At 29.4% G+C, this 56,838-nt stretch overlaps 5 protein-coding genes and 1 long non-coding RNA gene across 10 annotated transcripts; 1 reads left to right on the top strand and 5 right to left on the bottom strand.

Annotated features, from left to right (window-relative positions):
- Positions 1-2,011: 2,011 nt before the first annotated feature.
- Positions 2,012-3,793, bottom strand: LOC107931384 (probable WRKY transcription factor 48). 2 transcript variants are annotated; one of them, XM_016863263.2, is made up of 3 exons: positions 3,167-3,793; positions 2,656-2,799; positions 2,012-2,576 (listed from the first exon to the last, which is right to left on the bottom strand). In XM_016863263.2, exons 1-3 carry the CDS (start codon positions 3,535-3,537, stop codon positions 2,213-2,215), a joined length of 879 nt encoding a protein of 292 aa, XP_016718752.1. In that variant the 5' UTR covers positions 3,538-3,793; the 3' UTR covers positions 2,012-2,212.
- Positions 3,794-16,206: 12,413 nt separating this feature from the next.
- Positions 16,207-19,085, bottom strand: LOC107931382 (ATP synthase subunit d, mitochondrial). 3 transcript variants are annotated; one of them, XM_041101451.1, is made up of 8 exons: positions 18,923-19,075; positions 18,712-18,772; positions 18,513-18,632; positions 18,143-18,422; positions 17,787-17,868; positions 16,785-16,849; positions 16,612-16,698; positions 16,207-16,528 (listed from the first exon to the last, which is right to left on the bottom strand). In XM_041101451.1, the coding sequence occupies exons 4-8, from the start codon at positions 18,311-18,313 to the stop codon at positions 16,427-16,429; spliced, it is 507 nt and encodes a 168-aa protein (XP_040957385.1). In that variant the 5' UTR covers positions 18,314-18,422; positions 18,513-18,632; positions 18,712-18,772; positions 18,923-19,075; the 3' UTR covers positions 16,207-16,426. The 3 variants fall into 3 exon arrangements, with proteins under 3 accessions (XP_040957385.1, XP_040957383.1, XP_040957384.1); XM_041101449.1 differs by lacking the exon at positions 18,513-18,632 and having other exon boundaries at positions 18,923-19,085; XM_041101450.1 differs by having other exon boundaries at positions 18,143-18,530.
- An 8,129-nt stretch (positions 19,086-27,214) lies between these two features.
- LOC107931500 (transcription factor bHLH148) lies at positions 27,215-28,472 on the bottom strand. Its single transcript, XM_016863405.2, has one exon. The coding sequence runs from the start codon at positions 28,010-28,012 to the stop codon at positions 27,341-27,343; it is 672 nt and encodes a 223-aa protein (XP_016718894.1). The 5' UTR covers positions 28,013-28,472; the 3' UTR covers positions 27,215-27,340.
- A 5,151-nt stretch (positions 28,473-33,623) lies between these two features.
- LOC107931428 (uncharacterized) lies at positions 33,624-37,907 on the bottom strand. The gene is made up of 4 exons (XR_001693224.2): positions 37,783-37,907; positions 37,263-37,346; positions 34,741-34,792; positions 33,624-33,827 (listed from the first exon to the last, which is right to left on the bottom strand). It is a non-coding gene; the product is annotated as an uncharacterized lncRNA (long non-coding RNA).
- Positions 37,908-41,009: 3,102 nt separating this feature from the next.
- LOC107931464 (ISWI chromatin-remodeling complex ATPase CHR11) lies at positions 41,010-47,438 on the top strand. 2 transcript variants are annotated; one of them, XM_016863348.2, is made up of 25 exons: positions 41,010-41,351; positions 41,733-41,864; positions 41,946-42,052; positions 42,202-42,308; positions 42,407-42,504; positions 42,595-42,774; positions 42,853-43,074; positions 43,343-43,477; positions 43,560-43,842; positions 43,916-43,989; positions 44,134-44,354; positions 44,431-44,518; positions 44,601-44,694; positions 44,789-44,977; positions 45,065-45,096; positions 45,207-45,283; positions 45,375-45,464; positions 45,548-45,617; positions 45,722-45,776; positions 45,863-45,918; positions 45,988-46,153; positions 46,322-46,500; positions 46,596-46,811; positions 46,894-46,992; positions 47,086-47,438. In XM_016863348.2, exons 1-25 carry the CDS (start codon positions 41,145-41,147, stop codon positions 47,101-47,103), a joined length of 3,195 nt encoding a protein of 1,064 aa, XP_016718837.2. In that variant the 5' UTR covers positions 41,010-41,144; the 3' UTR covers positions 47,104-47,438. The 2 variants fall into 2 exon arrangements, with proteins under 2 accessions (XP_016718837.2, XP_016718836.2); XM_016863347.2 differs by having other exon boundaries at positions 45,860-45,918.
- Positions 47,439-47,853: 415 nt separating this feature from the next.
- Positions 47,854-51,233, bottom strand: LOC107931465 (serine/threonine-protein kinase PBL27). Its single transcript, XM_016863350.2, has 5 exons — positions 50,685-51,233; positions 50,119-50,321; positions 49,848-50,037; positions 48,967-49,358; positions 47,854-48,871 (listed from the first exon to the last, which is right to left on the bottom strand). Exons 1-5 carry the CDS (start codon positions 50,827-50,829, stop codon positions 48,296-48,298), a joined length of 1,506 nt encoding a protein of 501 aa, XP_016718839.2. The 5' UTR covers positions 50,830-51,233; the 3' UTR covers positions 47,854-48,295.
- Positions 51,234-56,838: the final 5,605 nt, after the last annotated feature.

Below are 56,838 nucleotides of genomic sequence, written 5' to 3'. Positions count from 1 at the left end.
AATGGTGTATTATAAAAAAATTAGAGAAATCAAATTATGTCATACTAAAATATAAATACTAATTTTAAAATGCAAATATAGTAGGTTGGCTATAATTATAATTTAACATTAGACAATCTATACATAATACGATGGTTTTATCATTTGATTTAATAAAAAAATATAATTAGAAATTTTATTTTAAATTAAATTTTTAAATAGTGAATAAATCATTTAAATCATTATAATTGTTTTAAAAAAATCTTAAAATTTTAGTAAACATTTAATATATAATTATAATATAATTAAATTATATAAAAAAATTTTAAAACCCAACATTCTAGTGTATATATAGAATGGTTAAAAGTAATTTGTTCTTATAAAACTTATTGGAGTAGGCTTGATTAATACTAGTTTATTTTCAAATGGGCAGTCCAATAATAATCCAAGATTGAAGTGGGCTTTATTAGTACCCAAAACTCAATTTTGATGATTTATGCATGTATCGTATAGGTAAATTATTCGAATAAAAAATTTCACAAACCAATTTAAAATATATTTATACATCTCTAGCACTCAAACAACATATTATACTTACTTAGAGTTTTTTTTTTATTCACAATGTATTAAATATTTATCATCTTTATAATATATCGCATGTATTACGTATTTTACCATGGTCATATATGTATTTTGTGTTTTTGTTTCGTTATTGCCTGGTGTAACTTTAAGAATAGATGTGATGGAGGTTGGGTATCGAAAATATTTATATTTAAAGTAAATTATACTCAAATTCATTAAATTATTAGTAAATTTACATTTTAATTATTTAACCTTAAAATGTTATAAAACGGTCACTGAATTATTTGAAAGTTTTTATTTAAGTCACCAGACTATCAAATTTTTTTTAAAAAAAGAAAGTCTAATTAATAAAATTTAAATAACAATTCGATGATCGGTATAATGGATGACGTAATATATACAAATTCATAACTTATTCACGAAGTATATGTAAAATATTCACATATATAAGACTATTAAGTATGAAGCCAGCTGTTGTAGCGTATGGAAAAATCTATTCTTCCCAATAGTATGGCTCCCACTAAAATGAAAGATATACTGATAAGACCATTTGGAAAAAATAAAAGTTTATGCAGTCTTTCACTATATGATTTTAAAATTATTAAACATTATATGGCCATATAGATATAAGCATAGCTGGTCAGCAGGGTAAATTTCCCCAAGTATATATGATTCTTCAATAAATTATTAGTGAAATAAAAATAATAATGAATAGATTATAAACAAATATTAATAATTTTATTTACACATAACCTCAAAATTCAAGAGAAATCTGAATTTTTAAACCTTAAACTTACGATGTACTCTAAAATTTTAAATCTCAAATCATAAATTCTAAATTAAAATTCAAGAAATAATAATAATTATAATTCATATTCGGATTAATATTTGATGTACTATTGGTATATAGGTCTTATGCACCATCAGTTAATTATAAGATGATACATCACAATTTATGTAAAATAAAATGATCAAAGGACTTGAAAATAAATACTATTAACTTAATAAACATAATTAAATATTAATTATAATTATTTTGTTTTTTCGAATTTTAGTTTTTGAATTTCGGATTTAAGATTTTAGATTTTGAGTTTCGGATTTATTTATTTATGTTTAACTATTATAATTAATATTTTTGTAAATAAAATTATTAAGTTATCAAATATTTTTTATCTTACCCAATAATAAAATGATATACTGTGCACGCATCGAATATTATTCTTATTCTAAAATGCACCTTCTTTTGAGTTTTTCCATAAAGTTCAAGAATTTTCTCTTTTATACGTATTGTAATTTCCAGTCTTCCCTAACGACTTTTCTCGTCAACCAAACAAAACCTAACCCTAAATATTTCTTCATCATTGCATGGCTGCAAATTAATGATAAAAATAAATAAACAAATGACTACACTAAAGCAGAAAATGGAATAAATAATTAAAAAAAAACACCATTAGTGAAAATTCTCTAAATACAAGGGGTAACTGCAAGAAAAAAACCAAATACAAAAGGGTAGCCGGAAGCATATAAATATTATACATGTAGTAATGGCAAAAAGTGGGTTCTCTTAATTTGTTCAAAAAATAAATCTCCCCAAAGTTAAAAAAAGTTACATACCATTAATTATTAACTAAAACCCCAACTTTTTTTTACCCTACACTTGTTCATTAGCCTCGTTCCTCGTCTTAATTGGAAGCACAATATCTTGAAGAAGCCCATGGTCTCTAATTAATGAAGCTGAAGAAGAGCCATTAGGGCTAAAACATGGATTCAATGGAGACAATGAAGCATACATATAGGGTTGTTCTACTTCTTCTTGTTGCTGATCCTGGTACTGATGATGGACCATAAATGATGGGGTCAAACCGATATTACCGAAACCGCTTCCTCGAGGCTGTACCGGACACGGATGCGTGTGTTTGCCTTCGTAAGTGGTGATAATGATCGTCGTATCATCGAACGATCTCTCGACTCGTTTCTTCACACCACATCCGCTACTAGTGCAACGATAATAGCTTCTGCTTTGTATGATATTATATACAATAAGTATTTTTTAACCACAACAATAATGTTAAATTAATTAATATATTTACGTACCTTGGATAAGGGCTGTTTTTGACCGCTTTTTGGCCATATTTTCTCCATCTATAACCATCATCTAAGTGATCAATTTCAGTCTTTGTGATGAATGCAAATCTAGGTTCCTTTTGCTTTTTTTGGTTCTTCTTTTTATGTTTTAACCTAATTTTTCCCATAAAATTATTAAAAAAACATGTAATAAAAAAGAATTAGAAAAAAGTTTCTTAAAACAAAAATCATAAGTGAGATAGATTTATTTTATATATATAGATAAATTAATTTATGCACATTAAATTAAAAAATATATTTTTTTTAAACTTCATTCATTTTTACTATAAAAATTATTGTGACCGATAAAATAACTGAAAAGTTATTGTCACGTGTTAAATTATAAATATTAATTTTTTATAGTAAAAATAATCAACAGAATAATTAATTTAAGAGAATAATTCACTCCAGATAAATAAAATGCAATCTAACAAATGCTATTAAGTTATCTATGATACTTTGACGGACTCTTTTAACTTACTGTTTCTTTGTCTTGTCTTGTTCTTCATCATCGCCGGCGTTAGTACTCTGTTCATTAATATTCGCAGCTTCATTCGACAACGACGAGATGGAAGACGAGTTCGGCGTTGCCGGCGGGTTGTTTAAACACTCTGAAATTTCCGACACGGTGGAATACGGCTGCAATTGGAGACCAGCTTGAGGCTTCTGTTCAGTGTCTAGTTGTAGTAATGGTGGTGAAAGGATCAAAGCAGGCTGCTGTATAAAGGATTCGAAGAAATCTTGATGAATACCGAGCAACTCCATGAAGCCTAACGAATCCCACTTATCTCCTCCACCATCACCACCACCACTTTCGGCTGCTGCAGTCGAATTCTCATCGGAAAATCTCATATTTGCAAAAGAAATATATTTTTTTTTCAAAAAATCAAATCAAACCCAGAACTTTATTTTATCTTTGCATTGCATTACACCAGTAAGAAATTATCAGATAAGATTAGAAAAAGAAATACCCAGAGAGAGAAAATGGGAAGTGTTTTTGGGTGTTGAAATGTGAAAAGGAACTTTGCGTGTTGGGAATTTGGAGAACAGCTTGGAATTTTATACCACAAGAAGGTGAGCGGCAATTGTCGGTTAATTATGACTGCTGTAGCTGACGGTGGAGGGACGGTGTTGGAGCCATTTATTGCTTTTTCTTTTTTCAAATATTATTAGTAGGTTTATATTTTGGTTATTAATTTCAAAAATTATTAAATAATTATTAAATCATTTAAAAAAATTTATTTAAATCATTGAATTATTTAAAAATTTTTATTTAAGTTATCAAGTTATATTAAGTTTTTTTTCTAAAAAAATTTTGGCAACAAGGGTGAAGCCTGAATTTTTTTTGAAGGAGTCAAATTTGAATTATAAATTTGAGTGAGCTAAAAATATAATTTCTTTATTGTATTAATGTAAAATTTTACAATTTTAAGTGTTTAAACTTAAACTTTTTGTTTTTGGAGAGGGCATAATTTAATTTTAAATTTTAGGAAAGGTCAAAATATAATTTTACCATTAAATTGGGTTAAAACTTTATAAATCCTCAAGGGAGTAAAGGGGTAATTTGTTTTTTTGGAGGGTTAGGACCCCTACACACCGCTCTAGCTTTACCCATGTCCAATTAGTAGACTCCAAATGATGATTCGAAGATTGATACTGTAGATCAATTCTCATCGGCGAGTAGAAGAACATACCTTAGATCAAAATTAATCTAATGGTTAGTGTCAAAGATCGGTTTGAATTTTAGTTTGTAGATTTGTGACATTCAAAATTATTTCATAAAAAAAATTATAGAAGAAAAAGGGAAGAAGAGCTTCTAGTTGGTGCAGGTAGTACGAACAAAAAAAGTCATACAAAAATGATTTTAACAACTTCGGGACTTAAATGAATACTTTCAAATAGTTTAATGCCTATTTTATAATTTTTAGAAGTTAAGTAATCAAAACATAAAATTACTAATAGTTTACTAACCTTAAGTGTAATTTATCCTTTTCTTTTGGGTCAAGTCTCGAATACGCGGCTTGTTGACCGGTATAACCGGTTGTGTGTGTGGAGGGGGACCCTTCATTTTGCGCGCTTTGCTTTCATAAAATCGGTTTTTTTTCTAAATTAAATTAGTTAACATTGTATGAGTTAATTTGCATGACACGTCCTCAAATTATGATATATTTTAAATTGATCTCTAAATTTAAAAATATTTTAATCAAGTCTTTAAAGTGTTAGTATCCTATCAAACAAATTTTTTTATTAGTCATTAGCTTAGATATTAGACTGTGTTTGTTTCACTAAAAATAACTTTTAAGAAATGATTTCTGAAAAATAGATTTATTTTTCGGTGTAAAATATTTTTTATTGTTTAGCAAATACATTTATATTTATTGCACAAAGATTTAAATATGACATGTTATAAAAAAAACCCTTCATATATTTTAGTGATGTTGTTTCCTTTTAATATATTAGATTCAAATTATTCATATAGTATTTACAATCTGATTTGACTAATGATTTAACCAATGAAAAGAGCTAATTGATACCATTTTGATACATCAAGAGTAAACTAGAAAGTTTTGGAGTTTAGAACGAATTTAAAATTGAAGCTGTAAACTAAGGATGTTTATAGCAATTAACCCAGTTGTTGCGGATGCTGATACAATGAACGCGTCAGCAGAGGCCCCACTCCAGCATTTGCACCATTCTTCCTCGACAAGCCATACATATATATCTTCGTATTAGGTTTAATTCAGGATTTGACCCTTGAATTATAACTGTTTTTTTTTTAATTATTATTTTCATCCCACATTATCCAAATAAAAAGGATTGCCAATAGGAACATAATACATGGCACATTAGCAATTATCTCAAGGAAAATATATGAGATAAGACTGTTTCCAAAGTTCTTGCAATGATGAAACTTTGCTTTTTATTTCTTGTGGTTTATATTTGTCCATTTTGTCATATACCCACCCAATAACCTCTATTATCATCATCTAGGCAAAATAAAAAAGATAAGTTAATTCTTTTATTTCTATCTAACTATAATTTTCATTCTCCTTCTTTATATTATAAATTTCATCCTCCAGCAGTTAATGTTTTACTTTAATTTATTAAAATTTGATCTTTCTACTTTATACAAATTCAGAAATTAGACCTATTTATAGTAAATATAGGAAACTAAACCCTTGATTTCTTTTAATTTATTGCATATAAATTGTTAATCGTTGATTTTTACTATTTCTTTGCATATAAATGACTAAACTTTTGATTCCCATGTTAGAAATTTAACAGTAAATAGCTTAACATTGTTACTTAATTGGACTAACTTTTTAGTTTTTTTTTTATAAAGTATGAGGATCAATGTTTAATTAATTAAAATAAAGGACTAACTTTTCAATTATTATGAAAGTAGAAGGATGAATTTTAGAATTAAAACTTTTTTATCACCACCAAGGCCTCTCTTTTACTCTTCTCTTCCTTGATGTTATAACTAATTGAGCATTATTTAGTAAAATTAAAAAGAAATTAGAAGAAAAACTCTCTGTAGCAAGAAAATCCTACGTGTCAAATCCAACGGTGGATGCTTCTCGATCCCACTGCCAAAGCACATGCACCTTCACGCGGTTTTAGCATATTCCCTTCACCTGTGATGGGATTTGCTTCCAAGATATCATATTTACACATGCCCCCTTCATTTCTTATTTGGGTTAATTTTTAAAGACATCCTTAAATTACGACTCCAATTCCAAATTGATCCTTGAACATTAAAACATTCTCATTAAGTTCTAAAAGTATATTCTTTCACCTTAACTATTAGATTGACCGTTAAATGCCAGCTCAAATACGAAGTAGAACAATTTTAAAACATGTAAATTAAGTTGTAAATACATATGTACCTATTATATATACAACTTTAGAAAAAGCTTTTATACATTTTACTGATATTGTCTGGTTTCTCAATATCTCATATTCAAACTATCCATGCAATAAATATACTCAGTCATATGTGAATTAACATTTGACGTCTAAATTGATGATTAAAATATCAGTGAAAAAGGACATGAAGGGCATTTCCTGAATTTAACTTCTTTTTTTGTTTAAAAGAAAAACGAATTTAAGTATCTTTATTTCTCGAATACAACTCCTTATTCTTGGCCATCAAGTTTTTTCCATGTCTCTATCAATTTATTTCCTTACTACACAATTTATTTATTTTAATTATTTTTGGAATAAATTATAAGTACATATATAATCAAGATTTAAATTAATATATCATAATAATTATAATAAAAACAAATCAGATGATAATAAAGCTTAAATTTGAGATCTAAATTAAATTATTTACTTTTTTAATCTGTTTAATTAATAATCCTAATAAAATATTGAAAGTACGAAATTAAGATAAAAAGCATTTTATCATATTTTCTCTATTAAGAGTTTTAAAACGACAGTTGACTCTGGATTACTTTGTGATTAAGGCTTCCAAACTATAGAAATACAAATCGTTCCTTTCTACAATTTCACGTGCATGTGAACGACGACGAAGCTTCAATGAGGTTTGGAGCGTGATGTAGGCGAAATTTATGTGGCGCTTGTTCTTCGAATTTTACCCCCACCGCCAGTTTCTAGATTAAACTCGTCTGTCACTAACTAAACTATTAATAAATTTAGTAAATTATTTTAAAAGGTTGGTTTTAAGTTACTAGATTATCAAAATTGTCATTGTATAACTTTTTCTATTCTCACGTGTTAATTTAAAAAGTGAACTTCCTCTCCTCTTCCATAGTTTAGTTTCTTTTTATAACACAACTTTAAATGTTACAAATTTATGAACCAGAATTCGAATAACTTTTCTCTCTGATCTTTAACACCAACATTTAGATCAGCTTAGATCTTAAATATGTTCTTCTATTCATTGATGGGTATTGTTCTACTCTATCAATTGTCGAATCATTGCTCGAAGCTCATCAGCTGAACTTTTTAAGAAAAAGACTTAATAGTTTAGTGACTTAAACAAAACATTCAAATAATTTAGCAACTATTCTGTAACCTTTTGAAGTTGAGTGAACAAAATATAAACTTATTAATAGTTTAGTGACCTACGGTTTTGTTTACCTTTGTTTTTTTCTTTTTATAACCACAAGTTCAAGCAAATGGTGATGTTCATTTAAAATCTTCAAAATAATGTTGACTTTAAAATTCGAATTTGGATTAAATACTTTTGAAAGAAATTCACTTTCACTAATTTTTTCTACTCAATTGTTGGTAGTTGTACAGCTAGAATTAAAATTACAACGAATTAAAAATTGAAATATGTTCACATACGCCTGCTAGAGGTGCTCATGGGTCGGGCGGCCCGGCCCGACGGCCCGCCCGAAATATGAGCTTGGGCAAAAAAATGAGGCCCATTTAGAAAACGGGCCAGGCCACGGGCACCACTTTTTTGGCTCGGGCTCGGCCTGATATAATAAATATATTTATTTTTAAATTTTTTTTAATTTTAAAATATTTTTAAAATACTTTTTTATTATTTTTTAATTTTAAAATATTTTTAAAATACTTTTTAAAATATTTTTAAAATACTTTTTAAAATATATTTTTTTAATTTTTAAAATAAATTTTTGGTATTTATTAAAAAACGGGCCGGGCCGGGCCCGGGCTTAAGATTTTTTCTCGGGCCGGGCCTAGGCAAAATTTCATGCCCATATTTCGGGCCGGGCCGAAAATTTTTTATGGGCCCAGCCCATGAGCACCTCTAACGCCTGCACAACATAATGATACTTAAAATAATCTAAAAAGAACCTAGATATGATATTTGCACATAATGAAACTAAAACACGAGCACCTAAGGTCTCAATTTTTACCAATACTACCAAGGTCTTGTTAGCTATAATTTATATTTGTACATAGATGTATCAATTTTGTTCTGAATTTGAATATTTAATCTGATAAATTCAAATCCAATTCCATCCTAATCCTAAACAACCCAAATCAAAATAATTTAAACAAATAATCTAAAAAAATTCATATTTTAAATAATCATGTCTAAATCCGTATGACTTGATCGAAAAAACTCAACCCTCAAACTTAAACTACGTGAATACAAAAAAACCCAAAACATAAAATAACATGCCCACACTCAAATTAACCCCAAAAAATAACTTAAAAATTTTAAAGTGGGAAATCATTTGATTCAAACCTACACCATATAAAACCAACTTGATCCACCGGATAACTCTTGTATATTTTTATGTATCATATATAAAATTTGCATCGTTGAGTTGAGTGTGTGTGTGTATATGTATATACATCGACCTATTTCGTTTGTTTCGGAATCAAATTTGAGATTCCAAAAAATAAAATTAAAAAAGAATTAGCGATGTTTGAAATTTCTCTTGAGAATATAATGCATGTATAGATTGATTGTTTATTACCGATGTATAGCCGACCATGTATTTGACATATTTTTATAATTTTTTTACGATTAATATTTTAATATTTTTTATGTTAAGATATAATTTCATCAAATTCAGCACGAGAGTCTCATGAATATATTAAAAACCTAGATATGTTATTAAAAAAGAACTAACCATATGAATACAATGTCGTTGAATATTAAACATAAGGGTTGATTCTACCAAGCATCCTTAAACTATCATCTAGATTTTAAATTAATTAATCATAAATTTTAAAACATTTCTAATTGAGTGCTCAAATGTATCGATATCGAATCAATTAAGTTTTTCCGTCAACCTAACCACATTTACAACCTGGGTCTACCGTATTAAAAGATAACAGTATTGTTGAAATTTGTTGGTTAATTATTTCTTATTTTTAACATGTCAAATCTAACATATCATTGCGAATATATATACACTTGTTTACAATTTGATCGATATGTTTTAAATATGTTTAACATCAAATTTGAGTTGTCACTTAATGCTTAAGCTTATGGCTGGTCTTACAGAAGGACATGATCGATATGATGATGCTAATATTCTGATGACTAAATTAGAACGCTTTGAAATTTAGGGATCAATTTTAAATTTTAAGTCATGATTTGAGGACTTTTAATGCAATTAACCCTAAATAAATATCGAACCTTCGTCTTCATTATTTTCTGTCGTTTTTAATGAATTTTCTTAATTGATAAACATCACTTGACTAAATAAATAAATATTGGGGTTACAATATTAGTGTTGACAAATTATACATTAATGACGGTTCTAAGGAAACTTCTAATTAATTGCTTAGGAAGATTAAATTATATTATAGTTAGACAACTACCACTTATTCCTTCATTTTTTTAATTTATTTTCCTAAACTGAATTTTCTCTTTAATTTGCACGATTAAGTATCAAAATTATATATAAACCATTATTTTAACATGGGTTAAATTAGGTGGGAATTTGGCAAATTTTCTCAGCTTGATTTTTTTTTTCAAGTTAGATTTTAAACTTGATAATTGTTGTTACATTGGAGTATGGACTAGACAATTGTTCTCACACCAAGGTTTAAACCTTTTTGTCCAAGTTAGTCCCAAAACTTGACAATTGTTCCAACACTAGGGCCTGAACTTGACAATTGTTCTCACATTGGAGTTTGAACTTTAGTGTTTTCAATGGCTAACTTTGACAAAAAAAAAAGAGTTTAAGTCCCAATGTGATAACAATTGTCAAATTCAGGGCCTTACTTAGATAAAAAAAAAGTTTAAGCTCAAATGTGGGAACAATTGCAAGTTTAAAGCCTAATTTGGACCAAAAAAATTCTGACCCTAATTCGAAATATAGTATGAAGATTTCTATAATACTTTTACTAATAATTTAAAAATGTTAAAAGATAAAATGACTCAACGTATGTATTTCTTAAAATAACCAGAGAAAACAACTTCCAATAAAACAAGAGCCATAAGCTATACAATGTGTTGGGTGGCACAATAGTGATGATTGAGAATGAGAGTGATGGAGGAAGTCACTAAGGATAATGGTTTTGGAGGTGGTATTCAAGAAGAGTGAAGGTTATATGGTTGATCTCTTCTGCGTTCGTCAATTTGCCTTGGTGCTAAGATGAAGTATTTATAAAGAGAGGTTGGCTTGGTATGAGCTATAACCATCAAATGATCTACTCTATAAGTACGGGTGATAGAGTGGTGGATTGTCAACTAAGAGTATTGTTGGAGTCGATATGAGGTGACTAGCTGGAGCATCGTAAGGTCCAATGAGGTGATAGATTGATAGATGCTAGTACGAACTATTCCCCATACATCTCTAGGAATTGCATAAGTTCAACTTATGCAACATGATGTTTTGGTGAGACGAAATTAAAACTATACTTTTAACGAGATCACAAAATCGAGCTTCATCAAGTTTTACCTTCAGACATAAGATTAAGGTTTAAACTTACAAAAAGAGGTTCAATGATTTACTTATATCTTACAGTAAAACTAAACTTAATCATTCTAATTTCTTTTTTAATAATTTAAAGCATAAATAGAGTCTTAGCACAGGAAAAGGACAATAAAAGCTAGTTAGTTTAGCTCAATTAAACCTATCAAATGAGGTAAAAATATTATGGAATCCTTTATACTAGGAGTTGAATTGCATTTTGTCTCATCTATTAAAAAAATGAGCAAAATACTCCCTATAAATTAGATTATACATTAGATCAAAGAGTAAATTAGTTCTTACGTTAAAAATTTCATCTATTTCACTATTTGGTTATTCTATCAGTCAAGCAAGTTTTTAATAGTAGAAAGGAATAAAGTTTTAACAGAAAGAACCAGTTTACTCTTTGATATAATGTGCAATGACTAATTTGATCATTTTATTAGTTGAAAAGGCAAAATGTAATATGACACTTAGTATTGGGGCCTCCATAATATTTTTATTGTCAAACGGACAAATTAAATTAGATTTTAAATGAAACCACTAATTAATCAAGTTAAGGATTTAAGTTTTTCAAATTGAATCTTATAAAAGAAAAAGGTGTGCAAGGATGGTTTAAACTGAGGGAGGTTTTGATAATTCGAAATGGGAGATTGATTTTGAATCACAGATTCAGAATGTGGAGTCGTATGAGGACCGTCAAGGGTCAATTCAACGAAGCGTGAAACGACACCTTTTTGTTTGCTTCTGCACTGCAGGGTACAATTATTATTTTTTATTTTTGCATTCCAGTACAGGTTCAACCTTGGAATACGTTATTTTTAAGAAATAACAGTACTTTGAAGGGAACAGCTGGTGGGGTATTCAAATTCAATGCACGCTGAAACCCTTGCAAGTTAAATCAAACCATCGGACACATCTTCACTCAAGTTTTATCAAACTCGATTTCGTTTTTTTTTCTTCTACATGTTGATTTTAAACATACGATGAGTTCATACATGAAGAGGTGAATTTGAACCCATGCCGTCAAAGTTATAAGATATCTTTTGCTAAGCATGGTCCACATTCTTAGAATCTCCCCTTTGTGAATATGCAATCTTAGGTGGTAGAGTTTGAAGCTAGTCGAAATTGAGTTATGTATTTTTTTAGAGTAAACTAATTTCAGAGTTGTATTACTTCATATCTTTATAATCTGTATTACTTCATATCTTTATAATCTTTAAGGATCAAATTAAAAATGTATCATTTTGAGGTTAAAGTATAATTTGACAATTTATTCATTTATATTTTAATAAAATATAAAGGGCCATTATGATATTTTTCCACTTTAGAGGGCCTGACCCCTACTAAACCCTTGGTGCCACCCTTGTAAGGGACGAAGATAAAAAAGTAGGTAGTGGTCTTAGTCCCGCAAAATGGTAGATTTGCCGTTGAACTCCTTAAATTTTTATGAAATTACATTTTAATATAATAGTAAAATTATATTTTAGCCTTCAATAATTTAATCAATTCATTTCTGCCCCTAAAGTAATATTCTAGCTTCGTCCTTGCACAACCTTTTTAAGTTCTTCTCAGACAACCTCTATCATAGTAAATATCAAACATGTTGAGAGGTCTGAATCTGATGGCTTCGAACAAATGACACTTCACATTTTTTCTGGAAAAAGCAAAAATTATTTCAATATGTACAGATTATGTTATTTTGCAAAGCAACTCCAAAATTTTAAGACAGGGTCTACAATTTTGTGGGCATGGAGTGGCCATTATCCCAAAATGTATATGTACGAGTTGCTAGCCTGCAAAAACTTAGAAAACACCTAAATAGAGATAAATATTAAATTTATACATGAATTTTTAGTTTAATGTATAATTTGTTACATGAATTTTGATTTGGTGCAACTATACATATGAAATTTGAATTGTGGTTTATATGCATACATAAAACTTTAATTTTGACTCAATAATGTACATTTAAAGAAATGAATGCATATATTTATTTTCATATTGAATTAATATAACTGTTTGTGTATGCAATATATCAACGTAAAATAGTACTAATATAATAATGTCGTTAGTGATTTGTGAAAATTAAATCAAATAAAAATTTTATTTAAAAAATCGCACAAAATAAAAATCTATATATAACATTACACATTAAATCAAAGTAGTTTTTTATATTCAAAACGAGGAGAATCCAATCATAAAATTAGGAACCCCATTTTCTTTCATTTGCAACACATGCATTTCGTGCATCAACTACGCAGATAAATTATTTAAAGAGCATATAAAACCCTTAATCTATAATGGCTAAAATGGTCCAAAGGACACGTACAAAAGAAGTGGGCATTTTGAAATGTACAAAATTAAGTCCATTCAATCAATGGTAGCTTCCAATCTAGCATTGGCAGACATGGTTCATTCATGTACATTATTAAGCTTTTAGCAGATTTTTAACTGACACCATTTAACACAGCAGCTAACTTTAAGACAACCTTGTCATCTCACCAGCTCAGCTCAAAGTTTTACCGACAATCTCTTTCACATTAAAAAGTACTTTGTGGGGGACTTCTTATCAATTCTATCTCTTTATGGAGTTTCAAATTTTGAACCAAACAGTTAAAAATAAGATTTAAATCACTTTTTGAACTTAAATTTGATAAATATTTTCTTAAAAATCTTAAATTTTAAATTTTAATACGAGAAAAATTGATAAGTTTAAGCTCTGATATAATAATAACTATTAAGTTCAAGGACCAATTTGAATAAAAAAGTTCAAACTCTAATGTAAGAGTCGCTACTTAGTTCATGATAAAAAATCAAGTTAGGCCCTGGTGTTGATAGTTGTTATCACATTAGAGTTTGAATTTTTTTTTATCCAACTTAAACTCTAATATTTCTTTGAAAACCCTAAAATTTAGATCCTAACATGAGAAAATTTGTTAAGTTCAAGAACTAATTTGAACAAAAAATAAATTTCGAGTCTCAATATAAGAACAACTTCCTAATTCAAAACTTAACAAGAAAAAATTTATGCTCCAACATAAAAATAATTATTATATTCAAATACTGTACAAATGCATGCATCAACGGAGCGACATAAGCATATGGTTTTAAGTTAAAACAGGACTATGAAGTGTGCGTGTGCAAGCATGGGGATCATGTCATTCACCAAAACTAATGAAATGGGGAGGAGTAGGGACTATCCACCTCTATGTTTGATAAAACAAAATATTCCATGTTGATTTGTTTATTTATTTACAAAATATTTGCGGTGAGATAATTAATCATTGTTATTGGTGGTACGTATCTTTATTTCAAAAAAAATTAAAATAATTCTTTTTACTTTAAAGGATTAGTAGCTATTTTCCTATTTATCGACTTTCTTTTATTAAAAATTATATATTTAAATAAAAAATTGAAATAATTATTAAATATATTTAAAATATTAAATATTAATAATTTTCATTTTTAAGGAAATAAATTTTTTTAATGATTTATCAAAAATACCTTAATGCATGGACGTGAAAATCAGAAATAAAAACATCTAAACTTGCATTGGCATTTTCTGTAAATTTTTCAGTGCAGTTATGCAAACAGTAGGCATCTAACTTATAGCTGCTATATTCATATCCAAATCCAAGTAATATAAATGATTGATACAGTGTTATTAGAAATTGAGGGCCATAAAGGTGACAACAATTTTGTTGCAATCTCTAACTTCAACTATTAACATTAGAATTATCCATTTCAACTCAAATAGAATTATTTTAAAATCGTAAAACAGACGAGGATACTAAAGAATATAAAGACTGGTTTCTAATTAAATGAAAACCAATAGGCATTGAAGGTCAAATTATGATTTTGGCACATCTGATAGGTTTAAATTAGAGATTTAATCATTGTAATTTAATGTGGTATAACTTGATCCTAAACTGTAGTATGGTGAAGTGATCAAAACTAGAATTTGACCTTTTTACTTCTACCTGCATATCTATTTCAAACAACAAGGGCACGATTGGTTCGCTGTATTGGATTAGAGGTGTAATAGCAAATCAACTGTTTGGTTGAATATAATGGAATAGAGGCGTAATAGTAATCTTGTGTTTGGTTAAATGGAATAGAGGTGTAATAGCATAATGGAAAAAACTAAAATGACTAGAATACCCTTAGCATAAATTTGTTTTGGTAAATGATTATTGTTATTGTTATTGTTATTTAAATTTTAATAATATTATTATTATCAATAATAAATAATTTAATCATATTTAAACATAATTATTATTAAATATATTTTAATTAAAATATATAATTTAATAAAATTCTTAATAATTAGCAGAAATTTGTTTTGGTAAATTATTATTGTTATTGTTATTTAAATTTTAATAAGATTATTAATATCAATAATAAATAATTTAATCATATTTAAACATAATTATTATTAAATATATTATAATTAAAATATATAATTTAATAAAATTCTTAATAATTAATATTCTTATATGAATTTACTCAAATCATAATATATGATACTGTAAAATATAAATTAACATAATTATTATTAAATATATTATAATTAAAATATATAATTTAATAAAATTCTTAATAATTAATATTCTTATATGAATTTACTCAAATCATAATATATGATACTATAAAAGAAAATTTGAAATAATTAATATTAAATATATTTTAATTAAAATATATGATTTAATAAAATTTAAAATAATTATAACTAATAAATTATATTTTATGAATTTGTATAATTTAAAATAATTATTATTACATATAATTTAGTAATAATATATAATTTCATAAAATTCTTAATAATAAATTTTCTTATATGAATTTATACAATTTAAAATAATTAATATTAAAAAGAACTAAAAAGCACGTCCCGATGAATTTGGATAAATGATTGTCTAGATGCACTTGAATCAATAAATTCATTCTTGATGTAAAAACCTTTTTTATATTAATTTATATAATTTAAAATTTCAAAATACTAATAATATAAATAACCACTTATTAAAAAATACATATAGAATGGATCTAGATAAATAGGTGTCCAAATTCAATTGTATCTAGATAATATTCAAATAATAAACATAAAACAGAATGGAATGAAGAGGGCAGGCAGTAAAAATTTTGCCATGAAAGTATGACTGCGGTTGCCTGCTAAATAGAATGCATGTATTACAAGATCCACCTTGTTTCTCAAATGATTGGATAAATTTTTCTCACACAATTATTTTCTTATCATTACAGCCTAATCTTTCCAACCCAGATCACCGCACAAGAGAAAAAGGGGTTAAAACAACAGAAACGGTTCAGAAATTCTAGTCGAGACCAAAAGCTTAAAGATGTCAATAGCCCCAGTAGTCATTCCGGATCTCATCATCGAATTTCTTTTTAAGCTCTGGATGTTTCTCAAAGTACTCGTCTGCGGTCATGGTGCTGATCTTTTGCTGTTCATAAAAAAAGATAAAAAATTCAGCAATTGTGATTTGGAACACAACAACACACATTTCGGCATTGTTTTATTTATTACCTTAAGTTCTTGAACCTCGGCAATTTCTTTCTCCAATCGCTCAGACTCTTTCAAGGATTTCTCCTCTGCCTCTTTCAATTCTACAAGCTATAACCACAAATAAATAGCACATCATTCGAGGAAAAAACTTGGAGACAGGGTAAAAGAGAGTCAATTATCCTGTTGATTCTCACCAATGCATCAAATTTTGGTTTGTATTGAGGAGTGACGGTGTCAACAAACTTGGGGATCTCTACACCTGCAATGGAAGAGTATATAACATTTGTAACGGTGAATCCCTCAAAACTCCATCCAAACCTTATAACAAGCATGATAAATATGATTACTTCTACTGCTAGAAATTGCAGACAAGTGAGAATTGAGTAGCTGGATGTCTATATTTTCTTCATTCTACTTTGAACATAAGTATAGGAGTATCTCAAGTTTTGGTGTCCAGAAGAATCTGATCACATAATAGCATTATTGAAATGAAACATCTACGGCATTAATCTGAAATTGTTAAATGCTAATAGCATTCAACAAGTGAATTGCACACAAATAAGAATTGTATTTGCAAACAAAATAGCAGCCAATTTAAACAATGTCCTCATTGGCAACTGATTTCCATTTAACTTTCAGTGAAGTATGGGGCATGGAACTGATCTAGGAAAGATCAAGGAGATCTGGAGCTGGAAAATGATTGATAACTGTGTTACGCAACCTCGAGTGCAAGTGTCAGATCAGGCTAAATGTCCAAAATGGGTATGTTCAACTTTTTTCCAAGAATTTGTAGGGTCCTTGAAGGGTCATATCCCATATCTATGGTCCAGATATAGGTCAGGCATTGATATTTCCGTAAAAAACAGTCAGAGAAATATAAAGCAATAGCAATAAAATCCATACTTTACTAATACCCCTTCCAAAACCCCAAAAACTGAGAGTGAAGAAAGGAAAGAGCTAGCTACTTAAGGTGACCATATCAGCATCCAACTAAGTAATAATTCCCTTGTACCATAGAGATGATCTTCAAAGTAACAAATTCAAGAAGTGGCACCGCATGAGGAACACAAAAATGTGGAAGCCAAACAATTTATGATTTTACAGACCTGCAACTGATCTAAGCATAACCATATATAGGATGACTGGAAAATTGGATAGAGAGTAGGCCAAATATGATAACTATCAAATTAACTTACTCTCATATGCCTCTTTGTACATATCTACCAGGCGAGAGCCAATTCCTTTTCTATAGTACTCCCAGTCAATGGGTTCAGGTTCCTGCTTAAGAAATCGGATTATTAACAAGATAGGACTGAAACCTTGAACAAAACTAAAATTTCCTTAAAAATGAAAAAAAAAAAGTTCCAAAATCAAACCTTGAACAAAAAATTCAACCTTATTGAAAATTTATTTCAATATAAAATATTAAAATCATCATTAAAAAACTAAAACCCTAAGATCTAATCAACGGATTAACCCAACAAATCTATGAAAAAAATCAATAAAAATGCTAAAAAGGAGCTAGGGATTAGAGAGAATATAAGAAAAAGACCTGGCTGAATTTGGTTTGTAAAGTAGAGTTAACTTCATCAAAAGTGCGACGAAAAGTAGCGAACTCTTTGCGAGCCTCATCGGAGATCAAAAGCTTAGCCATCCCTTCCCAATCAATGTTCTTTGATGCTTTGAACGCGACATCAACGACTTTCTTCCCCGGTCCGCTCATTTTTCTCGCACTTTCTCGCTTCCCAAACGCGAGACGGTGGAGATTTGGTTCGAAGAAAACTGCTGTTGATGTTGGGAGGGAGAGGGTGGGGTGGAGCAGCAGATTTTGGCTGGGGAGGATAAAACAGAAACAATTAGCTAATCGTTACTTTTGAAACGGAATGGCTAATCGTTGTTGAAGCAGAGAAAATGAGGAATACATCCGTGTTGTAATAGGCCTGTAATAAGTAATACATCAAACCAAACACAGGATTACGTGGGGATTAGCGGGGCCCACGGATTATCCAATACACCCAAACAAACACGCTGTAAGTGCTTCCCTGATTGATTCACGAATGATATTTCATCACTAAAGATCATAAAACAAATTAACATTAGGGTTAATATACAATTAAGTACCTGAAGATCTTGTTGCTGAGCAAAAAAGTTTCATCTCAATCAACTTATACACTGCTAAAGCCTGCAACAGAAAGCCAAGTAAGTAAAAAAAATTGAATCAAACCCCAAACTGAAAATCAAAACTTAAAAGAAACCCAAAGCTTGAAATTTTCCAATTTTTTCACTAAAATTAGCTATCAAGACTAAAAAAAATCGAATATAAAGAAGCGACCTTTCTTGGAGATGAAGATGTTGAAATTTTACGACCTCTCCGGCGTCGTTGTGGGTGATGTCGAAGACAAAGACGCCGCCGCCGCCCGCCATAACATTTTTGCTTCGAGGAAAGCTTGCTTGCTGCGAGTGCCACCAAAAACGAATATAATTCGGCCCAAAAGCACATTGCAAAAATGGGCTCAATTTTAGGCCTTATTCACTGTTGTTAGGCTAGAGCTTGATTAAAATAATTAATCGATTCATAGATTTTAAATGGGGTAAATATCAATTCTATACAATAACTTTGGTCCAATGTGTAATTTGATACATGAACTTTGATTTGGTGCAATTATACAGATGAAACTTGAATTTTGGTTCATATGTATGCATGAAACTGATTTTGATTCAATTGTACACATTTAAAGAAGTGAATACATACATTTGTTTTCATATTGAATTTACGTAAAATGGTGTTAATTCGATAATGTTGTTAGTAGATTGTTAAATTTAATCAAATCAAAATTTCATATATAAAATCACACAAAATCAGAATTCATGTATAGTTTGGTATTTATCCCATTTTTAAATTGATTCTTAAATTTTAAATTGTTTTGATTGGGTCTTCAAAGTATTAGAAATACATCAATCGAGTCTTCTCATTAATTTAATTGTTACTTTTGATGTTAAATGTAGTTCAGATATGATATAAAATATATTTAAAATACGTAGATTAAATTGTAAACACTTGTACATCTACAACATATAAACCTCGAGGCTTTTTTCGAACTATCAAGAGATGACCTTCTTCAAGTATGTAAACCTTGCAATAGCTTTTGTTTTTGAACATTTTCAGCTTGTTTGGCCCACCGTTGATAGGGAGGAGAAGGATTCTTGGTGTTAATGTCTCAAATCTACAATATTTGGTGGTGGAATCCACACTTAAATCATTTGGTCCATTCCATTTTCATCTTTCATTTGGCTTTTACGACAAGTACTGGTGCTTACCTGTTCGCCTTGCGGTGGTATCACCTCCTTGGTTGGAGTCGAGCTTGTTGACCGTGGAATATTTATTTTTCTTAGGGAGGAGGGTTTGATTTATTAGTGTATTGGATATGTCACGTTTATCTTACTTTAATATAGTAAAAATATTATGAAAGATCTTATATTAGAAATCAGACTATATTTTGCATCATTTATTTAAAATGGGTAAATTAATCTATGTACATTAAACCAAAGAGCAAATTAGTGTGGCAGATAAATTAACAAGACAATATCTTATATTGATTTATAATGATTAGCTTTTAACAGTAAAAATAGATAGAACTTTTAATAGAATGACTAGTTTACTTTTTAATCTAATATATATATTTTAATTTACTTGTTTTTAAAGTAGATGGGATAAAACGTAACACAGCTATTAATATAAAACTTCCATTATACTTTTTATCACGTCAGCCTAAATATAAAAGAAGACGTGGAATTTTCTATTCTTTTTTCTGCATCTCCTTTTTTTTTAAATATGAAATTAAGAAAATTACCTTCAAAATTTTAATTAAGGAATTTATTGCATTATTAAACTTCATGTTACATGTCCCCCGTCATATCTAACCACAAATTTAGCATAGCTTTTTAATCCTCCTAAAATGATTGATACAATTATTGCAATAGCGAGGCCAAGGGGCAGGGATTTTGGCCTTTTCTTGGTTAAATAGAAAATTTTCTTCTTTAGTCCCTCTTAAAAATACTTTTAACTTTTGAATAAATAGAAATTTTACATTGATGGCCCCTTCCAAAAAAAAAACTGCAATTAAAGTCTTTTTAAACTAAAAAATTTAACTTTTATCCCTCTAAATTCTTATAATTTTATTTCGCCTCCTAAATAAAATTATTAGCCTCACCTCTAAATTATTGATGATTTTAAAGTTTTGAAAAAGTAAAAGACTGTCTTTCAAATAGACAATAAGAAGACCGATTCATTGCACAATTAAATTGAAAAGTCTACCAATAGTTTTCCCACTAAAGCACGGCCTCTGCCATAATTAGAAATCATACATAGCACATGTTAATAAGTCGGGCAAAATCCAGTTCTATTTTAAAAAGTTTTCTACGATTAAGTCCAACTTCTACTCGCTAAAAAAATGCATTTTACTGTTTAAAAATATATTTAAATGTATCTATACAAATATATCAATAATATTGTATTATTTATTTATTATCAGTAAAACAGGTCGAGCTGTGGTTGAAAAATATAAACTCAAACCCAACCCAAGGCAGGTCAGGTCGACCCCTCATCCTCTCAATTTATGAACACATCTACCGCGGATCCAACCTATCCAATTTTTACATAATGCGATGATCAGTTTGTGAGTTAGATTATTATCTATGATTAATTTTTTTTAATTACTAATATTTTCGTATGTTGAGGAACAACATTTTTATACCATTTTTAAGTTGTTCAAGATATACATTCGTATAAAATAGGTTACAAATATAAGTATAATCGTATGATAGAACTAATTAATATTAGTAATATTTGGAGTTAAATTTAAAAAAAATAAAAAAAAAATTTACATAGGAAGGAACGCAAGCTCAATTTTATCATTAAATAAGGCATCCTTAATATAAATATAAAACTATAATTATATATGATAATATATAATATTAGTTAAGCATTAATTGAAAATGGCATGAAACTCACCTCCATTCTATAAATTAATATTTTAAGAAAAACTATTTTTACACGTTATAAATGTAATAAAATTATACATTTTTATTTCTGTAATATATTAATAATTCTTATTTCTTTTATTTTGGTCAATTATTTACCCAATCTAACCTATAATTATCGGAATTAGAAGATAAATAAAATTATTTAATATACACTATCACAATCGAAGTGTTTGAGATTTAAAAAACTTAATATACATATATTTTCTAAAATGATTTTAGAAATGTATTCTTTTATCATCAATTCATAAATTTAGAAATTTACTTAAAATACTTTATATAAAACTCGAATCATGGTCTGGGGCGAAGCCAGAAAAAAAAAATTAAGGGCTGAAATTAAATTAAAATTTTTATAATAGTAAAACTACAATTTCACCATTTTAATAGTCTACATCTTTATAGTTTTTAAATGATTAAATCAAATTTTTATCATTTTAGGGGGCAAAGTGTAATTTTACATTTACTAATTTAAAATTTTTAAATTTTTTAAAGAGCCTAAATGAATTTTTTTTTATTTTAGGAGGATCAGGCCCTTGCCATTCCCCTCTAGCTACGCCCCTGATCATGGTTAAAAGTTTAAATGATACATGTGTTTATATACAATGTATTTTTTTCGGATGTAATATATATAGAATTTTATTTAATATATTAATGATGAATTTTTTTTAATTTCACAAGTTAAATATTAAAAGTTTTAAGTTCGAATCATGAAAATAATATTATTAAAGAAATAACTACAAACCCTAAAAAAATTAGAGTTCATGCATTATACAACATCTTGATCACAAAAAAGAAAAGAAAAAAATTTACTTGTGGAATGACCTCATAACTAAATGGTATAATAGCTATTCCAGTCCTTTTTATAAAATATTCAATTTAAAATTTTTTAAAACAACTTTTACCTTTAGTGGTTGAACTTTAAAAATTTTATTTTAGCTCTCTAATACCGAGTTCTTAATTTCACCCCTACATATATAAATATAAAGTATATGGGCATGGCTTGCTCCAAAGGAAAGAAAAGGGCACGCATGATTTTAGCTAAAGTATCCTAAACGCACATGGAGGGGTCATTCCTTGTCCATTAAACTCCTCCAAGACAAAAGCAAAATAAAACCAACATATATATATATATTAAAGCACCCCGGAATTATGACTAAAGGAACTAGGTTTCACGCTCTCACCTAAACTTCATACTTATCAAGCTCACATGACCTATAAAAAATATATTTGGGAGGGCTCTTGATAACACTCATCAATCCATCATATTTGATAGACTCTTTGGCTAGTCCTTTCAAGACGACTTCAATAAATGTCTAGGCTGACATATGCCATTCTATCACTACATTTAGGGAAAGAAAACTCAAGTGGTTAGGATTTACGCTTAGTCTCCACTTCTCTATAAATACCCCACTACCACTGAGGTAAAGGAGATAAGAAAATACATATAGCCCTAACTTTATCAAAACTTCACCCGTTCACATTGTTAAACTTTCAAGTTTAATAGCTTTTTGCACACTTCATGATGTAAATCACTCTGTAAAAAATATATTATGATGTGAACTGTCATAACAAATCATCTCAAATTTTTGTGTTGTAATACATGCATGAATGTGCAGACGCGAATATATAAAAATATAAGAAAATCACACACAAAATAAAGGTAGATAGAATTGGCAAAGTTGACATGGAAAGAAAAAAATATATTATGCTTTGTAATATACGTGGTGTTGGGTGAAACATTGACATGTCACATGCAAGACTAATGATATATTTTCAACATTTTGTTTGAATCTTTAGTTCTTTATATGTATGTGTGTGTATATATCATGCATTTTTCTTTTGCTGATAAGATAAAGCTATTAGAGAAGAAACAAAGAATCCTTCCCTTTTTTCCTTTTTTTTTTTAATGTTTGTTGCATTATATTGAGAGGCAATTAATATATGATGAGATAAATATCAACAAAAACCTAATCTATTTTTATGGTCTTTGTTTCATCATAGTTTGTACCTTAAAAAAAATTAATTCAATTAATCCTTCCCTCAATTATTGCTTATGATTTTTTTTATTTGAAACCAATATTTGTTGTGTATAATTTAGTTTAATTGATTGGTAATTAGGGGAATTAGAAGGTGGATTGTAGCTTTCTAGCTTTTGAATCAAGGAAGTTTGTTGATAATATATAAAATATTAAAATGGAATTTTTATTAACATTCAAACTTAGCTCTCAACCACTTATTAAGTGGGAATTGCTTTAGCTATCAAATCTAAATCATAAAAAAAAAAAACACACATTTTGTTTATTTATTTAATCATCAAAAACTTTTGAAAGGCACCCAATATTTCATTTTTTTTCCTTAAAAAAGATTAATTAATTTAATGGGAAAATGAAAATAATAATAAGGAATTAGAAATTGAAACACCACCAAATTTCTTGTTGGTGTTCCCTTTTCACTTGATTAAGCAATAGTGTTTAATATATATATTATTTTCATTGAGATCATTTAAAAAAAATACTATTAATATTGCATGAGAAATAAGATTTCAACTTGAAATATCAAAAGGTAAGATTTTAATTTGTAAAACCCGTATTTTGTACCTTTAAAATAAAGGTTAGAATGGGTTTAAATATATTTGAATTCACGTAATCTAAATTGTTGTAATAATAACAAATTTAGCTAAATCGAGATTAAATGATAAAAAAACATACAATTGGAAAGTTGAATTTATCATAAATGAATCACTGATATACTATTCTATGGGGGAATTATGATGAAAAAAACCTCATTAGATAGCTTAATATGTAATTGAGCTTTCCAAAGACCTATTACTTGCAATCAATTAACAGGTCAACCAACTCCTCATTACACTTTGAATTAAGCTTTAATTACGAAGTTAAGATTCTTACAACCCCATCAATATATAATATATATATACACACATCAAGTTCCTTTCATAGAGTGAAAGACATAAACATAGTTGAGTTTATGCAAAATCTAACCCATGTTTTATTTATTTATTTTCCTTATATTCTTTATCGGGTATTCTTATTGTCTATAAAAATTAATTTTTTCGAAACTTATGTTTATTTTTTAATAATATTATTTTAAAATTTATTTTGAAAAATACGATATATCTTACCACCCACTGCAATTATTATTATTATTTTGTAACTCTTTACAGTAACATTCAGCTTTTGCATGGATGAAACACAGACGAATAGATCACATGCTTTTTTCGTTCAAATGCATTGTATGTATATGAAATAATTGACATTTTCTTTTTCTTGTTTGATATGATGGATAAACAATTATGGCTTTTGTGCTTTTTTTGTTTGAAGGCTGTAATTTCATATATTAATATATCCAAATTTTCATTTTAAAAGGAGGATAATTGAATTTTTAAATTTAAGGGGCTAAATTATAATTTTATCATTATATTAATTAACTTAAAATTTTGTAATTTTTTAATAGACTAAAAGAATAGTTTCACATTTTAAAGGATCAAGAGTCAAGACCCTTACACCGCCCCTATTTATTGTACCAAATACTCATTATTTAAGTTGAAAATTTAGTCGATATGATATTAATATTCTAAGGATTCAATAATTAAAACATTTGAGTGCACTTTGAATCAAGGTTGAAATATGTCATTGGTCTAAATACTATTCATAAATTTAGAATTTAATTTTTACATTTTTACTTTTAGAAATTCAATTTATCTACTTTTTCAGATTTCAAACTTCAACTTTAATTGTTAGTATTGTTAAAAATTTTTCGTCAAGTTCAAGTTCATTACAACGTGTTTTTTAGTAACATGGCTATAAAATGTCACATTAATAAATTTAATAATTAGGCTTGAATTTAAAATCTAAAAAATAAATTTAAATTCATAGAAATAAAAAGTATTGAAATTATTATTATTTTTTTAAAATACAAAAATTGTTGTAACCATGCTTTAATGAATTCCAAGCGTCATGAACGACACTTTAGAACAGTGGGAGAAAAAAAGGAAAAAAAGAAGAAAGAAAGAAAGAGGGTTTGGCATCACATGGGATGGGGGCATAGTGGTGAAATGCAAGAATACAATAATCACACCACTCTCTCACATGTGCCCAATTTGGGCACCTTTTTTTAATGCAAAAAAGAAAAATGTGGGGACATTTTTTTAACATTTTAACCCATGTGGACGCCCCTGCCACATTTCCCTGCACTTGGATTTCCTTGGATATTCACATTCATTAACCAACTTTCTTTCCTAACAACTTCAAGAAAATCAAATTAAATTTTATAAAAAAAATCTACAGTATAGATAGATTTAGTTGACATATCATAATATATATTATTTAAATATATAACAAATTGTTTACTTAATTTCAAGACTAAAAATACATATTTTAAGAAATAGAGACAAAAAATAAAAATTATTAAATAAATTAAATCCATTAAAAAACATAAACACCTCTCTCTCTCTCCCCGCCCTAACAACATCATCCATATATAAAATGAAAAAACCCTATAATTTGTTAATAAAAGATTACATTTTTAATAATCAAAATTTAAATTTTGATAACTCCAAAATGTATTCATAAATTATTTAATATAAAAGTCCTTAAGTCATTAAGTCTCATATTCGAGTCTCTACGATGTATAATTGCAATATCTAAATTTTCGTCTTGTCATATATGTATATGTCATAAGTAATTTTAGTTCAATTCTTTTTGTCTCTTCAATTATTATATTTTATATTATAATTAATCAAACATATATATATTTACAATCAACTTGTAAATGTAATGTATTTATGACAATAAATCTCTCGAAATAAAATAAATAAAAGATCTAATACATGGATTCACCTAACTTACCTGATCCGCCTTGATAATTATTATCCTTAACATATACTCTAATGAAAAGAATATGAGATATAATAATCTCCTATGCCAAGCCTACTAATATATATATATTATTAGAATAGCCTTATTCTCATACTACTTTCTCAATATAATTCAAGGCACTATGGAATGAAAGTGGGTATCACATGTGCAAACAAACTTTCATACCTAATTTTATGTAAAAAGTTCATAAAATAAATGTTTCTTTCAATTTTATCATCGGATCTTCCAAAACTTCAAATAGTGGTAACGTAGAATTTAAATTTTAAAATTTGATATTTGATTTAAACTCGATGGATCGAATATTAATTTTAAATTTAACTTAATTTATAAATCGTTCAAATTCAGTTAAATAATTATAAATTTTTATTTTTATTTTCAAATCCAATGTATCGTTTAAATACTTCATATACTATTGACAATAAAAATGGAAATGGAAACACCACAGCATGGATATCATCCCAAGATAATGGAGACCAATCATGAAGCAGGCAGGCAGGCATGGCATCAAGGTTCATTTGTCGCCTATCAAAATGAAACCCTTTAAAATAGATAAACAAACAAACAAACAAAGCTTTAATTTCTTGATTTTTAGGATCAATGAGTAATGATTGACTCTACAAATCAAGCATTTACAATTTTTTTTATTTGGAATATATATATATTTCAGTACATAATATGGAGGAAAATAATTGATGAAAAATGAAAAGTACTTGGATGTATATTAACAAGGAGAGATGACGATTACTTGGAGATAAAGAAAAGAAAAATTAAAAATAAAGAGGATGATACTTGGAAATTAAGCAAAAAAAAAGGTTTCACTGGCTGGTCGGCGGTGAGCTAGAGGTGGCGGAGCTGGAACCAGAAAGCAAATCAGCAAGAGCGCTCATGGCGCGAACCTGCATCTCAAGCGCGGCAATATAATCAGTTGCTTCTTCGAGAATAACCGCTAACGGTTGTTTCCGGCAACCGGGAACCAACCGACCAATAACCTTGACTTTCCTTTGAACAGATTTCGCTTTCAATTTCAAAACACTAAATCTCTGTTTCCTCGACCGGTTTCTACCGGTAACGCCAATCACCGTCGCAGCAGAAACAGATCCACTTCTCTGTCCCTTCTCCTTCCTAAACTTCAGCTTAACACGGCTCGTCAAAATAGCACGGCTCCACCTCGTCCTCCCTTTAGCCGCTACAGCCAAAGCTCTATCAGCAGCTTCACGAACGGCTCGTCCACGACGCGGAGCCGAAGGAGAAGAATGGTTACCGTTGAGATTGACTTGACTCAAAGCTTGAATCAGCTTCGAAGAATAGATTTGTTGCTGCGCCTCGGATTTCCATCTGGTGTGATTGTAGCTCTGGTTTTGGTTCTGCCGCTGCTGATTCGTCTTCAACGTCGCCGTCGCCGCCGCTGCTGATGTTTTCTTTTTCTTCTTCCTTCTGACAGGGTCGGAATTCGAGTTCGGCAATGGATTCGTTACAGTGGATTCCATTTCGCAGATATTCTCTCCTTTTCACCGTACGATTCGGTGAATTATAAAAGAAAAAAAAGGATTCAATTCGAAATTCTGAAGATTTGTTGAAGCTCAGTGGAATCAAAAGAAGTTATTGAAATCAACAGGGTTAAGAGGGAAAGAATAGAGGATGAAAGGAGAAGAAGGCAAAAGGTTTATAAAGGAATGGAAATGAAAGCAAGGCGTGTATTTAATTGGGTAAACTACACCCAAGGTCACTAAACTATCAGTAAGTTTACATCTTAATCATGAAACTTCAATAAATTACAAAATGGTCACTAAACTATTCGAAAGTTTTCATTTAAGTAACTGAGTTGTTAGGTTTCTGTTCTTTTAAAGTCTGGCTAACAAGCTCTGAGCAATGATTCAATGATAATTTTATAACTTTTTAAAGTTGTGTGATGAAAACATAAATTTAATGAGTTGTTATGTTTCTGTTCTTTTAAAGTCTGGCTAACAAGCTCTGAGCAATGATTCAATGATAATTTTATAACTTTTTAAAGTTGTGTGATGAAAACATAAATTTAATAATAATTTAGTGACAATAAATATAATTTACCTTAATATTATAATTTTATCTTATTTTACCTAAAAAAAACAATACTAACTAATAAAAACACATGGTATATTATTTTGGGTAAAATAAGATGAAACAAGTAGTTTAGGTACTACTTTTAACTAAAAAAACTCGTACTTAAGTGAAAATATGATATAACCTAGGCACCAAATTTGTAGTTAAGCCATTTAATTGGTATACTTTTATTTATATATTGCTTTTGTGGTGGTGGGTGTGAAACGTTGATTGTCGGTCCGATTAATCGGCCCCGGTCTGCTGTTGGTAGGGGCTCCCATTGTTGTTTTGGGTTCGGTTTCCGATCCTTTCACTAGATATAGCTTGACGGTCAAAATATATTATCCGTAGATAAAATTTGAGATTTTTGTTTTAAAATAAAAATTAAATCATTTTTAATTTTTTAATTTTAAAATTTTAATTCTATCATTAATAATGTAAATATTTTTATCGATTATAGATGAAGTCATATTTGAAAGAAAATAACAATACTACAATTTAATGTGGGTAATAAACAAATACAAATTTCAAAGTAAATTGTGCATATTTGCAGTATTTAATAACTTACAAAAATTACAAATATTGACCCATTACCATCCTTATTACCTTCATAAAATCCATTTTCTCGAACTTTCATCATCTAAAACTTTTTTATATATATACTAGTTCTTTGGGGTGAAAAAAATTAAAGATATTATTAGAAAACAAATTATTCAACATTTTACCTAATAATTATTTATCTTTATAAATTTAGCTTTCAATGTTTATATTTTTTCTTAAATTAATTCTTTTTTTGTTTTGTTTTAACTAAAATTGATTCAATTTAAGTCAAACAATATGATGTAGATGCAATTTTGAATTAAATGAACCTAAAAGCCATAAAGTATAAGTAATGAATTGTCGTCTAAGCCAAACCCTTTGTACAATTATACAAACTTACAAGTTCTAAACCATGTTTACAAACATCATTCCTAATTACATAAATAAATGTAGTTAAGAGTTATTGATTTGCTTTTTGGGTTTCAGTCAATAAACTATCGTTAAGGTGGCTGATGATGGTTGGATGTATTTGGGGTGTTGGCTTCCACTAATTGACAAAATTGTTTTCGTTCTTTGCAATCATTATTGGATTGGTGAGGAATGAAAATAGAAAGAAAAGAAAACCATAAACAAGTAAAAAAATAAAAATGCATGTGCAATGTGGGTTGTTTTCTCGTCACCTTTTTTATATTCGCCTTTATTATATATATGATGTCTTCTACATTTTCTTCAAATGGAACCCAAATTCTCTAATCCCAACCATTTTTTTATTTGGAAACTAACTAATCCTATCCTTCTTTAACAACAATGATTCTATTAATTGTTCGAATATCTTAAAAGACGTATAAGTTTCATTATAAATATATATGATTTTTTCATATATACAAGGGTAATATAATTTTTAGTACTTAAACTTGGTAACTAAAATCTATTTTAGTCTATGAACTTAGGTTCTATCAAAATTAAATAATATGATCAGTGTTCTTAGAATATGATTGTATTGATCGATCAAATCAATTGGACCTAGAATCGATTGATATACTAATCCAAACAAAAGGATTGAACCATTTGAATAAAAAAATGTTCAAAACAAGTAAAATAAATAAAAAAAAACTAAGACAAAAACCAATAGTTGAAAATGTTGACCCAATTTAATGTTTTTATGACTTTTACTTATTTTTCAATTATTACTTGTCTAGTAGTTGAACTTATTGAATTGAAAATCAATGGTATGACCGATTCAATCGTGAATCCATTTATTAATATAACACTACATGTGACAATATAATATTGTACCATGTCATTGCCTAAAAATTCATATATTTTTAAAATTTTCAAGTGATGATGGGGCATAATCTCAAAATGCCACATCATCAAACTTTTATAATTTTAGAACTAAAATGAATCTAATTGCTAAATTCAAATACCAAAATGGATAAAAAATACAAGTACCAAAGTGGATCTAGTTACTAATTTTAGGGACAAAAATTATATCATCCTCTATATAAGGCTTTATTCACTATTTGACCCCTAACTATACCCATTTTCTCATTTTAATACCTAAACTTTTTCTATTCCAATTTAATACCTAAACTGTAATTTCGTTACCCTTTTTAGCCCTTACCGTTAATGGTGTTAAAAAATTCAATAACCAGTCAAAACACAACATGTTTCCCCGTTGACCATTGATGTAGCTAATGATGTGGTTGCTGATTGAGTGTCAACCAAATTGACTGGACATTGACCGAGTCAAAACAATTTAAAAATTGTAAAAAAAATAGAATTCGTGAAAAATCGTTTCAAAGTCATCTCCTTTGCTTCATCAACCCAAACAACCAATCTCGTTCCTCCACGTTGTGGCCATCTATCAGCTTCCTCATTTCCCTAATGTCGAATTCATAGTTCTCGAAAAGTTCAAGCGATGAGTAGCTAAACAAGCGTTCGAAGATAAAGGGTTGGGGATAGCAATGGTGGGCAAGATAAGAGGTAATTGGTGAGAATTTGGGTTCTTTGGAAAGCTCGTTCCATTGTGGAATCAGGGTTTTCTTCTTCTCCTTGTATTCTTTTAGAATTTGCAAAGAAAATTGAAGAAGAATTATTTGATTTGTTAAATTTTTACAAACTTTATAATTTTTAATAACTTTTTTTACAATTTTAAAACATTTTTACAATATTTGATAATTATTTACAAATTTTAATATTTTTTACTATTTTTATTTAATTTTTTATAATTTTCAGCTTTTTTATATTTTTTAATAATTTTTTTACAACCTTTCTTTATTTTTTTTGTTTGGTCAACGTCCAATTAACATGGTCAACACCCAACCAATGGAAACAAATGACATATTCTAATTGGCTGGTGATTTTTTTTAACACCGTTAATGACTAAGGACCAAAAAGTATAACAAAGCTATAGCATAAGTACTAAAGTAAAAAAATAGATATAATTCAAAGACGAAATATTTTTAAAAAAACCTTTATATAAATAAAGAAATCTTTGTGTTGTACGTCACTCTTCTGTCATTTATTGGCTCTAGCTTATTACTCTCTAATCCCCATTACTAAATTTCCAGCTGGGAAAAGATGTGTATTTTACCAAACTAGCCCCGATCACAAAAGTTCAACAAGATGTCAAAGCCATATATAATGACTATAGATGATGGCTTAAGAAAATGTCCCACCTATAACCTAATCACATAAAAATATTTCAAAAGTCTAATTATAATCTTAATTCCTTGAAATTCAAATTTTAATTTCTCCATTTTGACATAATTAATTATTTTTTTACAATATTATTATTAAATTCAAATTGATAACACTATTAATTATTATTGTAAAATTGATAATGTAAAATTCAATTAACATATACATCAATAGAATATTTTAAAGCATATTTCTTACCAAAAAAATTTTACACCATTATTTTACCAACAATTAAAAACATTATCAATTTCCTACCAATAAAATAGAAATCAAAATTTAAGATAATGATGTATTGTTAGTGAAAAGAAAAACCCATTTTATCAACAACAATTAAAAATATTATCAAATTTCCTACCAATTAAAACTTTAATGGTAAAATATTAATTGAGTCTTAACTCAATTGATATATATATTGTTGTCAATGTAGAAAGATGTAGATTTGAGTACACTGAAATGCATTATCCTACTATTTATGAGTTGGAAAGAGACTATAAATAATTCTAAACATTATATAAAAATATGATTAAGATATATAATAAAATTATTAAAGAAACGTTGAATGATTAAATTGATTTGATTCTATCGTTAATGAAAAGCAAAACCCATTTTATCAGTAAAGAAATCACAGCCAACAAACAGAGAGGGTTGCCTGACCTCGGGATAATAAAAAAACAAGATGGTCCAAATTCTAATATAATCATGAACCTAATCCTAATTCTCACCAAAAAAAAATCATTTAGCATGTGTATGCTAATGAATTCTAGGGACACTAGTTCGAGGAAATATTAATATAAAGTTTATAAAATATTAAAACACTAGTTGGGAATTATGATGTGCCAGAGCGATTGCCTCCCGTATGCGAGACATAATAAAACGATAATCAAAAAAAGGGGAAGAAAGCATTAAACGGCACCAGAAAAAAAATTTGACAGTCTTTCGGTTAAGTGGATTATAATAGGATATTTTTATTAAATTATTAGTAAATTTATATTTTGGCTATGTAAAGTTTTTATGTAAGACATTAAGTTATTCAAAAATTTTATTTAAGTCATTAGAATGTTGAGTTTTTTTTTTAAAAAAGTCTCAACTAGTAAACCTCATGCAACCATTTAATGATCAATACAGTAAAAATCAATGCCTATCAACAAATAATAAAAAAACATCTTAGATTCAAATAGATCAACAATCAATGTTAAGACCAAAGAAGAAAGTTGTTTGAAATTTAATTAGTAAATTCATGATATTTAAACTTGTTTCATGAAAAAAATTAAATTATAAAATAGAAAAAGAATAAGAGCTTTTAATTAGTACAAGCGATGCAAACAAATAATGCCATACAACGGTAATTTTGATAGTCCAATGAATTAAATGAAAAAATCAAATAATTCAGTAACAATTTTATAACTTTTAAAATTGAGTGACAAAAATATAAACTTACTAATAATTTAATACCATTGAGTATAGTTTACTATTATAATAATTAATTTGATTTTGTATTTAGTTGAAAGAAGTTCACGTCATTGCTATTGCAACAAAATGAACATTGATTCAAACGCCCTTAAACATTTTTTCCCTTTAATTTAAAGATTTGAAGGATTATGGATAAAAGTAAATATTATGTGAATAAAATCAATTGGTAAGTAGTTGTGAAATGCATAATTGATCTGGATAACTTAACTTTTAATTTAATTTTTTTATATTTATAAAATATGATAAAAGTTAATCAAACCCAAACCAACCTCCCATACTTGTTTTATTTCTCATGCTATGAAGGAAGCAAAAGAAAAAAAATTTCTGTTTATTGAACTGAATCCACTAATGTTAAGTCAATTAATCGATTAAAGTATGAAATTAATTGCTTACGTGGATTTTTCAATCTTTTAACCGAACCAACCCGCCCTACTAGTTTAAACTTTAAAGAACAGAATTTGGAAAATACCTGATAAAGGGTGCAGGAAAGAATACCAGTTGAAGCCTAACCTGCATGGGAAACGATTTTAGCTCATCAAATCTAATAAATAATACTTCATTACTGCGTCAATAAATTCAGAACCAGATTCTGAAATTTCACATGAACCACGGCTCAAACCAAAATCAGTTTATCTCATGGCAGAACAATTAATAAAAAGATTTAAAAAAAAAACAGTCAATTGACTTAAATTATCTAGCAAAAGTCAACTCAAGAAAGGAAAGAAATCAAAAATGGCCCCATACTAAGTATATAACTCCAACAATAATGTTGTTTCAGAAAAAAACTCCAAAAATAATGGAACGAAAACGGCAGTTCCTATACAATGTGTTTTACAGGTAAAATTTTGCTCGCAAGATGACATTGTAGCAACAAATGATTTCATTAGGATAAATATCAAAATTAAATATAAATTATAATTTAATGTATATTGTCATACATAAAAATTAATTTTGTATAATTTTATACATAAAATTTAAATTTAATTCAATTTTCACAAATCACTAGCAATATTATCAAACTAGCACTATTTTACATTGATATATTGAATACATAGACAATTATATTAATCCAATATGAAAATAAATGTATGCATTCATTTCTTTAAATATGTACAATTGAATCAAAATTTTATGTATAGATATGAACCACGACAATTTATATATAAAATTGATATACATGAACCGCATATTGAACCAAAGTTAATAAATAAATTCAATGTTTATCCGATAATATTATCCATCTTGAAATTATGCAAATTGTGAGTAATTTTTGTTTCTTCTATAAACTATATCCGTTTGGTTATGTGTAAAAAGTCAACACAAAATATTTGAATAAATGTCAAACATATTTGAGAAAATGAAAAATTCGAATAACATAAATAAGAGAAAGAAGTTGTCTAAGATTCAGCACCTCAGTACGTACATGATTTTGAGTTAACCAAGTCTGAAATGACTGTTTCTGCTGCCTAATTTCTCTACACATAGCATTATACATTGAGATGATTAGCTACAACAGTTTTACCATGTTATCAGAGATAATTTATAAGAATATTCTCACCAAAAAAAAAAAAGATGAATAAGAACATGGCCTAAACATTTCAGTCTGAACAAGACGAGCTGAATTTCTCTTGCTTGATGAGTAATCAGTACTTTAGCACAAAGACACTTATTGATAGAAAGCAAAAATTCAATGATTATGTCACAATCTCTCATTGATAACTCAAAATATTCTTTTTATCATCCTAAACATTGCTTTAAAGTAACTATGATTAAAACATACAAACAAAAAATTTTAACTATTTAGCAATTTAAATCATTGTGGATTACATCGAATCTCGGCTCTTTATGTACAGCCAGCACCTAAAAGTTTATTCTTATGTAGAGCCAGGACCTAAAAGTGGGTATTAATCATGCTTTTGTTCATAAACAAACAAAAGTTTTGTGGATTGCACCAAACCATTTACATTAATCCAGCTAATTCTTCCTCCTTTACCATACATCACTAGGGAAAAAAATCTCCTTCTTGGCATTCTTTAAGTTAAGTACTAATCAATTTACTGTCACACTTTGTTTTATTGACCTATTAATGATTTATCTAACTGTCAATTAGACCCTAACTTGTCCCCTCTGTGAAACCACGTCAAAAAAAAAAAAAGAGCCTATAAGATTGAATTTGGCGTTACCATCCCTTCTCAAAGTTCCTAAATATCTCCTCAAAAGAGCCTTACATTCCTCATTCACTGTGCCTTTTTATCATAGCTATCATATAACTATTTAATTTACTTCAAGGATAAAAACAGTTGATAACATAAAAATTAACAAATGTTGTTTATGCTTGTGATTGTGCATTCTAGGAGTCAGCCTTTTTATCATAGCTATCATATAACTATTTAATTTACTTCAAGGATAAAAACAGTTGATAACATAAAAATTAACAAATGTTGTTTATGCTTGTGATTGTGCATTCTAGGAGTCATCATAGTGTTGTCTAGTGTTTCACCCCCACCACAATCATACCTAACTCATGAGTCACGTTCTCTTTTGGTTCCATTATGTTAGAAATTCTGATTAATGTTGTGAGTGCTACCTTGACTTGTTTTACCTATGTTAAACGCAAAGATATGAAACGCCAAAGAATTTGAAAGTGTGACCTAATAGTTTATACTTAATGCATGCCACAGCCACACAGAAGTTACATCAAGCAGTCAGTAAAGGCCCTAATACTAAGAGTTAAATTGCATTTTATTTCTCTTATTCAAAAAATATAAATTGATCCATGTACGTTATATCAAGAAAAAAACTGATCATTCTATTAAAAATTTCATTCATTTTTATAGTTAAAAATAGGTAAACTAGTCCCTATACTTCAACATAAGATACACGTAATACGCCACGTGTAACTATTTGGTTATTTCATTAGCTACATTAGTTTTCAATAGTAGAAATGGATGATATTTTTAACAGGAAGAATAATTTTGCTCTTTAATCTTACATATAAGGATTAATTTACCTATTTTTTAAGTAAACAGAGTAAAATACAATCTGGCTCTAAGTATAAGAGCTTCTATGATACTTTTACCTAAGCGGTGAAATAACTAGAATATGTAACCTGACCGTGAACGTGCAATGAGACAAGCATTTGAAAATGGTCTGCACTACGGCATAAACCAAATGTATGGCTTTCAATGCAATTAGTATTTTATGTATAAAACTAATTCTTCGAAGACAGATTCCACATGGTTTAGTTGTTTAGACATTCAATTATTGACCAGAAGAGTGTCATCAAATTATCAGTTAAGTCAAATTATCAGTTAAGGACAAATAAAGGTAGGTAGACATGCATGTCCCTGCAACCAAGCCAAATCTGAATACCGGTAAACTTGAACTCGAATCAAAATCTGGAGCTCAAGAACAATCAAAAATCTATTTTTGAGATTCAATTTGGCTCAGCTCGAGATATAATTGAGCTCGTGCTCGATTAAACTCGTTTAGTACTTTTCGCACTAAAGCTCAATTAAGCTCATACCTATTCAAACTCGAACTTGGCTTGATAATTAAGCTTAAGATTAATAATATATACTAAGAGTAATAACATAATTTAATAATATAAAAATATTTAAAATATATATTGAAAATGAAAAAGTTTGATAAGGTTCATGAACTGTTTAAGCCAAGTATTATTAAGCTTAAATTCGGTTCGATCGATGACTCAAGCGATTCAAGCTTGAGCTCAGCTCAATAATTATCTAATCAAGTTTGAATTTTTTGAGTTGAATTCTAATAGCTTGCATTTTCACCTATAGGATAGTGCAATAAAGTGACAATTTGATGTTAGCACAATCGCAATACACAAAGCATATCATCAAAAACTTGAATATGCATCGCAAAGAAGATCCAAAATAACTAACTAAATCCCACTGACATCCAAAAAAGCAAAAGTGGTACCTTCAAGTTGGCGGGAGTCCAGTGAAAATGCAAGTGACTCTTGAATATATATCACCAAATACAAGGAAAACAGCAAGCCCGCTACTGCCCAAAGCAAGAAGCAGAGAAATAAGCATTTCCACAAACGAGTTGTGGTCGTTTTTCTTAATCTCATCAGGCAGAGTGTAATTAAACATCGTTAAATATGAAAGTGATCAATGCATCTTAGAACTTTCTTGGATTTGTTAATCGAACTTGTGTTTGAAGATTTATCGCTCAACAGTTTTTAGGATTTTGTCATTTTTTTATCAGATTTTTGCTGGAAACCTGGAAATTTTTGTTGATTCATTCGTGAGCTACGTTTTTCACGGAGGATAAACATCATAAAACATGATTCGAATTGAAATGACAGATATTAATCTAAATCAAATTTCAGATTAATAATTAATTGAAAACTTAACAGTTAATCAACCTCCAACAATCCATTCCCGTTCAAAACCACGTATTCTTTTTTCAAAAAGAATACGTGAATTACTCATACCTGTGAGGTTTCACCGTTTAAATTGGCACCTGAAATGGCAGAAATCGAAGAGAAATCAATGAAATTTTAGGCAAAACATCTCCAGTCAGTGAAACGAACGATTTGGTAAACCTTTTTATGATCAATCTGCGATGACAACGAAAACGGAAATAGAGGGGGGGAATTGAGCTCGCAATCCAGAGGAAACAATGGGGATACGAATAATAAATTACTGGTTATTAGAACCACTTGCCTTCTTTGAGGTTTTCTTCGCCGGAGAAACCTTTGATCGGCGATTGTCAATATCTGAACTTCGAGGGAGTTCTTTTTTTTCGCGTTGTTTCGTTTTCATTCTCTTTCATTGTTCAAATTTCGCTCTGTATTTTGTTACTGCTTTTTTGGCGGTAGAAAATTCGATTTCTATTAATATAACCCTTCATTTCCTTCAAATTTATCACTTTTTTTTAATAATTAATTTATCACATTTTTAATTGTTTTTAAGTTATCTATTCATAGGTTTCACTATTCATCCACCTTAAATTTAAAACAACTTACATAAAAATAAAAAATATTAAATTTGAAAAGTAAACTTAAAAAAATAAAATCGTTTAAAATATGAGTTAAGCGTGGGCTTAAACATTCAACCCGATTCGTTTTCTATGTACATAATATATTATATTATGTTATTTTAATATACTGTATAATTTATAATAATATTTAATATTGTAATGTAAATATTAAAAATATTAAAACAATTACATATAAAATATTAATAAATGCAAATATATAAAATTATTTAAAATAATAAAAGTATTTCTTAATTCGAAATATATAGGTGGGCTTAAAATGAGTTTAGGATAATTATTTATAAATATAGGTGAACTTTGGTAAAATTTTAGACCCACACTTTAGGTCAAGTCAAGGTTGAGCAAGTGTAAAGTATGTTGCTATTATGCTTAAGTTCAACTCAGTTCATAAACATCTCTAGTGTGAATTCGGCTCTCATAATATCCGATTGCGATATGTGGATTTTAGTCTAATTTGTTGACTTTAGACTGTATTGTACCATCTTTTAATATGTTTGTGTTGTAATAATTTGGTACTTATAATTAATTAGATAGTATCCATATTATACTTTGATTGTATTGTATTTGTAACACTTAAAATTTTTAACTAAACAATTTAAAAGTTAAAACAATTTATATTAAATTTTAAAACATTTAACTTCAAAAAATCTAAGTGTTTCGAAAAATTAACTAGAATATTAAAAAAATAAATAAAAAATTGACTTCAAAAATAAGTGTGATGGATTTACGGGTGTATAAAGAGTAGATTTTATATAAATTTATATAAGAAGTATTTTATCCAATAAGGTATATGTATGATTGATAAAGGTGAATGTTTTGAGTCTTAAGCATCCAAATTTGAAATTTATTATACACAATTATATATATAGGTATCTGAGTCTAGTATGTGTCGTTGTTATGCATGGATTTTAGTCTAGTTTATTGACTTTATTATGGATTGTACTAGTTCTTCGTTTAACTATTTTGTAATAGTTTAATACTATTTGTCATTACTCAAACGATTTATATTATAATAATTTGATACTTGTGATTACTCGAACATTTATTTGTATTGTACCTAAAACACTTTAAGCCCTCATATAAAAAAAAACTTAAATAACTCGAGAGCATTGAGAAATATAAAATGTTTGTTTTTGAAAATTTAGATTCAAATTAAAATTAATTAAAATTATAAATTACTCAAATTAACTCAAATTCAAAATAATTAAAAATTAAAATAATTTGAACTTACAATAACTTGAGTTTAAAAAGCTCAAGTCTTAAACTTATATAACCAAATCTAAACTGACCAGATCTTAAAATAATTTAAACTCAAAATAATCTAAAATTCAAATTATGAAACGATTGAACTCCAATCTAAATGACTTGAACTAGATTGTCTAGGCTGAATTTACAGGTTAAATAAATAAAAATAACTGCTTTCACCAATTGAGGGCCGCATAGCGCAGTGGATGAGGATTAGCGCGTTTGACTTCGGACTGGAAATGTCAACTTGAGACAATATGATTTTATTTTTCTTTTCATTGTAATTTAGTATATTTTTGCATGTTTTAATATCTGATATCGTCATAACATTTTTATAATTAATTTAAAATTAGTATAACATTATTGTTGAAATTTATATTTTTAAAGCATACAAAAATAAAAATATTATAACATAATTAAAACACGATTTAATGTGCAGATCGATTTGAAATTTATATTTTTAAAGCACACGAAAACAATAATATTATAACAAAATTAAAGCATGATTTTAATGCGCGGATCAATCCTTTTAAATAATATAATTTTAAAATAAAATGGAAAAATTATTAAATTAAATTATTCAACTTAATAAATAATTTTAAATCTTATATTTACATATAAATGTATTTTCATAGATATAATAAAGACATATTTGGATGTATATATAATATATGATTTATTTTTTTATCAAAAAACATATAATTTCGAAAGAAATTACAAATCAGACTATATATTAAAAATATTTAAATATATAATTTCTTAAAAAATTAGACTATAGATATGTATATGTGAAAAATATTTAAAATTATCAATAAACTCAAAATAAGGTACGTTGATTGCTACAATATTAACTATTTTGGGATGGATAAAACATTGAATTACTATAATATTTTATGTGGATTCAGGAACCAAAATCAAAACCAAACTGTGGAACAACAATCATACCCACCATCTTAACGATTATCCATTTCCTTTCACCACCTTAACTAATCGTCAAGACGGAGGGAGTTACCAAGATGTGTGCGCATGAGAAGCTAGAAAAGGTATATGATTCCCGCATCTTATCGCCAAATTATGCGTGATTGCCTGTGCGCCGATGTCCAAGATGAACAAAAATGTAAACTAATAACCAATAAAAAAAAATCTAACATAAAAATCTGTATGATTGAAAATTTGCTATGAACGAAACATCATCTGCAGTGCATCCAATCCAAGTCACTAACTGTCACGGCACGACCCAAATTTCTTGTTTCCCCCATTGAGTCGATTGGCTCACGCCCCGAGCCCCGAGTCCCGAGTCAGCGGGTTAACTAGGCGGGAAATTCTTATTTCCGAATACTTGGCGGGAAATTCCTCATTTAACACTCGATCCACTTCAAAACATTAAGATCTCCACTTTACTCAAATCTAACGGCTACAATCTCACCAAACACCGTCTCTCTCCCATTTATTTTGGAGCGCCTCGTTTCTCTGTACGAAAAAGTGGATCTCTGCCAAAACAAAAAAGAAAACACACAAAGGAAAAAAAAATCTCTTGTTTGAGAGAAATAGATGGCGAAGTTATCGAAACCGACGTCGTCCGATGAAGCATTATCCGATGGTTCCAGTTCATCGGAAGAAGAGAGGATCGACGATCAGATCAACGGCGATGAAGACGATGAAGAAGAGCTCGAAGCCGTCGCTCGTTCCGCCGGTGCTTCCGATGAAGACGAAGATGATAACGCTGCACCTGATGCAAACGCGGATGATGCTTACGAGGTAGTTTTACTATTTCTCCCCTTATTTCGTGTTCGATTTTTTTAATGATTTTTAGTTGTTCGATCTAGCTTTCTGCCAAGAATTGAAAATAAGCTTTTTAAGTTTTTAGTGTTTGCACTTTATTTTGATTATTTGTAGGTAATTTTATGGATTTCCCCTTATGTTGCTTTCGAATTTTTATGATTTTTAGTTGTTCGATCTAGCTTTATTTTTTTGGTTATTTGTAGTTAAGGTCTGCTGATAACTGAATATTTTTTAAGATTTTAGTATTTACACTTTAATATGGTTTTTCCTTCTAGGATTTTTAGTAAGCTGCTGAGAACATCTTCATTGTTTATATTTTATATTTTATGAGTTTTGAGGTTTTTTTTTTCCTTGTAGTATGAGTCTAACGGGGCTGAACCAGATATTAGTAAGCGAGAAAAGGAGAGGTTAAAAGAAATGGAGAAACTAAAGAAGCAGAAGATTCAGGAAATATTGGATGCTCAAAATGCCGCCATTGATGCTGATATGGTGCGTATTATAGAGAAAAAGTTTCATTTCTATTAATTTGATGTGTAATTCATGGGCTGCTGATGTTTGGTTTAATTGTAGAATAACAAGGGGAAGGGGCGTTTGAAGTATCTTTTGCAGCAGACGGAGTTGTTTGCTCATTTTTCTAAAGGTGAACAATCATCAACGCAAAAGAAGGTGAAAGGAAGGTATGCATGTTCTTCTTTTTATCAAGGGTGTTGAAATGGTGATTTCTCGTGATTGTGGTGCTTTTATGATATTACTGATTGTAACTTGTAAGTGATGGGTGCTGTTTTCTATTTGGTTTTTAATAGTTTCTTTCACTTGTTAAATTTAGGGGACGTCATTCATCAAAAGTAACTGAGGAGGAAGAAGATGAAGAGTACCTCAAGGAGGAAGAAGATGGTTTGTCTGGAAACACGCGATTGGTCACTCAACCTACTTGTAAATTCTCTGTGAAACCCTCAGTTGGAGAACTCAGTTCAACTGGTTTCTTATCTCTTTTTTATGTTCTTTGCTTTTTTTCTTTCCTCACTTGTCAGGTATTCAAGGAAAAATGAGGGACTACCAACTTGCTGGTTTAAATTGGCTTATACGACTGTATGAGAATGGTATAAATGGAATTCTTGCAGATGAAATGGTATGTGTCATAGCCATGGTTTTTTTTATCGCAATAATCTTGTCATATGTTATTAGCTGATGTTTGTTTACTAATATTTTTTAACAAAAGGGTCTTGGGAAAACTTTGCAAACTATTTCTTTATTGGGCTATCTGCATGAGTACCGGGGAATTACTGGCCCTCACATGGTTGTTGCTCCAAAATCAACTCTCGGTAACTGGGTGAATGAAATTCGTCGATTCTGCCCAGTCCTGCGAACTGTAAAATTTCTTGGGAATCCTGAAGAAAGAGTAAGTTGCTTCGTGCATGCTTCATTGATGACTATTTTTGCTCTTCATTATGATTCTTACGTCTTCTAATTTTGACAGAGATACATTCGTGAGGAGCTACTTGTTGCTGGGAAGTTTGATGTCTGTGTCACAAGTTTTGAGATGGCCATTAAGGAGAAGTCTGCCTTGCGTCGTTTTAGTTGGCGCTATATAGTTATTGATGAAGCCCATCGGATCAAGAATGAGAATTCACTTCTTTCAAAAACAATGAGGCTCTACAACACTAATTACCGTCTTCTTATTACTGGTACTCCACTTCAGGTATGAGTTCAAATGTTATTTGCTATGGAAGTGCTTACTGAGTCTTTTTAGTCTCATTCCATTCATGACATCTGCTTTGCTCAGTTGCCCTCTAAATACCTATGCCATTTTCTGGTACCGAACTTGTGTTTAAGTTTAATAGTTGGTTGATCATATATCATGTCTCCTTGTTTGGATAAGTTTTTGTTGCCAACTGAAAAGATTTTTTGATAATTCTTTGTATTGTTGATTACTTGCACACGTAATAATCTTGGTATTTTTGGTGCAGAATAATCTCCATGAGCTCTGGGCTCTTCTTAACTTTCTACTGCCAGAGATTTTTAGTTCGGCCGAAACTTTTGACGAGTGGTTTCAGATTTCTGGTGAAAATGACGAGCAGGAAGTTGTTCAACAACTTCACAAGGCAAGTTAAAAATCTTATATCTACTCATGCCAGGCCTATGGTTTTGTACAAATAACTAAGATTCTTTGTCCTGAATCTTTAGGTTCTTCGGCCATTTCTCCTTCGAAGATTGAAATCAGATGTTGAAAAAGGATTACCTCCCAAAAAGGAAACTATCCTGAAAGTAGGAATGTCCCAGATGCAGAAACATTACTACAGGGCTTTGCTGCAAAAAGATCTTGAAGTTGTTAATGCTGGCGGAGAGCGTAAGCGTCTTCTGAACATTGCAATGCAGCTGCGTAAATGCTGTAATCACCCATATCTTTTTCAAGGTGCTGAACCTGGACCTCCATATACTACAGGGGACCATCTTATAACCAATGCTGGTAAATTTACTTCCCGGAACATATTGAATCAAATTTTGTTAAATGAAAGATGACCTTACTAATTTATTTCCAGGCAAAATGGTTCTCTTGGACAAGCTACTGCCAAAGCTAAAGGAGCGTGATTCTAGAGTTCTGATATTTTCTCAGGTAATTTTGAGGGTTGCCTAGAATTCTCCATTTGCATATAATACATACCTCTGCAGTGTATATGAAGGTGCCAGTTATTGCTGTTTTCCTTTATTTTCCAAGTTCTGTATTTGTGATTTTTCTGTGGGAATTTGTTGTATTCAGATGACAAGGTTGCTGGATATTCTTGAAGATTATTTGATGTTCCGTGGGTACCTTTATTGTCGGATTGATGGTAATACGGGTGGAGAAGACCGTGATGCTTCTATTGAAGCCTTTAATAAGCCAGGAAGTGAGAAATTTGTTTTCTTGTTATCAACTAGAGCTGGAGGTCTTGGTATTAATCTTGCTACAGCAGATGTTGTCATCCTTTATGATAGTGACTGGTAAGCATCTTCCATCATTTATTATATATATTTTCTTATACCTTGTTGGATTGGTGATACAAGGGGAACCTTGCAGGAATCCACAAGTTGATCTGCAAGCACAGGATCGTGCTCATAGAATTGGTCAAAAGAAGGAAGTTCAAGTGTTTCGCTTTTGCACGGAGGTCTGAAAATTCTCATTGTATGCCAGTTGAGAAGTTACTCTATGCTACAGTAGACTTATTTTTTTTGTTTATTATGGAACAGTACACTATTGAGGAAAAGGTGATAGAGAGGGCCTACAAAAAGCTTGCCCTAGATGCTCTGGTTATTCAACAAGGACGATTAGCAGAGCAGAAGAGTAAGAAGTTCCTTTGCAGTGCAATTATTTTTCTTGATGCAATAATTCTCTGCGAGCATATATCTGTATCGTTTCAACATCTTGTTTTATGCAGCTGTTAACAAAGATGAGTTGCTTCAAATGGTGAGATTTGGTGCTGAAATGGTCTTTAGTTCCAAGGATAGCACAGTTACGGATGAAGACATTGATAGAATCATTGCCAAAGGAGAAGCAGCAACAGCTGAACTTGATGCCAAGATGAAGAAATTTACAGAGGATGCTATTAAATTTAAGATGGATGATAGTATGTCTCTCTTGCTTTCTGTGTTTTATTTTACTTAATGTTCTTAAAAACAATCATTTGGTTTCTGACATTCTTCTGTCTCTGTAGCTGCTGAATTGTATGATTTTGATGATGACAAGGTAAAAGCATCCTTCTCGCTTCTTATCCGTAATCTTTCTGTTTGATTTCTTCTTAGTGATTTACACTGCCCTTTATTGATGCTTGGTGCTTTTGCTTCTTCTGGATATAGGATGAAAACAAGTTTGACTTCAAGAAAATTGCAACTGAAAATTGGATTGAGCCTCCAAAAAGAGAGCGAAAGCGGAAGTAAGTCTCCTTTTTCAGCATTTCTACTTAAAGTTTGCATTGCTCATCTTTTATCCGTATTTGACTTGTATTTCTCATTTCCATTAATCAGTTACTCAGAATCTGAGTACTTCAAACAAACCCTGCGCCAAGGTGGTCCAGCAAAACCAAAGGAACCTCGAATTCCTCGCATGCCTCAGCTGTAGGCCCTTTCTGAAACTTATGCTTTGTTAATTACTTTGCTTTGTTAGATATTGTAGCTAATAAAATATTGCACTTTCTCAGGCATGATTTCCAGTTTTTTAACACTCAGAGGCTAAGTGAGTTGTATGAGAAAGAAGTGCGCTATCTTATGGTATGGATACATAGCGCAAATACAAATTTCTATATACTCCATCCATCAATTCCTTGTTGGTTGTGATTCATTTTCTGATTTAATTTTTTATACATTAAAATCAGCAAACCCATCAGAAGAATCAGATAAAGGATTCAATTGATGAGGCTGAACCTGAAGGTATTGTACTTTTCCCATATAAGCCGTTGCTTTATGTTACGCGAACTTCTTTGTGCCTATTTGACCAAGGCTCTTTTATCTAGAAGGTGGAGATCCACTAACTGCTGAAGAATTGGAAGAAAAGGAACAACTATTAGAAGAGGTGAGTAGAATGCAGTGTTTGCTATGTTCATATTATAGATTACTTGAACTTAATTTTTGAGTGCATCAGGGGTTTTCTTCATGGAGCAGAAGAGATTTCAATACTTTCATAAGAGCTTGTGAGAAGTATGGACGAAATGATATAAAAAGTATTGCTTCAGAAATGGAAGGGAAAACTGAGGAGGAAGTTCAACGATATGCTAAAGTTTTTAAAGAACGATACAAGGAGTTAAATGGCAAGTGATATCTGATACCATGCTATTTTTTACCTTGTTTGGGTTGGTTTCATGTGCCTGTAATTGTTTCCCCAGCTTGCTTTAAAATGATTTGAAGTAAACATACGAATGTGAATAATGCACAAGGTTTAAATGCTATATTAATTAGTGAGTTTTATTATACAACAGATTATGATAGGATAATAAAGAACATTGAAAGAGGCGAAGCCAGAATCTCTAGAAAAGATGAGATCAAGAAAGCAATTGGCAAGAAATTGGATCGCTACAAGAATCCATGGCTGGAAATGAAGATCCAGTATGGTCAAAACAAAGGGAAGCTGTACAATGAAGAATGTGATCGGTTCATGGTGTGTCTTTTAATCTTTTCCATCGCATGATTTATTTTTGAGTTCACCTTAGTTTTATTTGTGTTATTTATGCCTGTGCATCATATGTAAAACAGATATGTATGGTTCACAAGCTTGGATATGGGAATTGGGAGGAATTGAAGGCAGCATTCAGAATGTCTCCTTTGTTTCGATTTGATTGGTTCGTTAAGTCACGGACAACTCAAGAGCTGGCAAGGAGATGCGATACCCTCATCCGGTTGGTTGAGAAGGAAAATCAGGAATATGACGAGAGGGAACGACAAGCCCGCAAGGAGAAGAAACTTGCCAAGGTTCAGTATATCTTCCTTTTATCTTATTTAGAGTTATATATTTCATAGGTTACTATGTTTATTCTAGTTGTTTTTTTTTCAGAACATGACGCCATCTAAGCGAGGTGGGAGGCAGCCGATTGAGAGTCCTGCTCAACCAAAGAAACCAAAACAGCTATCAATGGATGATTACGTGATCTCGGTTCGTTTCTTACTGGAACTTTTTAGAATTTGGTGATGAACTTTGTTTCTTTATATCCCTTAATATTAAAGTGATATTCATCTCAATTTGCAGGGAAAAAAGAGGAAATGAAAAGCCTCAGATTTTGTTTGGGACTCGGGTATAATTCTCGACTTTTTGTATGGACTTGACTTTAGAATTATTCAACAAAACTTATTATCCCGCACTACTTGAAAGGTCTAATTAATATCATTGATGTGTTAGTTTTATTAGGTTATGGAAGTTGTGTAAATGAGAGTATATTACTAAGGTCATTTTTTTAAGAACAGTAACCATGTCCAATTGTCCATTACATTTACTGAAATATACTGGCTACCTGCCATTGGAATAAAAAAAACCATGGCTTTCTCTTCTATGATAATAAATACTAGAAGAGCAAGAAGTATGGATTTTGCCCAATTCATTTATCAAGGGATTGAACTCGTTAATTTTCATCTTATTCCTAATTTGGTCTAACTTGATTTTATCATAAAACTTCAACTCAAATTGTTTTGAAAATTTTAATTGTTTAACATTGATTAGGGGTAATATTTGTTTGATCTGGTTCTTTGAATTTTTTTAACCGTTTATAATTTGGTTTGATTTGATTTTTTCATATTAATTTTTAATTTTTAAGTTTTTTTAATAATTTTTATTATTTTAAATATAAAGTATTTATTTTTTACATTATAAAAATATAAACTTTGGATGTTATAAATTGTCTGGTTTGAGTTGGGTTTTCAGTTTTTCTTGCTACCGTTGATAATCAACGACGGCGATCCAACTTGTTTGCCATTGATAACCATGATAATCAGAAAACGACAGTTTACAGTACAAAGGATGTTAACATAATGATGAAAACTATTTGTATAAGCTGAAAACAGAGCTAACTCACAAATCCATACATAAGAAAGAACTGTACCATTACAAAAGATGCAAACACCAATTGAGAGACATCCCACACAAAACCCACATGAATCTCAATATATTCTGTAACATGAATCTAAAACAAAAGAAGGCCCTAGAAACATAGATTAACATGTTGCATACAAGTACCAACATTACCTGTTAATCCCCGAAATTGATCAACCGCTCTTGGTCCTCTCTTTGTGGTGCTTCTTCCCTTAACTACAAGAATGATTATATGACAAAAGCAAACAACAGTTGAAGTTTGGATAACAGGTAGAAATGGAGACTTGAAGTAAGGATTCCACGTTTGACGATCCTTGAAATGATGCAACATGTTTTTCATCGAAAGAGCAAAATGGAAAGGATTTCAGCAACACTAGTCATTTGTACCATCAAAGCTTCCCATTGCGTTTGCTCGTTTTTTCTCCCTCAAATTCTCGCCCCATACTTTAGCCTCTGCAACAGCGTGTTCCCTGTCAAGGTCACGATTACGTTCCCTTGGTCTTGAAGTATTCAGAGGGCTGTCTATGTGAGACTCGTGCCGTTCTGAATCATCTAAACCCCATTTCCTTCCTGATCCACCACTGGTTTCGTTCCTACCTAACTCTGCTCCAGGGCTTGATTCCCTAGCGTGGTTCCTCTTCCTGTAATCAGGTGAATTTCTATGGCTGTGCTCTTTCGGGCTGTCCAATCCATCTTCCTTGGGTCTTGGAATCGATGGACCAACTCTGTTACTTTGATTGCCAGGAGCATTTGGGTCGTAGGTTTGTGATGCCAAGTACGTAAGGGCTGTCACAACATCGCCTATTAGAGGTCTTGTAGCAGCTTGTTCTTGTAAACACATTGCAGCAACTGCAAGAGCTTGGTACAAGCCTCGCATTGGATAATGACCTTGGAGTAACGGGTCAGCCATTTTTGGGAACTTCCTACGGTCTTTGAAAAGTGGCCGTGCCTACAAATGAAATAAAATACGACACTCATTCTACATAAATAAGCATATCATGTCGGAATTTGGAATCATGGCAGGTAGAAGAGAAAGATACTTACCCATGCAACGAGATTATGCTCTCCGTGAGCACGTGTATTATCAATGGCCTTGCGCCCCGTGATAAGCTCAAGAAAGACCACACCGAAACTATACACATCAGACTTTAGGGTAAGTTGGCCGGTCATTGCGTATTCCGGCGCACAATAACCATAAGTACCCATCACACGTGTAGACACATGGGTTTTGTCACCGACGGGTCCCAGTTTCGCAAGCCCGAAATCCGATAATTTAGGGTGAAATCCTTCATGAAGAAGGATGTTGGATGATTTCAAGTCCCTATATATAACAGGAGGATTAGCTTTATCGTGCAAGTATTCCAATCCCTTGGCTGCACCGGCTGCAATCTTCATTCTTGTATTCCAGTCCAAAGGTTCCTTGTCCAGTGGAAGATCTGAAACAAAATTGAAACACAGTAACCATCGAGGTATACCAAAACACGATTTTCTAATAAAACCTGATATCACATTAATGAAATGAGTGTAAAATGCCACTGAAGACAAAACAACATATCTTGAGTGCGCAACCTTAAATACAATAGAATAACAGGAACACAATTTAAAAGTTTTTCTCGTGTGGGATGTAAAGAAAAACTGACATAAAAGCTTGGAGGAAGAAAATGAGCACCAAAGCAACGGAATTTCTAGTTACATATTTGTCTAGCAGCATAAATGAAAGCCAAGATCAATCAGCAATAGGTCAGTTATGCATTGAAACAAAAACCATTCTTGCTATGATTACAATTCTATAAGGAAAATGTGGTTCTACCAAAGTCAATACGAAGCTTCATCAATAAATCCTAGCGTCTTTCAGTTTCCAAATTGACAGTGCAATAAAAAACCAAAAGCTAGAGGACTGCAAGTATTATGAATACCACCCTTACCATGTAAGTGATCCTCCAATGAACCCAAAGGCATAAACTCGTAAACAAGGAGGCGTTGGTCTCCGTCAGCACAATAACCAATCAAGTTGACGAGGTTTGGGTGGTGCAAGAGGCTAAGCATAAGAACTTCGACTAGAAATTCTCTATTTCCCTGTAGCCCGTTTCTATCGAGCTGTTTGACAGCAACAACCTGTCAAACCCGTAACTAAAAATAAGTATTACAAAGCTTATGTTTGGTCATTAACATCTATTTAAAGCAACCATTACGAACCTGTCCTGTACTCTCCAACCGGCCTTTATAAACACGTCCAAAACCACCTTCTCCTAATAGACATTCCGGTCTAAAGTTCTTTGTAGCGGCGGCAAGCTCTCGGAAAGTGAATGTTTGTGCTGCAATATTCGCCGTCGGTCCATCTTTAGGCACTACAGGTAGCTCCCTCTTAGAGCCAGAACCATTTCGAGACTTCGATTTATCTGTTCAACCACAATAATAAAAGTCTCAAAATGTTTGTCTATAATCCTAAAATTTATTACTTTTCGACATAAAAAAAATTTGAAAAATCACAAGCAATTCTTTTAACCTTTATTTTATTTACTACATTCTATTGAATATTCTAAATTCTCACTCAAAATGCATTTACTAGCATTTAATCTAAACAATTACGGGCCTAAAATACTAAAATTCAAACTAAAGAATTCATCAAAGAACCCTAAAGAAACCCTAAAACAAACATAATGTTATCAGATCAAACTAGCAATTTAATCCCCCCAAAAAAAAACAATAAATTAAAAGCATCAGTTTAGCTAAGAAAATGAAGAAAAAAAACATTTTTTTACCTCTATTAACATGTTGAGACTGTGGAACTGAGCTATCTTTAGTTGAGTCCTTCTTGCTCAGTTCTTTAACAGTGGTTCCACCATTATTGTTATTGTTATTAGCTTCCTTGTTTGATGATCCAAAACAAGGAAAACACCCACCCATAATCCAAAAAAAAAAAAAAGAAATACCCAAGAAAATTCAAATAAAACCCAGAATTTAAAGCCCAAAATTAAAGATAATTGTTCAAGAATTACTTCCCAAAAAAGAAGGAAAAAAAAACCCCATCCTTTTTGTGTATTTTCTCAGTTAAAAATCCAATCTTTACCAACTCCTTTCTTCTTCCCCACTTCAAATCCTTTTGTTTTAGCTTCTCTCTCTATATGATTTCAAATGACTATTAAAGACAAAAATCGAAACCAAAGTGGTGGATCAACAAATCGAAGAAAAAAAAAAACTTACTTTGTGTAAGAAGGTAAAGACTAAAGAGAAGGAGAAAGAAAAGGTTTAATTTGATGGAAATTAAAGAAAAAAAAAAGAAAAGAAAAGCGGTGGCTTACGTATAGTAATAGGTAAAAATTAATTTCCCAAATGGTTACCTTTTTTTAAAAACTTATTTTACCATAATTATTTAGATTTATAATTTTTTAAAGGATTTGAGTATATAAAAAATAAATCATTAATATATCTAGACCCACGGCAAGATTTAATCTCAGAATAATTTGAGACAAAATTTAGAAATTTTATTTAAGAGATGGAAATAAAATTTTAAAGAGATGAAGATTAAAAATTATGTTAAAATATTTAAATAATGTTATTAGTTTTTTTTGGAGGAACTAATATTGCAAAATTTTTGTTTATTCAAAAATTGAAAAAAAACAATTTTAATGATTTATATTATGAGAGGAATTAAATGAATTTTTTCCCATCCGATTGTCACCTTATTAGCACCTGAATTACAATTGATATTTTGTAGCTAAAAGAATAATTATGGTAAAAAGAAATAAAATATTAGTAGCAGTTTCTAGTAATAAAATAATTATCATGGTCGGAAGGAGAAAAATGTGTGTGTCCCACTTTAGAAGATGTGCTTTCCACACTTGTGATGGAAATTCTCAACGCATGTTTTAAATTTTTCTAAAAATATATATAAATAACATTTAAAAAAAGAAAAGTAGATAAAATAATAATAAAGGGGACTTCGATTCGGTGTGCTTGATATCCGTGTTTTCCTTTTTGGGTGTTCTGAAGTTTGAGCCGTTGGATTTAGATGTGTGATGGAGAAAAAAAGGTGGTGATGTCATGATGCTCGATCCAACTACGGTATTATTTAATGTTTTTTATTTACTTTTTTAAAAATATCCTTTTTTGAATTTTAAATATTAGAATAGAATGTCAGTTTCTGACAAAAAAGTTCTCTATTTTTGTACGACTTCAAATTTAAAAAAAAAAATCATAATTTTATATATACTAACCTTCCAAAACATTATTTTAAATATATTTTTCATGTAAAAAGTATTAACTTTCCAAATTCATTGATAATAATTAATTAATTATAATATTACTATTTCAAATATCTTTATTTTTGTTTTAATTAACACCATTTATATAAAAATATTAACTTCCCAAACGTATATAATAAGATATTTTACTGATTTAGTCATTCATATTTCTATTTTTTGGGGTCAATTTCACTCTTATTCTTTTAACCAAATTCGATTATTAATTTTTTTTAAAAATCAAATAAATTTTATTTAATAAAAATATTTAATTAAAATAATAATTTTTTAATTATGTTAGTGTGACCATTTGAGTTACAGTAATGTGTATTTCATGTTGACATGACATTATTTATTTTATATGACACGTCAACAAATAATTAAAAAATATTAACATGAAGTGCATGTAAATTACCATGTTTAAAATTTTAACGTTTCAGTCAATATTTGTGTCAAAAAACATTAGGTTAAATTCAAAAATCTTTTAGATGAATTTAAAATAAAATTTAATACACATATTTTAGATTTATTCTAAACTTGAACAATTATATATAGTGTTAATATTATACACAAGTCTGACCCCATTCGTAAACATAAGATAAAAATATATAATTTATATATAAAAATAAACAATAATTTTATTAATTTAAGAAAAAACTTGAGAAATCCATAGCATATCGAGGAAGTAGCTTTGATGCCAAGTTATCCATACATAAGTATGTCAGTGCATTTTTTTTTTCTTTTTTACTTTTTAGAAGAAAAAAATTCACTATGAGACCTTTTTTTTTTTTTTTTTACTGTTTTTACCTTTTGGGACCATTTTATTTATTTATTTGTTTTTGCCTGCACCAACTTTGATCAAATGATCATCATATGAGCACTAATGCACTAATTATTCTCTCTTTTTCTTTTCAAATTAAAAATAAATTTTTGAAAATAGATCCCTCAAGAGTTGAGTTATGCATCCGGTTTGATAAATCCGGATTAGGGTTGAGTTTGGATTTTTTTTAATTTATCTTTTGATATAATATTTGATAACATTTAGAATTTTTTTTAAATTTAATTATATTAATATATTATATTTTAAATGGTAAACTAATTATTTTGATAAATGGAGTGGAGAAAACCAAACCCTAAAAACTTTTAAAATAGAACAAAAAAGGTAGGTATCTTTTTCTATTTTAAGATAAAATGGAATAAATTCCATCACTCTTTAGACAAGATGAATATTTTGCCAATACTTTTTACTGCACCATGGATGAACACAAGCATGCCTCACCATTAGATCTGCCCAATGGTCGGGTTCACCTACACTTGAATAAGGATTTTCTTATCTTAAGCCGTTTTGCCTCAAATTCAATTTAAATAATTAAAATATAAAATATCAATTAAAATATATTTTTAATGGTAAAATAAGTATTGACAATTTTTTAAAACTGGACTTTAATCTGATTGATCTATGAATACTTTTGCTCACCATGCCCATGCCCATTTAAAGAAATAAGCCGATGAATAATATTTTTATTTTTTATTTTTCAAGGAGCTTGTAGTTTGAGGATAAAAAAATTATTGATGCTGAAATTTTGTAATTCGAATATAATTTGAAATTATCTTCTTTAAGTATCCACAAATTCTTTTAAAAGTGCTATCATCATATCCGAATTTTCAACTTTAAACTCTTAAGCTCACACATAAAAATAATGTAGGGGTAAAAATTACTTAGATTAAATTGTATTCCGGCTGCTAAGTACATTTCTTTGTGTTTGAGATTGTGAGTTTGCATTTAGCTAAGTGCAACTGATAGTTGTTGGGGATCGACTCGTATTAATAACAAATAAGAAAATAGAGAAAATCAAATACACAAATATTTACGTAAAACACCTTCTATTAAGAAAATAAAAAATCACGGGTAAATGAGACTTCACTAATGAGAAAGTAATTTGAAAAGTACAAGATGGAGATTATAAAAAACAAACATTGAACTCCAAATACAAAACCCTCCGACTAAAATACAAAATTCTCTTAAAGCTCTTTCAAGACGTCAACAACTTTTTTTTTTTGTCAAAAAATACAAGACACGTTCCACAATTTTAAAATTCAATCAAATTGCAAATATATATATATATATAATGTATAAATCTATTGAAGAGTAAGATTAACAGTCAAAGCGCTTGAACATTTATTTGAAAATTGAGGATATTTAGACATAGATATGATTTCCAAAATATGCACTTGAAAAAAAAAACTAATTTAAAAAATAAGTGTGCTTTAAACAAAAAGTTTGAAACCCATGCCCCACCCAGCCTAGTAATTAAGCTTTAAACTCAAATATCAACCTCTAATATCTAATTGTTTTGTTCTATAAATAATAATAATATATATATTTTTATTATATATGATAAATATTTAAATCCAAAATATCGTTTTATTTTTCGATACAAATTTGATGAACCTTATTCGACAAGGATCCCAGCGAGTAAAGTTGGAAAAATATATCACAAAAATCATATTTTCTAAAAATGAAAATTATATGTTGGTGGGCTGAGCCAAGCCCAATCTTTTTCCTAATTTGATCAAGATTGGTTCAAAATTAAGCCCGTATTTCAAGTTGATTCCAACATTACCAAAAAACACCAATATCTTACCTAAATTCAGTTCATGAACAAACTTGAAAATGAATTCGATCTTTATATTTTAATTTGAGATATTAAATAATTTGATATTTATAGTTCATTTAATTGAAGGGATGAATTTAAATATCTCTAGAATTTAGGTTAAAATATGTTGAAATTTATTAACTGAAGTGACGAGTGATAACGAATTTAAGGAGGGCAGTTTTGAAGCATGATTGAAATTTTAAAATTCAAAAAATATAAGAATTAAAAATAGAATGATTTATGCAAAATATAGGATTAATAGCAAAAATTAAACCAACAGATTTAACTATCATCATTTGTGCTATGACTAAAATTTTAAATTTTAAAAATATAAAAATTAAAATTGATCAATTTAAAATGCATAAACTAAATCCACAACTTATAAATAATAACAAAATTTGAGATGATATAAAAAAAATTAGTACATTTTTTTTGGATTCAATCATTTATTAAGATATTCATTGAACCAAATTGCGTAATATAACTTGAAAATTCATTAGTTTTTTCGTCGACCAAATATCTACCAATGTGCAAAATGAGAATTGGGTCAAGTTTTGGCTTAACATATTTATTTCTCTTATTTTTATAATATAATTAGCATATTCAAATTGAAAATATTGGTAGTCGCTCTTATTAAAATGATAAAAGTAAAAAAATATATATTTATTGTTATTCGGTCACATGATTAAAACTATTTTTAAATTTAATCAACAATGTGCGAGTTCGATGCTTAAAGTTGTTTAAAAAACCCATGTTTTTTAACGGTAGAAACTAATGGTGTTATAAATTTGAATTTACTAATAAAATTATAAAAGCAAATAACAATCAAGTTATGCCAAATTAAAGGGGTTGAATTCTAAATTTAGCATAGTAGGAGGTGTAACACCCCTTACCCGAGACCGTCTCCGGAATCGAGTACGAGATGTCATCCAATTTAACTTACCGATTCGGAGCATAAAAATTTGCTTTTAAAATTAAATTCACTGTTCATAACAACACTGTCCACCTGCGCAACTGTCACTAATTTAATTATAACTTGAGTTACGAAACTCAAAATTTAAATCCGTAAATTTTCCGTGAAACTAGACTCATATTCCTACTTACCATAAAAGTTTCAGAATTTTTAACTTAGCACATTAGTACAGTTTATTCATTAAAGTATCCCCTGTTTCACAGCTCGACAGATCTGACCTCTTGGCGCTAAAAATCAAATATCTAATTGTACAGAATTCATATAAGGTTACCATTAATTTATTTTGAAAATAGACTCACTAAGGAATCTAAACATATAAATTATGACCTATAATTATTTCTTTACAATTTATAATGATTTTCTAAAGTTAGAACAGGGGACTTCAAAAACCATTCTGACCTTGTCTCACTAAAATTTAAATATCTCAAAATATAAAATTCCTTTGCCTACACCGTTTCTTTCATGTAAAAATAGACTTGATAAGCTTTAATTCTATATATCATTCACCCTCTAATTCCATTTCTACTATTTATGGTGATTTTTCACATTCACGTCACTGCTGCTGTCAAAGAAACTGCTTCTTTGAATTAGTTACCATTTAAACATACATAACTCCAAAACATATTCTTTAATAACTACTTCAATAGCTAACATTAGCCATATCATTTGGACATGCTCAAAATGATTAAGACTCTATACATGCCATAGTTTAAACATTTTGAAAAGCACATAATACCGAGATGGTTATGATAGTGTGATACGAGCTCCGACGGTCCACTATTCGATCAAGTTCAATTCACTATAAAACAAAGGAAAGAAAGAGATGTGTAAGCTATAAATAGCTTAGTAAGTTACATGTAAACAATAATTACTCAATTAATAATTAACACTTTTAACATATAACTAATCAAAATATTTCTTAGCAATTTCAATCACTTACACATACACAATCTTACCAATTCACTTGCATATACATTTTCACACTTAACATTTCATATTCACTTTAATTCATTATTAATCCCGTTGAACACTTGGAATATACACG

This window comes from Gossypium hirsutum, chromosome D09, assembly GCF_007990345.1.
Source record: "Gossypium hirsutum isolate 1008001.06 chromosome D09, Gossypium_hirsutum_v2.1, whole genome shotgun sequence".
NCBI classification, from domain to species: Eukaryota; Viridiplantae; Streptophyta; class Magnoliopsida; order Malvales; family Malvaceae; genus Gossypium; species Gossypium hirsutum.
Note: the sequence above shows the minus strand (reverse complement) of the source record. Positions and strands in the feature narration are given on the sequence as shown.

Bases quoted from the DNA above. Each gene is read 5' to 3' on its own strand.
- LOC107931465 (XM_016863350.2), bottom strand. From the start codon at position 50,829: ATGGGTGGGTGTTTTCCTTGTTTTGGATCATCAAACAAGGAAGCTAAT. The intron at 49,359-49,847 runs GTAAGGGTGGTA...ATTTTGTTTCAG, and splicing joins ATTGGAGGATCACTTACATG to ATCTTCCACTGGACAAGGAA. The intron at 48,872-48,966 runs GTAAGTATCTTT...TTTCATTTGTAG, and splicing joins AGCATAATCTCGTTGCATGG to GCACGGCCACTTTTCAAAGA.
- LOC107931464 (XM_016863347.2), top strand. From the start codon at position 41,145: ATGGCGAAGTTATCGAAACCGACGTCGTCCGATGAAGCATTATCCGAT. The intron at 44,355-44,430 runs GTAAGCATCTTC...GGAACCTTGCAG, and splicing joins ATCCTTTATGATAGTGACTG to GAATCCACAAGTTGATCTGC. The intron at 45,919-45,987 runs GTGAGTAGAATG...TGAGTGCATCAG, and splicing joins AGGAACAACTATTAGAAGAG to GGGTTTTCTTCATGGAGCAG.
- LOC107931500 (XM_016863405.2), bottom strand. From the start codon at position 28,012: ATGGAATCCACTGTAACGAATCCATTGCCGAACTCGAATTCCGACCCT.
- LOC107931382 (XM_041101449.1), bottom strand. From the start codon at position 18,313: ATGAGCGGACCGGGGAAGAAAGTCGTTGATGTCGCGTTCAAAGCATCA. The intron at 17,869-18,142 runs GTCTTTTTCTTA...TTTCTTAAGCAG, and splicing joins TACAAACCAAATTCAGCCAG to GAACCTGAACCCATTGACTG. The intron at 16,529-16,611 runs GTAATAAATAAA...TTTTATGAACAG, and splicing joins CCGAGGTTCAAGAACTTAAG to CAAAAGATCAGCACCATGAC.
- LOC107931384 (XM_016863263.2), bottom strand. From the start codon at position 3,537: ATGAGATTTTCCGATGAGAATTCGACTGCAGCAGCCGAAAGTGGTGGT. The intron at 2,800-3,166 runs GTAAGTTAAAAG...GGGAAAAATTAG, and splicing joins CAAGACAAGACAAAGAAACA to GTTAAAACATAAAAAGAAGA. The intron at 2,577-2,655 runs GTACGTAAATAT...CATACAAAGCAG, and splicing joins AAAAACAGCCCTTATCCAAG to AAGCTATTATCGTTGCACTA.